The sequence below is a fragment of the Gossypium hirsutum genome, chromosome A08 (genome assembly GCF_007990345.1).
Source record: "Gossypium hirsutum isolate 1008001.06 chromosome A08, Gossypium_hirsutum_v2.1, whole genome shotgun sequence".
Classification (NCBI taxonomy): domain Eukaryota; kingdom Viridiplantae; phylum Streptophyta; class Magnoliopsida; order Malvales; family Malvaceae; genus Gossypium; species Gossypium hirsutum.
Window position 1 is genome coordinate 94,800,485 of NC_053431.1, and position 72,089 is coordinate 94,872,573.

The 72,089-nt window shown below is 31.4% G+C and overlaps 3 protein-coding genes and 2 long non-coding RNA genes across 6 annotated transcripts in view; 1 reads left to right on the forward strand and 4 right to left on the reverse strand.

Moving 5' to 3' along the window:
* Positions 1 to 4,786: 4,786 nt before the first annotated feature.
* Positions 4,787 to 8,203, reverse strand: LOC107926900 (uncharacterized). The gene is made up of 3 exons (XM_016857848.2): positions 7,872 to 8,203; positions 7,332 to 7,750; positions 4,787 to 6,235 (listed from the first exon to the last, which is right to left on the reverse strand). The coding sequence occupies exons 1-3, from the start codon at positions 7,935 to 7,937 to the stop codon at positions 5,026 to 5,028; spliced, it is 1,695 nt and encodes a 564-aa protein (XP_016713337.2). The 5' UTR covers positions 7,938 to 8,203; the 3' UTR covers positions 4,787 to 5,025.
* Positions 8,204 to 18,429: 10,226 nt separating this feature from the next.
* Positions 18,430 to 19,041, reverse strand: LOC107926884 (uncharacterized). Its single transcript, XM_016857821.2, has one exon. The coding sequence runs from the start codon at positions 19,039 to 19,041 to the stop codon at positions 18,430 to 18,432; it is 612 nt and encodes a 203-aa protein (XP_016713310.1).
* An 11,077-nt stretch (positions 19,042 to 30,118) lies between these two features.
* On the reverse strand, positions 30,119 to 35,388 carry LOC121204559 (uncharacterized). Its single transcript, XR_005899606.1, has 3 exons — positions 35,294 to 35,388; positions 33,884 to 34,003; positions 30,119 to 30,387 (listed from the first exon to the last, which is right to left on the reverse strand). It is a non-coding gene; the product is annotated as an uncharacterized lncRNA (long non-coding RNA).
* Positions 35,389 to 48,979: 13,591 nt separating this feature from the next.
* Positions 48,980 to 49,685, forward strand: LOC121204560 (uncharacterized). Its single transcript, XR_005899607.1, has 2 exons — positions 48,980 to 49,095; positions 49,393 to 49,685. It is a non-coding gene; the product is annotated as an uncharacterized lncRNA (long non-coding RNA).
* A 20,193-nt stretch (positions 49,686 to 69,878) lies between these two features.
* Positions 69,879 to 72,089, reverse strand: part of LOC107926869 (uncharacterized) — a 4,860-nt gene continuing 2,649 nt past the window's right edge. Inside the window, exons 1-4 of one of the 2 annotated variants that reach the window (XM_016857810.2) lie at positions 71,476 to 72,089; positions 71,237 to 71,403; positions 70,462 to 70,926; positions 69,879 to 70,383 (exon numbers count right to left, since the gene is read on the reverse strand). The exon at positions 71,476 to 72,089 is cut by the window's right edge and continues 2,649 nt beyond it. In XM_016857810.2, the coding sequence (XP_016713299.2) occupies positions 70,845 to 70,926; positions 71,237 to 71,403; positions 71,476 to 71,760 (534 nt within the window). In that variant the 5' untranslated portion in view covers positions 71,761 to 72,089 and the 3' untranslated portion in view covers positions 69,879 to 70,383; positions 70,462 to 70,844. The other variant, XM_016857809.2, reaches the window with a different exon arrangement.

Below are 72,089 nucleotides of genomic sequence, written 5' to 3' on the forward strand. Positions count from 1 at the left end.
TAGATTATTTTATTATTATTTGACCTACGAATTTAGCCTATAAATAGACTCTTTTACAAGCTTAGAAAATACACCTATTAGAGATTAGAACTCATAACATATTTAGAGAATTTTGGGTTTATGTTTTGAGAATTCTTTATTTTCGGGTTTTTGAAGTTTAGTTTTTATCTTCATCTTTTGTATTCTTTGTTCTTTTGCTATTATAGTAAAATTATCTTTGCCCGTAGTTTTTTATTCTCTTTGAAGGGGTTTTTCCATGTTAAATTTGTGAATATTGCATCATGAATATGATCCATCTCTCTCACTCTCAGCTACCTTTCTTCCTTGTAAGCACTCAGAACACCAAGCGAACCATCATCAACCACGGTGATTTCAGCTTGGTATCAACACTATTCCACTTTAATACCTAAATTATCATTTTTGTTTTGTTTTACCTCAAAAATTACATATATCCCATAAAAATGTGCCTCATGTTATAATCTTTTGACATTTTCTTTAGTGTATTGGACAAAAACGATAGTTAAATAACCTAAGTATGAAAATTAAGTATAATACAAGAGCCAAATTATAAATTAATCCTAAAAAAAAAAACCCTCGAAATGGCTAAGTATTAATGAGATTATGTAAGTATTCATTTTTGAAAAATATTTTTAAATATTTAAAATAAGTAAAAATGTTAAAAAAGCAAATCGGACTCGGATCTCAATGAAAGTGTTTTTAATATTACTATAATTAGCTTTACTGAATTACCCAAAAACGCAAAAGAATAAAAGAAAAAGACCAAAACATTCTTTCTTTATGTTTTTTTAACAAAAAATGATTCTTAAAGATAAAATAAAATATCATGATTGCATCACATGGGTGTCTTAGATTAGCTTCTCTGTCATTGACATCACCCTTTAATCTGGCCACCACATTCTCTCCTCTTTCCAATGTTCCCAACATTCAAACATCACCTCACGTGTTCCTTTCTCTCCATTTTTAATTACTATTTCTTCAATTTTCTTTATATTTATTTTCGCGATTAAATTTAAATTTATTTTTTCTTCAAATTTAAAATTTGTTAATCCTATATTTCGTGAGTCCATTTCAAGTTATTGCAATTTTATAAATCAATGCATTTGATTAAGGAAGATTATTTTGTGAGTTGAGACATCTATATGTCTAAATTAGTGATACCACATGCTTCACATTCATAACATGTTGCATATATTTAATCCAGACATAATAATTCAAACATTAAAACTTATCAAAAATAATTTATGTTAATAAAGCATCAATAAATTAACTATAAGCGAATTTGAGAACATATATAAGTGTGACACATGACACCTCGAAATCTATCAAATAAAACTCTCTTCAAGGCTTTCAAACTCAAAGAAAATAGACTAGAACTCTGTTTCTCCTAATAACCAGAAACACAACTAGGAGGCAAACAATGACTTTGACTCCCTTAAATAATCGGTATAATATCATTTTTAGTCTTTTTTAATTATAACATATTAAATTTAAGTTATTTTAAAATAATTTTTTACTATTAACTTGCTCAAACTTTGAAAACTTTATTTCAATTTCAATAACAAATTTCTAACTTCATTCCTAAACTCTATCTAATCTTGGACATCCACATCCAAATGATCTTAACCTACTCACAACATTTTATTCTTCAAATAAATACTTCTTCTTATATCAAGAAAATATTAGTTAAATGAAGTACCACCCTGGGTTTTTTTACTAAAATATTATAATAAAAAATAAAATAAGAAATAGTTTATTTGAAAAATTATGTACCAAAATGGTACATTCAGGGTGATCACGCATGGTGCATAGGTGGCACCACCCTACTCTGACACAAAAAAATTGTTAAAAAAAACACTATTATATTTAAAAATTCTATTAAAAAAAACTGACGTGACACTGGTGGAGGGCAAGCCAGAGGCGGTACCAATGAAACCTATGCCATAGATGGCACCCACACTCCCAAACCCCCTCCGGCTCTATTTAAGTTTAAAAAAAATTTTATCATGAATTTTTTTAAGTAATATGTTAAAAAAACAGTAATATTATTTTTGTTAAAAAAAGATAGTAATATGTTTAAAAAAACAAAATCTGTTAAAAAAAACAAAAATAAAATTTACCTTTAATATTTACATTTTTTTCAAATTGATCTTTATTTATTTTTTAATTTAAATTAAACTAATTTTTAAAAATAGTTAAATTGTTATTTTAAAAAAAAATATTATTTTAGACATTACAACACACATCACATTTCACATGAATTTTGTATTATTATTTTTAATTTTGAATGTCCATGTGAAATGTGATTTGTGTTTTAATGTCTAAAAATATAATATTTTTATTAAAAATAAAAATTTAACTATTTTTAAAAATTAGTTTAATTTAACTTAAAAAATGAATAAAGATCAATTTGAAAAAAATGTAAATATTAAAGGTAAATTTTGTTTTTTTAACATATTACTGTTTTTAACAGAAATAATATTATTTTTTTAACATATTGTTTAAAAAATCCATGGTAAATATTTTTTTTAAACTTAAATAGAGTTGGAGGGGGTTTGAAGATGTGGGTGTCGCCTATGGCATAGGCTTTACTGGTGCCGTCTCTACCAAAAGCTTCACCAGTGCTGCCTCTGACTGTCACATCAATTTTTTTAATAGATTTTATTTTTATTTTTAAATATAATAGTATTTTTTAACAGTTTTTTTTGTCAGAGTAGGGTGGTGCTGCTTATGCACCAGGCGTGACCACTCTAAATGTACCATTTTGGTACATAAATTTTTAAATATATTGTTTTCGTATTTTATTTTATTTTTTTATAATATTTTAGTTAAAAACCATACCACCCCGCCGTCAAATTTTCAGTTGAATCGCCTCGTATGCTTTTATATGCTTTTATATGCTTTTAAACCTCGATACCTCCATATGGTACAAACAAATAATACTAGTTGTCTAGATTGAAGGCTATATGTACCATCTCCAATGGAGCATTGTCCTATAAATACAATAATAAAGGTAAAATAAAATGTTATACCTTCGTGAGAATTGATGCAAAACTTTCCCTGCAAGAATATTGAGAAAACAAAATTCTGCTTTAAATACTTAACAATAAAAGTTTATTAAAATAAACACTACTAAAATTCCAAATAATTTACTTTTTTTCTGACCTTTGGTAATGCTAATGCTTTCAGTTGTAACCTTAATTTTAGATTTTTTTCCTCATCCTCAAAATCTCTCTTTTTTTTTAATCAGGATTTGATAAATAATATAATACTTTTTAAAAAAATTTATTTAAAATATGATCGAACTTAAACTCCACCATTCAAAGACTTGAGTTTAATCAAATTCAACCCATTTTATACTATTTTAATATATTTTTATCTATTTTTTATATTATGTAATATATATCAAAAAATTGAATATTTATAAATGTGACACAAAATTTTAAACTTATATTTTAGTCGGATAAAATTTAGATAAATATAAAATATATTAATATTATACAGAAACTCCATCCAAACACCTAAAATTCAAAGGAATCAGATTATAAAAAGAGAGAGATTAAGATGTGGAAGGCATCTCTCTTTTTTCCCACTTTATTGCGCCCGAATCAGATTCATATATCTAATTTTTGGAGGGGATTTATTATTATTTGCTTTTACTATATTTTACACTATATATTTGATGTTTTTGTGGTATTTGTTTGTATAATGAGTAGTTGGTGGCTGTGTAGTCACGCGAAGCTAATTATGCAAAGGGGTATGGTTGGAGGAGGTTTCACATATTTCATGGGAGATGGGAAATTTTGGAGTAAAAGTGAGCTGTGTTCTGTCATGATGACAACATGGTGGTTTTGGTATTCCAGAAAATGGTTGCTCCTTTGCCTAGGGTGTCTCAAATCCTGTTTCGGTTTTATGTAAGAATACGCTGAATTGATAATCGAATCTTCTCAATGCATAAAGTGATATAAAGATGAAAAAGAAGGGCTGGCAGACGAAAAGAAGCAAAGGAAAATGTTTGAGTAGAACGGAAGCGTGAGAGCCGATTTTTATGAGGGAAGGAGCATAATATCACTTGCAAGGAAAGGAAATGAGAAGCTTTTTAAAGCTACAATAAAAAAGGATAAGTGGCCCTATACATATTTATCAAGTACCTGATGATTTAACTAATTCCAAATGATGATAATTTGATTATTGGTGAGAAAGAAAAATGTCAAAATGATGTGTCGAATGTCCTCAAAAGTCAATAGCACCTTGTTTTTATATGAGAATGATTCTTTGTTTGATTCCCACTTCCCATTAAAAAAAACTGATCGATTATACTCAATGGTGTAATTTACATTGAAATCTTGGTACTCTCTTTTTTTGGTGGTATCCTTAGATTACACTGAATTCTGGGTCTAAATTTAAACTATCACGATTATTTACGTATAATGATTACTCTTAACAAGGAATTGCATGGAGAGCAGCTACTTTTACTAATGGTCTGCCGCTGTAAAATGGATTCAACTTTTATTATTAACCATCGGAGACAGCTTTGTTTCCATTAGATCCGTTAAGGATTGCAATCGGAGAGGACCATTCCGAGAAGGCCAATGCAAACTACGTATCATCAATTTAAATATCAATACAAAACTAATGTAGTCCATCCAATGCAGAGGTGTAAGCTTTTCATTTGATATGTTATCTCCATGTTTGGTGCCAATCCAAACTCATATCAATTGAAATCCAAAAAAAAAGGGGTTTATAAATTAGAATATGAAATCAAATGTACCAAAATGTAAAAATTCAATAATGAAAAATACTGTTTGGAAACAACAACAAAAATAAAGGGAAAATACTGTACATGTAGGAGCTAACAGAAAAGCGTGACAAAATTTTCCGGCAGGCAAAAAAAACATTGATCTTTTTTACAGACACAGACAGTGAATGAACGGTGACTCTTCTGCCGGAAAAAAACATCACGAGCAGCTATCTACAGTGACCCGGCATTGATTTTCCAAGCAAAACTCAGCAGCTCAGTGCCTCGTACTTCACCTGAATCGGACGATTAAACCCAGCTTGTGATAGCAAACTCCCGACCGCAGCGAGATCCCTGCAAAACACACCTTGAAAGGCATTTGTTGTGGCTTTGTTTTCACCCGAATTAACCCTGTCATTGAAACCCGTTTCAGGTTCCAATTTAGAGTTACAACACTGTGTTTGCTGCACTTGAATTGCTGCTTGTAAAGCCGCCGCAACTTTCTTCCTTTGCTTCTCAGCCGCTTCTTCATCCACAATAGCAGACATCACACTGGAATACCCCTTTTGAAGCAATCTATATAGGAGCAAAGCCGACATCTTGGCTCTGTCTTTAACCGAGTCGAGATCCCGCTCATCGGCCAACTCACACCGGTCGACAAAGCCGGTGGCTTTATCGGGCTTGTGCCTTAAACAAAGCAGCAAATGCGCCCTCTCTAATTCAGACCTCGAGCACCCACGTTTTAAACCAATCAATGCGTAGTAATCGACATTCCCGGTCTCCCCTGAAGCTACCCTTTGCTTCAATCGTTGAATCTTAGCCGTTAACGCACAGAGCTTCCCCGGTATCTCCCTGTACCTCACATTGTGACGCTTCCATGGTGGACCTGGAAGCTTTCTATCACGCATGATTGAATTGTAAAGGAGCTTCAAGTGTTCAAGGTCGTGCAAACAGTCGGGCAAACAGCGTATTGTTTCCAACAGTTCGGCCCTGGTTTCGAGCGCTTGGATGGAAGTAGGGTCAAGGGCTAAGGTCTTGTTGCAATCCGAGATCGACTCGGCTATGCGACCCGAGGCCTTGTAAGCGGAGGCTCGGTGCATGTAACACTCTGCGAGGAAGCCCTGAGAGGCAAGGCGGCGGCCGTCGACGATTTTCGAGAAATGGCGGACGGATTCTGAGTATAGGCCGGCATCCGAGGCAGCGATCGCGGCGGTTTTGCGGCGGATGAGGAGCTTGATGTGGGATAGGAGGTGGGAAATGTTTTCGGACTGGGAGAGAGAGCTGACGTTGCAGGGAGGCGTTGCAGCGGAAGAGATGTCTGGGGTGGTTATAATGACGGGAAGGGTGAAATTGTCATCGGACCAACAAATGCTTTCTCGGCGGAACGCGGCGGAGGCGAGGCGTTTCCCGGTTTGGAGCAAGACCATGGCTTCCTCCATTAGGCCTAGGTGGCAACATGCTTGGCCTAGAACCAAGTACCTGATCGAAATTGAGGTTCATCATGAATAATATTACTCAAATGCACTTCAATACCTAATTTACAAGTGTATTAAAATCAAAGCATTTATTTTGAGGAAAGTGAAATACTTGTCAAATTCCAATAAGGCTGGCAGAGTTGTGTATTTAATTATTTACTCAAAATCCAATGCAAAATTAAAGGTCAAAATATGCAACTAAATCCCTACATCTTAAAAAAGTTTAAATTTAATTTTTTATACTAAATATTTAAAAATGCTTAAATTTTCTAACCCCTTGTGATAATTATATTCTGTTTTGTCTTTTCTTTTACATTTTGTTTCTTTTTTTTAATAATTTTTATGTAAATACATGATAATATTTAAATTTTATTTTAATTATAACATTAACTTTATGATAAATTATTTTTATTTTTATTTTTTAAATTCTATATTTTAATCAATTTATTTTCCATCATAACTTTCTAAATAATGGTAATTAATTAGTTTTACATAAAAATGTTATGGTTACATTATAAATGAATTAAATATAAATATAAATATAAATATAAATTGTTTAATTTTAACTAAAGTCAAATACGATTTTTATGAAAGACCTCAATATATAATTAAATTTTCATTATTTTGTAATTAAAAATAGAGAAATGACCAAACTAAATAAAATGTGACAAAAATAATGGTATAATTGTATTTTATTTAAAATTTACTTAGTAAATATTTGTGAGATTTTGTTGAAAGTGGAATTTCTTAAATTCATAGGGAAATAGGTATATTTTACCGCAACAGGCGTCGGCATTTTATCAACCACGCAACACATCTCATCCTTTCCTACAAAATTTTACTTCTATATTTAAGAATAAGATTAGTTCTACTAAGTTTGAAAATAATGATAAATCAGGTTAATCAGGTTAACAAGATTAGTTCTACAAAATTCCCATTTCATACTATGTTCCAAGTTTGAATGTTTTGAAATTTTGACAACGAAAAACTAAATCTCAAGTTCTATAAAACTACAAGGACCGGCAAAGGTAGTTAACCGAAAGCATAAAATATGTATAACCCAGAAACCGAAGAAGAATAAAAGGTTGAAAATTTATTACCTCCATTGCCCTTCTTTGTCGTAGTTTTTACACAACCCAGCCATGACTTTCTTCTTCAAGTCCGAGATGGAGAAACACTTGAAAGATGGGTCATGACCCGGTGAACCCGACGACGAGTTATCAGAATGGAGAAGCTTGACTTGCTCCCTCGAGAGCTGTTGAGACGAGATATCCGAGGAGACGGAGCCAGATGAGTCGTTGCTCGACATTTTGAGGCTGGGGATGTAATCTTGAAGCCTATCGGCGACGTCCCTGAATCGCCTGAGGTAGAGCAAAGATCTCGCTTTGAGTTCCAGAGCCAACTCGGAACGAGGCGAGAGGGCCAAGGCCGCGTCGAGAAGAACGAGGGCGGAAGCGACGTCGTTTCGTTCCCGCGTTGCGATGAGGCTCCTCGCATCTTTGACGTACTTATCTACAAGCTGTTTGTGCATTAGATCAAAAGAAAGAAACCCATTTCAAGAACAGAACAAAAGAAAAACTTTATTGAAGAATATGGATAAAAAAGATGAAGATGAAGCTTTTTTTTGTTTGTTTGTTTACCTTTCTATTGGTAACCCACCAGTGTTTCTTGTGATCAGTAGCAATGGAAGATGGAGAAACAGCCATGGTTGATTTCCTTTTTTGTAATAAAAACTTGTTGAAGAAGAATCAAAATCAATCAACCATAACCCCCCTCTCTCTCTCTCTCTCTCTCACTCTCTCTCTCAAAGCTTGGACCTTTTCGTTTTTTGCCTCACCTAATAAATAAAGAGAAGGAATTTGTGTGTACATATATTGGAGAAAATGGCATACAGGGGAGAGTTGGAACAATGGGAGCTCGATATAAAATGGGTTCAATATTGATTTGACCTTGAATTATTATATAATTATATATTACCGGTTTAGAACATAAATATATATATATATATCTTTTTTATGACCAAAAATCATTTTTCATTCCCTCTTGTTCTAGGGGCGGCCTCTAAGACGACGACCCATCAAACCCAAGCCTTCAAAAAAAAAATAAAGTACATTTTCGAACTATAATTAATCCTCAAATTTCAAATTTGAAGTTATTAACTTATTAGTATTTTCTTAATTAGATTTATATGTCAATTTAACTATTATTTGGAATGTTAAATATGAGCTCGTTGAGAATATTTAAAACATAACTATCAAAGTATTTAATACATGAATAATTTAGATATCTTAAAATAAAAATATAACAATACTAAATTTTATTGTTGTTTTATAAATTTTTAACTGTCAACGTATTTGTGAAATTCTACTATTATTATAATTTGTAGATTAAATTAATTTCTCTACTGGTAAAGGACGAATTCAATCCTTATTTTATTAAAAAATTTAAATAATGCTAAATTATAATAAAATTAATATTTATTGTTTAAAAAATTATATAAAATATTTTTTTCATTTAAAGCTTATCGTTGAACAAAATATTTTATTTACAAAATTATAAAAAAAGTTTTAAAATATATTTATGCTAATTAGTAAATGGTATTTTTACTTTTAATGATATAGGGACTAAAATGGAATAATTTGATTGATTTTACATTTATCATATTTTTAATACATTTGATTCAAGTGATCTTAATATAGTAAATGGGCGAACCAACACGGGTCCTCGGGTTGAACTACGGAACGAGGAGAAAAGATGAGATATACGCCAGCAAGTTGACCCAAAAGGTAAAAAGTATGAGAGATTGCGGTTAATTTTTTCTGATGACAATAGAATGACCAAAAAGTCCTTGCTTTTCTAAGATGTTGACTTTGTTGAGTTCATTTTCGAAACCCCATGAATTGTCATTTTGCACCAGGGTCCATTAGGGTTCTTAATTTGTTGGGGATCGTGAGTCTCCAGGGTAAGATCGGTGACCACAAAAAATTCAGAGTGAAAGTCCAGTCATGGTGATTTTAATGGTATCTCGATGTTCAATAATTTGTAGATTAAAAAAAAAAAAGGCATTATGAAGAGTTGAATTAATTCGACTTTAAATTTGGTTAAAATTAATTATAATATCTAATTAATTTTCTCTTTAAAATTCTTTTAAAAAAAATAAATAATGATTCATTTATATGAACAGAGCTTGAAGAGATAAAAGGAATAATTATAAGATCACAGAAGATTTGTTTTAGTTGACTATGTTGAATTAAATAGAGTATATTATATAATTATTTTAATTTAAGATGATGTGAATAAAATGAACCATTAAAATACTAACTCAAGTTACTCCAAATTCTTTTTATAACTCGTACATATACGCCATGTCATCTTGCTCCCACATTACTTGGCTTCCCAGATCAGCAAGAAAGTACTTTTGAGACCCCTTCTATCATTGGAGGGTACTTGTCTATTATTTATACGCTTCCAATAATAACCTCAAATTGTTTGAGTTGCGATTTCTTCTACCATAAAGTGCCGACCACGTGTAACAAAATAAAATTAAAACTTCAAATTCTCACCAACTGAGTTTTCTTTTATACATCACCATCACTTGTCTATAAAATTCACTTATCATTTGTTTTCTACCAACATTGTTTTATTATCCTGCAAACTGAAATTTTACAAATAAGATTGAGTGATAATAATAAAAATTAAAATTGGAAAAATGTATCAAATATTAACCATTATTGTTGGGTTTTTGTAGTTGTTATGAGATATATAAACATTTGAGGTCTTTTTCACACTCACAAATAATACCAAATATTGTTGCAATTTGATGATTTAGGACCACATATTTATATATTTAACTTTTTTTAATTATCAAGTTTTAACTCATAATTCAACGTGGATAATCATTTTTTTCACCACTAATCTTGTAAGGATTGGATTCAAGAATATTTTAAAGAATTTGAAAGATTAAAAAATTAATAAATAATCAAATAAACATTCATTTACAAAATAAAATAAATATTTAAATTAATTTCAACAAATTTGACTAACTTTTTATCGGGACAAACTTATTTACCCAATTCATCTTTTTTCAGTTTAATGGTATAGATGGAATAAGTTAAAAGCATTGATTCTTAATTTAATTCACTATATTCCTATTAATTAATCTAATGAAGAAGCAGATGGTTTGTTCCCATATTACTTTCAAAGAATTAGCAACGTAATCAAGTTTATTTTCTATACATAAACAAATCACACGTTTATTAACAAAACTAATTTTTCTATTTAGAAAGGTAGTAATCGTTTTCATGGTAGTGTAGTTGCACACGAAATCTAGTACTATAAATCAACAAAATTATTGCTTTGAAATCAAAATATCCTTTGAATGAATTAATTCAAACCTTTATCCAGGTTAGTTTTAGTTTCATTTTCATGTATCTAAATTTTTATTTAAGCCCGGCTTAGATAAAAAAAAAGTTAAAATTCGAGTCTCGCTCATATTATTTTTATATAAAAATAATTTTTAAAAAATATAATACATCAAATATACTGAAAATATTAAAATAATTATTTCCCAACAAATTAAAAAATTCTTTATACTTAAATAACACTAATATAGATGCAGCTTAATAAGTAAATGCCTCTAAAATAGTAGTAAAATTAACAATAAAACACAAGTTATATAATATCTAAACAATAACAACAAAATATTAGCAATATAATAATAAAATTACAACAAAACAGTGAAAAAATAACAATAATTTTTTTTTTGCAAATACAGGCGGCTTGACCCATTTTCTAAACAGGTCTTATTTTTTTTGCCCAAACTCATTTTTCGAGTTTATATTTTTATCCAAACATTTTCACTTTTTATACCATAATAAGATATAATCACCAAATAAAACTTGTTTTAAAAAATACACTCACACACCACCAAACAAAAGCTGATTACTAATAAATAGATAATTAAAATAAGTTAACTCTATAGATTATCAGAATTAACTGACTTAATCAGCTGATACTTATGTTTTATTCAAGTATGAGAATTTTTAAACTAAAATGATGGATGGGGTATATTATGAATTAATTGGGTGGTTGAAATTTGAGATAAAATGGAATGCTAATTTATGGTCCGACAGGGAAACAAATGCAGTATTCGCTGTTAGTGATATTTTTTCCAGTCCCATAAGCTTGGGACCATTGTTGTAAGACCATGGACAAGTCAGAGTGGACTAAGGGTCTGTTCCTTTCATAAAAACATTGCGGCAGCTCTTCTACAGCTAAGGGATTCCAGGTTGTAGATGGTCGAGGTATAGCTATAAATGGGCCCTCTTCATTGCTAATTGCTCCAATTCCGGGGGTCCACTTTCTAGGTTTCCCTAAGCTATCGTCTAACAGAAGAGGGACGAGTTATTCAAAAACCGAACCTAAAATATGATGTTAATTAAGATTTCACATTCATATGATGTTAATTAATGTATACAAAATTCATGTTTCTAAAAAAAAATCTCTTTCAATACATGAATGAAGCTTTCCTTAACTTGTTATCTATTGGCAATAATCACCAAAAACGAATTCAAAGAGAATTAAAGTGCAATTTTATTATATATTAACTTGTAATTTTAAATCGAGTTTTAGTTCGATTGGTATTAACATTGTTACTAATGTAAGAGGATATAAATTTCAATATGCTGATGTATGTTTATTCTCTTATTTAAGCATTAAGATTATGAGTCATTTTAAACATCATATAAAAAAATCTTTAATTTCATTTATGAAAAAATTAAATTATATATATATTTTTAAAGCCAAGACCCTCGTCTCCCCTTAAATTCACCTTTATAGTCACGGGCATGCTTTGATTTTGAATCACATAAAGAGAAATGGAGAGATTCTGGTTGTTTTTTGGGGTCTAAAAAACTTTTGATATTCTAATATTGTACTTCAACCAAATTTGAAGTTAAATAAAGTTGGATTATTAAATAGAAGTAAAATTATCATAATCTTGTTTTTTATTTTTCATCCATAAGGCTTGAATCTAAAGCTATTAACAATTAGATTAATATGGGGAAGTAAGTGGTGATTTGCACGGAAGAGCACTTGGGTGAATGTAAGGAATAAGGTATTTAGTAGGAGAGTTTAGGGTTGAAGAAGAATAAGTGTTTACGTGAGACTCTATGAGCTATCTGCATGGTCCTTTTATAATGAGAGGCAAGTTTAGCTACGTGTGTAAGGCTACTGATATAGAAGTTTGATTTGATATTTCTGATAACGATGATGATGTGATGTTCTACATCCTAAAATAAAACATTTCAGGACAACTAGCAATTACTAGCCTTGAACTTTTCCACATGGACCTTACATACTCCCAAGGTTCGTTGGGTTAATGTTCGCAAGTTACTTCAAGGTTCATTAGTTGATAGGTTGACTTTGCATAATTTATTGGAATGTTAATTCTGTCAGAAGACATGTGTCAAGTTTCTTTTGAATACGCTATGAGATCGTAAGGTTGTTTATATAAAGTATGACACCAAATTTTCCAACAAATGTGAATAATTGATAGGTTTTTATGTAGGGTAGGAATCTATTGAAGTGGATGCTTGTTGTTTTGTATGAAAAGGGGGCAGGAAAATTATTGATTAAAGGTTTCTTGTTGTTGTTTGCTGTGGTAATGAGAATTGCAGCTTATGGCAGTTCCAAAACAGGGGAACAAGATATCATGTGCCAATTAAGGTTGCATGAACTACCCCTGTAAAGATTATATCAGTTAATTTGCTAATATTTGAAAAGGTTTAATAAAAAATATTAAATTAAAAAAACGAGTTTAACAAAAAAAAGAAAAAAGAAAACGACTGTAGAAAATTGAATCCAAATTGATTCAAATAATATATTTTTTGAATATTTGAAGGCATTTATTTTGAATGAAATAGGTATGCTACACGTGTCTCACCATTATTTGGCCAAGCCAATAGACTCATTTTACTTATCTCTTTTGCTTTTGCCTATTTAGCTTGTTTGTGGGGGCAATGGTTGAAAAATTGAATGAATTAATTATTTTGGCATTCTTTTTATGGCACACCAATTAAACAAACATGTTTTTATTTTATAAAAAAAAGTCCAATTTCTATTTTAGTCCTTGTAATATGATCAAATTTTAAATTTAAATTTTCGGCTTACACTATAAATAAAAGGAATATCCAAGGCATTCCTTTTACTATACTTGTCCAATTAAATAGACAAATCTTTTTTTTTTGAGATTTTATAAGAATGGTCCAATTTCAATTTTAATCATTATAATATGTTCAAGTTTCAATTTTAATATTTACACTTTTCATTCTTCAATTTTGATAATATCATTGTTAGTTTAAATATTTCATTCCGATTAAATCATTGACATATACGTGTCCAAATATGTAGCCTTAATGATCAAATTTTAGTTTTGATCCCCATATTACGTTCAAATTCAAAATTTAATCTTTATACTTTAATTTTTAACATACAATTTGGTACCTCAGCTTTTATAATATCATTATTAGTTTAAATAATTTATTCTGATTAAAATGTTGGTTTAACATAATCTGGTACTTCAGCACGTGGTGGTGGGTTTGTATCATCATGCAAACGAATCCACACTTAGGGAACACGTGTTGACCTTAGAACAAGATACGTGTTGGTATGTATGGGAACCTACCTATTACGTCACATTTAAGAATCGTGCCATATAAATATGAAAATTAGCTTCCATGAGAGATAGATTCACAAAAACACTCAACAAACTTATATAATTAGACTATCTAACCAACTACTTGTTAATTCGAACGATTGAATTAATTTTACACGAACCAAAATTTTTTAATATAAATTACAACATTTGGTGCATGTATATTTATTTTTTGAATTACTATATATAATTTCTTTGAAACAAATAAAATAAAATATTGATTATTTATATCCGAATAATGCATTAACTAAGCTTAAAATAAAGACATTTGTTACCTACCAGAAGCTTTAACCAATTTTGTTTAATTGGTTAAAAAGGCATATATTCTCGCATAATCCCAATCGTCAAGACATGTTTGTAGCCAAGGGGGCAAATCCATGACGTGAATGCCCAACGGCCCAAATATTGTTTTATAAGTATAGTAAATAATTGTTAAATATAGGCCTAATCTTTTATAAGTAGTAAATAATTGATTTAAAAATCAAACAACCTTATAGATATTTTTTAAATCAAGGTTTGTATTCGACACACTGAATAAACCAAGTTAAGACGCATCATTAATTAATGAATGAATAAAAATTATAAAAAAAACAAATAAAATTATTATATTTTTTTAACAAGTGATTTACTAACAATATAAGGATTTAAGCACTAAATAAAGATTATTAAATTATCCACATAAACAAATTTTAATTATTAAAATGTACAAGTTTGTTAACAATACTATTTATTACAACACAAAATATAAGAGTGGCGGTTCATGCTACGAGGGTGAAAAGAGCCAATATAGATTATGAGGAGTCTTGACATATTAAAGTTGCTTGCCCTTCTTTTACCTTGGTGACAGATATTTGTCGGGAAGAGGGGATGAGGATTCTTTAAGAATAATGTTCGAGTAATGTTTAAAAATTGTGAAATTACGCGTAGTTAAATTCTTGTGGTGATTAATTATTCTAATAAAAATTTTAAAATTTAAAATAGAAAAACTAATTTCAAAAATCTAAAAAGTGCATACCACATAGATTGTGATTAAATTAAAGCTTTAAATTATATATTTGTGTTTAATGTAATCCGAAGAAGTTATAAATTAAAAAGAAAATGTTACGAGTTGAAATCATAGTGGGGGACACGGGAACGCACGTGCCTAGATTATGGAAATTCACGTGGGATGATGACCCCTGTGCAAAGTCATGCACCTTTACACATTGCTAAGCTTCTTATCTGATTAAAATGTGGCCCAAAAAGAAGAAGAAGAAAAAAAAAGACAGCTTAAATTTTGGTGGTGCTTACTGGCTGCTTACCACCAAAAATAATAATAATAATAAAATCCTGAAATTTGAAAATGATAGTTTAATATTTTAAGGAGAATGAAACACACATAATCTAAAAAGGAAAACAATGTAGTATTGAATACATAATATTTTAAAAGAATCCGAGGAAAATGGGTAAAAGAAGGTATATTATGTGCCAATTCCAACGGTCCATGTCAGAAGAAGAACATGTGCTAATCACATCGCTTTACTAAATTATATAAAAAAAAAGCTCTAGCTGGCCATTGAATCCCTCTCTGTAATCCACATTGAGAATGATGATATCTAATAATTTCACAAATTCAAACCCATTCATCCACATGCCTTCCTACCACCTTTGCTATTTCACACTTAAGTCAATATTGTTTTGTTCACATACTTTACAACTTAATTTATTCATATTCATCTAATCATCCTTGAATCGAATGTTGATTAAATTGCCTATGATCAAAATTAATTATTTTAAATTTAATATAGCATTAAGAAATTAGGGTGAGCAGTGGTACTTAAAGACTTTCCTGTTTACTGGAACAAGTAATGTTTCTAATTTCTATATTTTGAAATCCCCGCGGCTGATCATCGATCAAGAACCAGCTCATTCCAATAACATCAGCCATTCATGTTATATATACACTAACATTGTTGATATTTGGCGGAAGTGAGTCAGTGAGTGGAGGAGAGTTTGAATTCAATTTTCTTTTTTTATCATTACAAATTAATTTGATTTAAAATTTCATATATCAAAATACATTTTTTAGACATAAAAAATAAATTAAAATTAAAATTTATTAATATTATAATATACGAAATATTAATTTTAAATGCTTTTAAGAAATTAATACAAATTATTTGTAAGATTTAATTTTAATATATAAATCATATTTTAAATACTAAAATCACATATAAATTAAATTAATAAAATTTTGATAAGTAATGAGATAAGTGACTCAAATGTACAAAGTATCATTACTTTTTTGAGCCTTTGTTATTATTACCACAATACTATGTTATTATTATTTTTGAAATTAATAAATATTTGACTTAGATTAACTCATTGTTATTATAAACAAATATTTTGAAGCCTCTGTAAAATTTAATTTGGATAGATAAATTATATTTATAATTTATTGTTAATATAAATTGGGGTTAAATTTATAATTTTGATACCTCGCTCACTGCTCTTTTGAAACTTTAATTATTGTGGTTATTAATTGTATAACAGGATAACAGTAAAAAAAAAAATGGTAGAAAGTAATCATGGCATTAAAGTAAATGACTAAATGATGGGAAATAAAAATATTAGTATTAATCTACAATTCAAACATAGTAGAGGAGTAAAACCAGAATTGAAAGATGTGACGTATGATTGTGGCAGAAGACTGAAGGGATTTTTGTATTATTTATGGCATCTGATATTGAACTGCGAATCTAGGGGAAAAAGAAAGGGTCTTTTTGTAACTTTGGGATTCTGAATTTGCCTTTTTCACGAAACTGGTTCTCAACTCAACTGTGTTGTACGAGAAAAACCAAATGAGTAAAATGACACGAGCAATGAATACATTGTGGTTGGAAATGTTGGAGTCGCAGGTATAGATGCTAAAATTCTTATAAGGCCATTTATTTTAAAGTGGGTCAGATTTTGGAAGGTTTATGAAATTCTTCTTCTTCATTTTAAAAATCTTTTTTATTAATTAATAAAAAAATATTTTTATATTTTTGAATTATGGTTTTTTCGTTTTATAATTATTTATAACACACATATTTATTTAATCTTGTAATAATATTTAAAATATCCCAACATTGGGAAGCTGTTGAACAAAATGAGTTTTGAGGGTAGGACCGGAAATAGAGGAGGAGAAAGAAACCTCGTTAATTACAGGTGAGAAGGTTAGAAGCCCATCAATGAGGCTAAATTGGGCTGCTTTAGTAATTTTACTTTTCTTCACTTCCCATTTCTTTCTCTTCTTCCTTTTTAACAAATGGATTGCATATTTTTTTTTAATTCATAATTAAATTTAAATAAAATCATTTTTTAAAACTGAAAAACAAGCCTTTTGGGCTAATCAAGATAGCTTGGGCTCAGGCCTCAAAATTATTTTAAAATTAGATTTCATCCCAACTCCACTTATTAACACTTTTAAATTTGGATATTACTATTTGAATTAATTAATTACTACATTTTTTAAATAAAAAAATTTAAGAGGAAAATTAAGTAATCAATTTAGATATTTAAATCTGTTATTTAAAAATATAAATATTAATCTTTAAATTTATGTCCAACCATTAATATCTAAAACTATTTCAAATAAGATGCAAACAATAATTAAAATATTTATATATAAAAGAAAGTAAATTAAATATTCATGAATATTCGAATAAATACCACACAATACTAAACGTAATTAAAATAAAAATTTGAAAGTGGTAAATTTACATAGCTTAATGAAAACAAGTTTTCTCTTTCTTTCTTTTTTGCCAAGCTTAATAAATAGACTGAAGTTCAATATTTTAAATATATTTATATTCTAATATTTTTAACCTAAACATATATTTCATGTCCGTTTGAGAGATTCATGATTACTTTTTTCAGTAAAATTACCTCTAAAGTTTGAACCTAAATTTTTATCTTGAAAATAAAATATGTTTTACCAATACACCTAACCACTTATTTATCAAATTTAATTTAAATAATAATAATAATAATAATATTATTACTATAAAGTAAAATCAACTAAATTAAAATAAAATAAAGTCATCTTTTGTGCCCATTGTAATTTATTGGCCAAACGCAAAAGCTTCCCCTGTAATAATTTGAACATAATTTGCACAAAGAAGTAAAAAACCCCTAACCAATTAACATTATAAATTCTTCCCACTATTACCATGCATTTGCATTCTTCACAAATTAAATTAATATTTGATGCATTAAAAGATATGCATTTTTATTAAAAATATAATAATTTTATTTATTTTAAATTACACATTGGTTTATTGATAATGTGATTAGATGAATATAAACTACAGCATTAACCTATAATATTAATTAGGTTTTTAAAACTAAAACAACCGCTAAGGCATTATGTATTCCTAAAGAGGTGACTTGGGTTTGACTTTTCAAGATAAATATTAGTAGGCTTAATCAGCATGAATCCCATAAAAATGACTCCAAAAAACCTAAAACAACCAATGTGGGATTTTAAACTCTCTCTCAACCTTCTTCTCCTTTATAGTATCCAAGCTGGGTTTCCATCCCTTGCCTGAAAATTGCCTATTCAAATACACCGGCGGATTTTCCCAACTCTCTGGAAACAACTCCGTCAAATATCCACTCTCCTCCGGCCTCTCACCGCCGGCACTTTCCTTCTTCTGCAACTGCAACTTTTGTCCCATCCCTTCGAGTACACGATAATCCGCAGTGCAAATCCTCGCAAACAAAGGAACACACTTCGGGGACGACGATAAGATCGACTTTGATCTCGACACCGAATTCGCGCTCGACAGTACACGACAAGCTTCCTCCGACGACAACGCGATCGGCTGCCCACGTTTCATAGGTAGCATTATGTAAAGCTTTTTTACGTCGAGTTTATGGTCCGCCGGCAATGGGATTAGCCTCTTTTGATGAACTCCAGCGTTGAACTCCACGACCACTTGCTGCGGATGCTCCACCATCAGCTCTGCAGCTTCCACGATCCCGCCGAACTCCTGAACCGTGCCGTCCCAGAGAATTACTTTCCCTGTAGAATCAGATGGAAAGCATGTGGCAGTGCTAATATAGTTACCCATGATAGGATAGTTATATGAAAGAAAAGGGATTTTCAGTCATATGAATTGAAAGGAGTTTAATTATGAAAGCATTTTATGTAGGAACTTGGAGAGGGGTCTTCAAGTTGTAGGATTTGTTAGTTAAACTGCTACAAATATTGTGAATGATTTTGTGGTGGACTTTATTAGTATCATGAAAACTAGGGTCGTTGGCTTTTAGGCCATTTTCATCAACATCAGTCATCATCTGATGGATTAATCCAACGGTGGTAAATGCCATAGACATGTGGGGCCTCCGGTGTAGGTTCTACTGCACCTTGCTTGATCAAAAATGAAGTCAAACAAATGGTTGAACCATAACTGTTTTGGCCAATTTAATGCTTTATGTTAGGTCAATTTCTAGTTTATATATAAATTAATAAATATTTACATTTGTATATATATACATATATAAGAGATTGAAATTTGGTTAAATTTTGCTATTAGAATTGTATTTGTGTAAGTTATGGATTTAGTTTATGTATTTTAATATGATCAATTTTTATCTTTATACTTTTCGAATTTTAAAATTAGTATTGACCAAATAGTAGCAGCTAAATCTATTTGGTTAAATTATACTGTTAGTCATTTATTATGCGTACAGTTATAGATTTAATTTATGTTCTCGAAATGTATCATTCTTAGTTGCTATATTTTTTTAATTTTAAAATTTTAGTCCTAATGCAAACGACAATCGTTAAATCTATTAACTAAATTTTCATGAGTAATATATGAAAATAACAAGCTAACATAACATTATACATGCGATAATATATTTAACGCATCAAATTTTGAAAATAACATAATTTAACTTAATGAATTAAATAGTTACCATTGCTCATGAATAAAATTTTTAAATTCTAAAAGTATAAGAACTGAAAATGACCAAATTAAAGTATAGATGTTAAATCCACAACTTATGTAAAGTGCAAGTTCTAATAGAAGAATTTGACCTAGAAATTTAAACCTAGATAATTTATCATTCCACTTGTGATTCAAGCAACTAGTAAATTCTAATTTTAGTTCTAAATTAGGGTTTAGTTCAAGGGCATGTAAAGAGTTTGGCTCTCTCTCAAAATAATAAATCTATCATTTAATACCTTCAAAATTTATAAAAATATAAATTAATATAATGTTAAAATCATACTTTGACATAAAAAATCAATAATTCATTTATGGGTCCCAATTCAGTTTTATGGCATTGTCCTTGAGTCCATATACCTTAATTTAAAATAGTTTGATCTCTCTACTTTTGCAATATCATTTTTTAATACAAATAGTTAACATAATTACTTATTCTAGTTAAAATGCTAGGGTGAACTTTTTCTTAAAAGCACCATTACCAACAAAATAAAATTTATGCCTACATGTTGGGTTTAGAAAAGTGTTTTAAAGAAAAAGGCTACATCAACATTATAAGTGAAATGGATTGACTAATAACATTATAATAGTATAATACATGTTAACTAGTTAGGTGAACAAGGGAAGAAGGTGGATGCAGAATAAAGGAGAGGAGGATGAAGGTTGGGAAGTGATCTTTGTTTTTCAGAGAAAGTGTGGAGATCAGGAAGGAGTGTTTTTATGTGAGTCTATGTGACATGTTTGCATGGCTCTTTTATAGTGGGGGACAAATCTGGATATGTGTCCTAATGTCACTGACATGGGAATCTACTTTGGTGCCCTTGGCAGTGACGATGGCGTAACATCCTAGGATGAGATGTCTTAAGGAGATTGACACTCAATTACTTTAGTCCTCTACGTGGTCCCTACATAGTCTTATTAGAAACGCTTTATTTTATAGTTCACCAAGTCGAGGTTCACAAACTAGTTCTGGGAGTTGGTCCACAATTTTGCTGGTCTCATTAGGAGACACGTGTCAAGCTTCTTTATGGGTATGCTATGAGGTTAGCGAGTTATACTGCAAGGGTCCGAAATGTAATGACCTAATTTTCAGTGGTACTAGGAAATGCAATTTCGGAACCCTATTTTTATAAACCGAGCCCGTAAATATAAAATATGAATATTTACAGAGCTAATATAGAAATATATTGAAATATCCCAATGAATGTTGGGTCTCAAAAGAGGTGGTAATTTCAAAAATTCCTTGGTCCTTTATTTGGCTCAAAATTTGTGTTTAGAGTTGCTGTTAAATTGTGGCAGGATTAGAACTTATTATGATGACCCATTTGTTGTCCTCACTGACTTTGATGATAACCTCTATCCGTTTTCACTTGTCCTTGGTAACCTCGAGAGTCACTAGAATGATAACATTATTGCCCCCCGAGTATGAATGTTGGGATTGAGCTCTCCCAACTCAATCATGTAATGAGGTTTTACCTCTTTAAGAATTGTGGAGGTCTTTTAAGCTTCGCGTACTAGTTTGTTGCACTTGCACCTTAGTTTTCTTTGACTCATCACACTCAGAAAATGCATGAGCCTTTATTGGGAAATGTGCCAATGTTGTAGTAAACATGTAATTGTTTTCTATTTATTTGAACGATGGATAAATAAATTTTACATTTCACATTTCACTATTATGTCTTCTGTATTTCTGTCTTTCATGTTTTGCATGCATAGTGAAATTGTGACAAGCAAATATTAGCTCATTGATTGTCTAAGTTCAAATTGATGATAAATGGCATTGTATGAACATTTACATTGCAAGAAAGACAACTTACTCCAATAGATAATCTAAACGAGTCTGTAATCCCGTAAAAGAATTAAAATGAACATTTAATTCAAATCTTGAGAAGGATTATTATGTCATCTACAAATCCAATTGAGGAGAGGGCTAGTCTTAGATATCGAAGTAGTTGACTCCACAGGTATAGACATAGATGTATTCATTGGCAGAATGACACATTGGATTGGACCCAAGCTAAATTAATTCTGAATTCGTTTATGAATTAATTCACTTGTGACATTCATGGTGTGATTTACCTAAAAATTTGAGTTAGTCACTGACCATGTATATGTAACTCATGTCCTTTGATATAAGTGGAGGCTTATACTCTAAAGATGATCGAGCCGATAGCTAGTATGTTGGATTCATGACTTGTGTATAGTATAACTTTACTAGCAACAGTGGAATTCATAACTCAATTAAAGAGTTAATGACATCCTCTCATTGGCATTGTGTGGATTGATAAATATGGAATGTGGCCACGGGTTGCTAGTTCTAGAACGAGCAATTTATCACAACCATTTGTTGACAGTGATCATATTAATCATTAAGAAGACACAATGGTGACAATAAGATAAAATAGGATAGTATTGAGTGAACGGATTTAACTCAAAGGAGTCAAGGATATCATATGAGGGTAACACACATATAACGAGGTCATTGGACAAAGCAGCTAGATGGATTGCTTTCGTAAATAGTATACAATAAGGAGTTTTCAATCATGATAATTCTTGTGCACTGACTTAATGATTAAGTAATTGCAAATTATTAGAATGATGCTTCTGAACATAATTGCAATTACTAAGGCCTAATTGTATATGTCCGATTGGTCCCTCCGCTAGCTCAACAAAAACTCTATCGAACTGCATTTGAATTAGAAGTAAATTCTATGACTTTGGAAATAATTTAATTGAGTCGAAGAGTTTATCCTAGATGAATTGAAAAAATACAATTTTAATTAAGTGTTTATTACTTTAGATATCACAACCAAGTTCTCATTTTGGAATTTTTTTTAAAACTCTAGTTTTTTCCTAAATTTATTTTTTGCTGCATTTTTCAAACCAAATTTTCCATCAGCCTTATCATATAATGCTAACAAGTAGGATGAGGGTTTACCAATTAAATTATTCTTCAAAAATTGATGAGATTTTCCAGACATGAAAGCTTGAACAACAAATTAATTCTTTAGGAACGTATTTTGTGACCATGCTTGCTATGTTGAACCTTTTCACAAAATCTCTTAAAGGCTCATCCTCATATTGTTGGAAAATATGAACATCATATATATAATAAGGGTAATTACGTATTATTATTTATTATCATAATAGGTTAGCCCAATTTAAAAGTGATCTAATTTGGTTAAAGTTTATTGGGCTTTAATTATTAAATAAAGTATAGGTTGAATATATGTAGATACTCTAGTAACTAATTTCTAATTAATGATAAGCTGATTAGGAATTAGGGCTAATGTGTCAAAGTTATATATATTAGGGTTTTGGTCCCCAAATTACACAACAAGAAAACCTTAAACACAAACTTAAATCTTGAACCTCAAACTTAGAGTTCGTGTTTAAGGTTTGGGGTTTAGAGTTCAAGATTCGAGTTTAAAATTAAGGATTCATGATTTGAGGTTTAAGGTTTGAGGTTCAGGGTAATACTTGATGGTAAGTAAGTATGTATATGAACTTAACAGTTTGTTTTGTTTTTGTTAGCTGCAAGGGAAGTTGCAGGCTGAGTCAATACATACATAGAGAGATGCGCCATGAAGAACTGATAATCATTGCCTATGAACGAAATAATAATAAAAGGCCTTAAATTACATTTAGTCTAAATGAAAAAAAACATAATTTAGCTGCTGCTGTATTTTTAGTTTTATATTTGCTCAGATAGTATAAAAAAAGTAATAATACAACTACATCTCAACTTTTTATATGTTTTTCTTTATACCATGCCTACTTCTATTTATAATCTATCTCAATTCCAGTTCTTAGAATAGAAAAAGAAATGCATTTAATCACATTTAAATACCCGTCCATCTAATTTTTCCAATCAAAATAGTGCTAATTGATCTAAACCTTAATAGACATCTATTTGATTTTTTTTAAGTATTCTTAGTCTTCTGTTAAAATTATCAACATGAACTGATCACCAATCAATAAAAAGTTAATCAATATGAATATCAATGTGACTGCGGCATCCTTGCGACCAAGCGTGAGTGATTAATGACTTTATCCTTAGAAATGCGTTCATATTTGGGGTTTATGATTGCCCTTTCTAATAATATTGTTTCAAAGGTTCAAATTCACATTATCTCATTGGAAGTACAATGTGTGTTACCACTGCACCCAATACTTATTATTTTCATATTAACTATATGATTGAAAAAAATAATGTAAAAATTATAGTCATTAGAAGCTATATATTGATAATTTATAGATCTATAAATCTAATTATGCCAAAAAGAAGATTCAGATAACTATTCCATTGACTTGTCATACACGGTATATATATTTGTCTGAAATAAATATTTAGGGAATCTTTATATTAAAGGATAAATTCTAATTTAATTTGTTTTAAAATAAACAAAGTAATTTAATTGAAAATATAGCGATAAATTTATTTCAGTTGATAAATGGCTAATTTAGTCCCTATCAAAATAAATAAGAGAATTCATTTTAGGATTGTTGGACGAATTCTAAAAAAAAGACATTAAAGGATTTGACACAATCAGTTGACAATAATTCCATTAATTTTTAAAATGAATCGAAAACTTTAAATATGATTTTAATGACAATTAATTAAAAGCATTTTCCATGTAGTTTGGCATGACAAGTCCATTTCACCTCAATTTGATTGCTTACAGAAATATCCTCTTAAATTTACATTCAATCAAATTTTGACAGAGCAGCTTGGCATGACAATCTCCTACACAAAGTCTATATAAACCCTATCTGATGCAATGCAAAACAATCATCAACAAATCTATATATCTTAAATGGAATCAAATATATACATAATGGAGGAGAAATCAATGGTGTTGATGTTCTGTTTGGTGTTGGGAATCCTCGTTAGTCTCTCACATCAAGTTGTTACAGCATTCATCCTGTAACACCCCAAACCCGGCCTAGACGTTATGGCCGAATCTGGCGGCATCACATGAGAGTGTTTTTTTAGAAAATCTTAGCAAGTTAAAAATCGTTCAGTTCATTATCGTTACTTAAGTCGTAAAATCTCCAATCCGATTATTAGGTGAACACATTTCATTATCGCGGAAGCTAAAACACCATTAATTCATTAATCAATAGCTTAATAGTTTAAAATCCCGAAATAAACTTAAAAATAGTTCAAGTTCAAGACATTTTAATCCCAAAAATAAATATTTAGAATAAAGAAGACAAAATAGAATGTTACTCAAAAATCCATAAATGTCCAACAATGGTCACCATCGAGCCCTCCGCCACACTAATCCATCTACTGTTGAGGATTACCTGACTTAAAATAAATAAAGGGGTGAGTTTTAACAAACTCAGTGTGTACATCCCCACAAACAGTATGCATACAAACAGATAACAGAATACAGATATTCGGCCTTAGCCATACAGATATCGCATGCAGATCAGATCAGATATCAGAGAACAGAAATCATGCCCACCAACCCTGCACACCATTTCCGTCCAACCTAACACACCATGTGGGGATAAAATCGACCCACTCAGCCCTACACACCAAGTACGGGATAAAATCAACTCATCCAGCCCTACACACCAACTGGTACTGTAAAATAGTACATAACAGATATATGCAGCGTAGCTGCCTGATAATAGGCTAATCGCCTTTCAGACTTCCTTCTATTCACAACAACCCAACCCAATGCAATGCATCATAAATATCGTGGCATGCTTAAATGCGAAAATCAGATCATATTATAGCAGAACAAATATATGAAATCAGGCAGATATACATGCTTATTGTAATATGCTTTACATACAACACAGTAATCATTCATAGTATGGGGTCTAAATAACGCTTACCGTCCCTACAGACAGGTCACAGTCGACTTAGATGACCTGTGTAACCTTACAGAACATTTTAGGAAAATTGGGCTTACAAGCCCGTGTGCCTTGCCGGTGTGGATCACACGGCCTGGCCCAAGACCCACACGCCCGTGTGGTTCACCCGTGTGACCCACACGCTCGTGCGACCTACACGGCCCAAATGGTCGAGCCCGTGCCTTGCACACGACCTTGCCAGCCTCACACGCCTGTGTCTGTCGCGTCTGTGTGGTGCACGCACGGCCTAGCTCGTCTGTCACATGCCTGTGTCTCGCGACGCAAGCTACCACACGGGCAGACTACTCGCCCGTGTGGTGTCGACAGACTGGTTTTTTAGCTTTTGTCAAAACTCGTTTTCTGTGCAATCGGAGTATACACTTGGTTTTTTCTGTTAAAAATCCAACCACGAGCACTCCAAAGCCTAAGATTGACAAAACCAAGCCCAAATCAGTCACTTAAATCAATTTACCTAAGATTGGATAATACCCGAAACAAGATCTACGTACCTTCGATGAAGAACAGTATTTCCTTGCTGTTTAAAACCCCAATTAATGATCCACAGATCTTTGAATCCCCCCTAAACAGCAACTAAAACCTCTCTTAACAATCTCTTGCAGAAAATAATTAACTTACATAAAGCAATACTTACCGAATCGACGAAATCTACTAACAAAGCACTAAGCCAAACGAAAGGAAAAGAAAAACGAATGGAGAGGAGAAGGAGAATAGGAGATTTTGGCAGCAAAGGGAATTTTTGAGAAAAAGAGAAGACGGCAAGTAAAAACTATTTTGCCAAAAAGGAGGAACAAAAAAATAACTTTAGGTTTTTCCCTTAAAGCCCACATCTTAGAATTTTAATGAAGCCCAACGCTTACTGAAACTTGCAGCAAAAATAATCCTAACGCCACTACAGGGAATCGAACCCCTGACGCTGAGCGTAATCCCTTGTCACTTAACCACTAGACCAACAAGCCCATTCTGTTAAAGTTTTACCAACAATTCCTTATAAGCCCACTGACCTTAGGTCAGACTTAATTCAATTAAAAATCCAAATTTAGCCCAAGTTGCAGCCTGAACTTAGGACCTCCCAAACACACCCCAGAGCTCATAATTACTTAACCCAATATACATTTAAGCCAAAATAATATGAACCACAAATTTAGACACTTCCGAGCCTGAAAATCATAAAAAACCGAAAATAAAAAATTTGGGGCGTTACACATCCCGATTGGGTTAAATTATACATTTTGCTTTACTACCTGTGTCGCCAACGGATCCTCCCCTAAATATTACATTTAACATTACCTGGTGTCTTTGTTAACAAAAAAACATTGCCTGGTGTCGGAAGCACTGGTAGAGACTATCAAGAACACCCACCTATAAGCAGCTCAACCTTCTACACAATTGGATGTGCCACCACCATATGTTTAACGTTAAGCAGCCAAAGGAAGGTTGATTGTTTTTCTTTTTCCTTTTTATATTGATATTTGATGGTAAGTAAGTATGCATATGAACTCAGTGATTTTCTTTGTTTTTGTTAGCTGCAAAGGAAGTTGCAAATTGTGTGAAAACTTGCATAGAGAGATGTCCCATAAAGAACTAAGGATCATCGCCTATGAATGAAATAATAAAATGCATTGAATTACATTTAGTCTGAATGAAAAAAAATATAATTTGGCTGCTGCTGTATTTTCAATGTTATATTTGCTCAAATAATATAAAGAAAAAGTAATAATACAACTATATCTCAACTTTTTATATGTTTTTTCTTTATACAATGCCCATATAAATTTATAATTTATCTCAATCCTAATCCTTAAAATAGAAAAAGAAATGCATGCATTTAATCACGTTAAAATACCCGTCCTTCTAATTTTTCCAATAACAATAGTGCTAATTGAGCTAAACCTTAATCGACATTTATTTGATTTTTTTTAAGTATTCTCAGTCTTCTGTTAAAATTATCAACATGAATTGATCACCAATCAATAAAAAGTTAATCAATATGAATATCATTGTCACTGCAGCATCCTTGTGACCAAGGGTAAGTGATTAACAACTCTATCCTCGGAAAGGCGTTCATATTTGTAGTTCACGACTACCCTTTCTAACAATGTTGCTTCAAAGGTTCAAATTCACATTCTCTCATTGGATGTACAATGTGTGTTACCATTGCACCCAATACTTATTATTTTCATATTAACGATATGATTGAAAAAAGTATGTAAAAATTATAGCCATTAGAAGTTATATATTGATAATTTATAGATTTATAAATTTAATTATGTTAAAACGAAGATCCAGATAATTATTCCATTGACTTTTCATACACGGTATATATTTGTCTGGAATAAATATTTAGGGGACCTTTATATTAGATGATCAAATTTATTTTAATTTTTTTAAAATAAATAGAGTAATTTAATTAAAAATATAGTGACATATTTATTTAGGTTGGTAAATGACTAATTTAATGGAATTTATTTTAGGATTGTTGGACGAATTCTAAAAAAAAAACATTAAAGGATTTGGCACAATCAGTTACCTATAAAAATATTTAAAAAGAAAAAAGAAAATTTGGAAAATTTCATTTTGAATCCGCGCTTGAAAATCAAAGAAAAAGTTTAAGCTCAATAAGATTCTATTCTAGAGCTTTTGACAATAATTCCATTAATTTTTAAAATGAATAGAAAACTTTAAATATGATTTTAATGATAATTAACCAAAAACATTTTCCATATAGTTTGGCATGACAAGCCCATTTCATCTCAATTTGATTGCTTATAGAAATGTCCTCTTAATTTTGCATTCAATCAAATTTTGGCAAGGCAGTTTGGCATGACAATCTCCTACACAAAGTCTATATAAACCCTCTCTCATGCAATGCAAAACAATCATAAAAAATCTATATATCATAAAGGAAATCAAATATATATAATGGGGGAGAAATCAGGGGTGTTGATGTTCTGTTTGGTGTTGGAAATCCTCGTTAGTCCATCACATCAACTTGTTACAGCACTCATCCTGATTGGGTTAAAATATACGTTTTTCTTTACTACTTGCATCACCAACGGATCCTCCCCTTAAGACTACATTCAACATTGCCTGGTGCCTTTGTAAAAAAAAAAAGATTGCCTGGTGTCAGAAGCACTGATGGAGACTATCGAGGACACCCATTACACTAGCAACTCAACCTTTTACACACATGGATGTGCCACCACCATGTGTTCAAGGCTAAGCAGCCAAGGGAAGCCTGATAGTTTTTCTTTTTTCTTTTTATAATAATATTTGATGGTAAGTAAGTATGTATATGAACTCAATGATTTGTTTTGTTTTTGTTAGCTACAAGGGAAGTTGCAGGTTGTGTCAATATGTGCATAAAACGATGCGCCATGAAGAATTCATGATCATGGCCTATGAATGAAATAATAATAAAAGGCATTGAATAACATTTAGTTTGAATGAATAAAACATAATTTGGCTACTCTTGTATTTGATGTTTTATATTTGCTCAAATAGTATAAAAAAAGTAATAGTATGTAACACCCCTTACCCGTGTTCGACGCCGGGACAAGGTACGAGGCATTATTGGACTTAAACATATACATACATGCAAAAATCGGGCCATAAAATTTCTTTTAATTCAAAAATTTTCAAACACATGCATGTCGTCCCTTATTTGGGTCTACAAAGCCCAAAACATACATTGGGATTGATTCGGGACTAAACTGAGAACTTTGAAAAGTTCTAGGAAGACTTAGAAAATTTTCCCATGAAACAGGGTCACACGCCCGTGTCCTCAGGCCGTGCAACTCTCTGTTTATAACGTCAGCATGCAAATTGAACCACACAACCGGGCTACACGCCCGTGTCTTCAGGCCGTGTCCCTCACACAGTTGAGATGCACGACTGTGTCTCAGCCTGTGTGGCCAACACTTAGGCTATTTTCCAAGCCTTCATGTTACCCATAATCCCTTACAGCCTTATGCACATCAAAATCACAAATCATGGCATCATTTTAGTGATTAAACACCTCTTAGTAAGACACGTTCATAACATTGACATGTCCTCTTACATGTAATGCACCTCCTCATAAAATACCAAGTCTAGATTCGTTAACTCACATTCATAAGACCCGTCATTTTGGTGACCACTTTTACCATTATGCTAGGTTACCAACTTACCCCTTGGGCACTCATATTTAACCATCGTCATGTTGTTTTTATAATGTACAATTACTACATAACTATGATCACCTTAAATGGTCATAGAGCATACATCCAACACACTTGTCATATTACCAACCATGCATGACAACCAAACATAATCACATCATAAACATTGAACATAACATGAATAGCTAGAGTTACAAACCATAATTAATATGAGTCATATCTCATGGCCAAATACATATAACTTAATATAAGCCAATACATTTGGCTAAAATCATGATAACACATGTCATAAAACTAGATCCCTATACATGCCACTCACTTGAAAATTTCTAACATGTGCTTTATTATCCCAAAGGTAGTGACTTGATAGTGTGATGCTGCCTCCGACGATCTCCAACCCTGAGCTAATCTGACAAAGCTAAAAGAAATGGAAAGGAGGGAGTAAGCTTCACGCTTAGTAAGTCTATATAAAAATAATAAGAAATTTATCAATATGCTTCTACCAATTCTTACAACATGATCTCAAGGTAATACTCTCATAATTGTCTATTTACCTATGTTCAGGTCAAGCTGTATTCTCGAGTCATAGTCACTAAATAATTTATATCAGGAGCTACGGTATCCTAAATTAAGATCTGTATATTTTCCCTAAAACTAGACTCATATACCTTCTTACCATAAAATTTTTAGAATTTTTGGTCTTGCTAATAAGTACATTTTATTCTTTAAATTTACCCCTTTCTCGCTATCTGATAGTTCTAACCCGTTTTCACTAAAAATTAATTGTCTCACAATACAAGACTAGGATGATGTTCCCGTCTATTTCTCTTGAAAATAGACTCATATAGATTATAACCCATAATTATTTTTTTACAAATTTCAATAATTTTCTAAAATCAGAATATGGGATTTCGAAATCATTCTGACTCTGTCCTGCAACAATTTAAATATTTCATAATATGAAACTCTTTTTCTTACACCGTTTCTCCTATGTAAAACTAGACTCATTAAGCTTTAATTTCATATTTTATTTAGCCTCTAACTAAATTTTCACAATTTTTGGTGGATTTTCAAATTCAAACTGCTGTTGCTGTCTAAAATTGTTTTAGTGTAAATTAATGATACTAAGTTTATCACACCTTATTAATTCATTTCACCGTATTGGTAAAGATACATATTTATACAAGTATAGACCTATAATCACAAGGTCACCACAAATCATTCTCATAGGCATGAATTACCTATTTACACCTTCACCCATGTGCCATCATAAACCGAAATAATTTCTCATGAGCTTGGCATACATACCTGTGTTACTCAACATACTCATATTCATTCCTTATTAATCATACAAAATGAATTGAATTCACATCTCATCAATTTCATGTAAGTACCTGTACCACTCACCACATGGTCATAAGTTCTCATTTCGATATAAACCGTAAATCTCCTGTTGAACCATTTGGAATAGTACAGGATATTCAATAGCCCCAAACATGAGATAATATGCTGACGCCATATCTCAAACATGGTCTTACACTGGCTAGCACATCAAAGTCGATACCATGTCCCAAACAGGTCTTACACTGACTTTCATATATCGAGGCCGATGCCATGTTCCAGATAGGTCTTACACTGGCTCTCATCTATCAGTGTCGATGCCATGTCCTAGACAGGTCTTACACTGACACACAACAGGCTGACGCCATGTCCCAGACAGGTCTTGCACTAGCTTGTATATCTCGAGGCCTATGCATTTCCCAAACATGTCTTACACTAGCTCTCGTCTCAATGCTGATGCATGTCCCAAACATGTCTTACATTGGCTTGTATATCTCGAGACCGATGCATGTCCCGGACATGTCTTACACTGGCTCTGGTAATGTGGCCGATACATGTCCCAAACATGTCTTACACTAGGACACATATCACCTAATGTCATGGCATGAATATTCAAATCTATTCCTCATGTTCAACCGGAAGTCTTTATAATATAAATTCTCATTCACCATGCAAATCAACAATTCATACTGTAATAATCGTATAATACATGATAACATTGAATTTTGCATTATTTACGTACAACTTACTTGTTTCAATGGAATGTCATATTCCATCAACATATAATTAAATACAATCATAGCAAAATAGATTTCAAGTATATTAACTGTAACGCCCCTAACCCGAATCCGTCACCGGAATAGAGTTACAGAGCATTACCGGAGTTACCGATTTATTTATCAGATATTTCATTTCATCTAACGTTCATATTTGGAACCAATTAAAATCAAACATATTGTCCCTTAACGTACTTATTTTTCTCGATATGTTGTACTTGAATTTATTACTTGTCTCAATTTAATTAATTTCCTTGTATCAACGTATCAAAGATGATTCCTATTTACATGTCATGATAAATATAATTCTCTTGCCATTTCTTCATAAACATAAATCAGGATAATTCATTATATCGATATTTCATGCATTTAAAAATACAATTCAAGTTACACTAACTTACCTCGTTACTTGTTCATGTTTATAATTTCATTAATCCGATATCTTTTCTTTACCACGTTCAAGTCTCGTATTCGAGTCATCCGGATCTTTATAAAGAAATTTGATCGTCGTTTTCATTTATTTCATGTTCTAATACATTCAATTGATGCTCTAAACAAAATTACCATTTTACCCCTAAACTTTTTAATTAATGACGATTTCATCCTTAGGCTAAAAAAATAAAATTCTTGCAATTTAATCCTTATTTCTAGCCGTTATTCTCAAACAAATTGATAACAACCCATGAATTCTATAAAATATCAGAATTTTCCATAATTTCAACAATTTTCAATTTAATCCTTAAAACATGTTTTTCCCCGATCTTGAGCTAAATTAATAATTTCATTCAATTTTGTAATTTTAAATAATAAAATAATCCATATCATGCAAATTGGTCATTTCTAACATTTTTACAAAATTACCCATAAAGTTTTAATTTTATTCAATTTAGTCCCTAAGCCTAAAACATGCAAATTAGCCATGCTAGATGAGTATTCATACATATTTTCCTCTTCCTCCTCTCCATTCCACATCCTTAATTTATATAATATGCTTATAAGTAACATTATCAATAATTTCACTATTTACTTATATGTATATTCAAAACTGTCCATTTGCGTCATAGTCACTAAATTATTTATATCTTGAGCTAAAGAACTCGAAATTAAGATCTGATAATTTTCCATGAAACTAGACTTATGTATCTTATTACGATAAAATTTTCAGAATTTTTGGTTTAGCCAATAAGTACAGTTTATTCTTTAAATTCACCCTTATTCTGCTGCCTGACAATTCTGACCCTTTTTAACTAAAAATTAATTATCTCATTTTACAGAATTCAAACGATGTTCCTGTTTATTTATCTTAAAAATAGACTCATTCATAATTCTAATCATATAAATTTAAGCCAATAATTATTTTTCTCCAATTTTTTATGATTTTCCAAAGTTAGAACAGAGGAACCCGAAATCATTCTGACCTTATCTCACAAAATTTACTATATCTCACAATTTACAATTTCATTTCTTACACCGTTTCTTTTATAAGAAACTAGACTAAATAATATTTAATTTAATATTTATTTAACCTCTAATTCGATTCCCACAATTTTGGGTGATTTTTCAAATTTAGACTATTTCTACTGTCCAAAACTGTTTTAGTGCAAGGTATTATTTGCCATGTTTATAACACCCTTATTTTCTTTCTCTACACTATTTTTGATTACTTTCTCTTATTTTCTCTTCACTAACATGACAAGAACATAGGACCATATATAAGAAAACTCTAAATCAACATCAATTTCATGCTTTTTCAACAATATTAAACTTAAAAATATATTGAAATCTTGATGTTCTTACCTTTTCTTATTGACTTCAATCTTTAACTTGATTTTTCTCTCTCCTCCAGCTTCTATTTCTTGAATCCAACTTGATATTCTTGCTCCCCATCATCTCCTTGCTATCTTTCTCTCTTGATGGCTATGGAAATTCTTTCAATTTTTAGGTGAAAATAATGAATTTTTGGTGGAAGGACTAAATTGTAAAGAAAAAAACTTCTTTTCTTCTTCCTCTCTCACGTTGGTTTGCATGGGAAAGAAAAGATGATGATTCTTCATCTTTATTTCCTTATATATACTAAATAAAATAATAATAAAATAATAAAATATTATTTAAAAATTAATTTAAAGTATTAATAAACTTATATTTATTTATTTAATTTATCTAAAATATCTCCAACATCATCATTGTCTCTAGATTTCTCTCTCTTCCAATTGACCATATTGCCCTTAGTGATCTTTTAAATATCCATTCTTGAGTCATCACTTAATTTGGTAAAATTACAATTTAGTCCCTCATAATTCTTCACCTATTCAATTTGGTCCTAATTCATCAATTTTCCTTGGTTTCTAAATCATTCTACCCTTAAAATATTTGCTCTATTAGTCCTTAAACTTTTCATATTTACACTTTAATCCCTCAAAATTTGAGTATTTACTCTTGGGCCACATAACTTTTCTCATTTTTACAATTTAGTCCTTTCTTGAATCAATATGTCGTAATATACTTCCCAGTGGCATAACTCAATTTTTCCTCTTCTTGTCACTTTATTTCCTTATTTTACTATATTAAGGATAATATCTTACTGTAAAAATTTTCAGGGTACTACATTAACAATAACATGGATAACATGTTTATTTAGTCATACGGACTTATCTCGAATGCAATTTCAGCTAATTACTCCATTTTAGTCCATAACCTCGTACTTTTTGATTTAAACCCAAATCTCGATTTTCTTGATCTAACATGATGAAATTCATTCATTAATAATTACATTAATTAAAACATTCTATAATTCACAATTTGGCAAAATGACCATTTTGCCCTTAGACTTTACAAAAATTATGATTTTGCCCTTAGGCTCGTAAATCGATTTTTATCGAATTTTCTCATTTACCAAGCCTAGCCGAATACTTTTTATAACTATAGAAACTCACAATTTCAATTATTTCACACATTTACAACTTATTTTATAACTTTACAAAATAACCCTTTTTAGGTGTTTTCATGCAAACTTCTTTCACAAAAGTTGTTTATTACACAACCAAGACTCATGTTATTCCATAAAAATTTAACAAACCACATGAATACTCTCATTAAAAAACCTATACTTTCAACTATTTTGCAAAATAGTCCCCTCATTAGCTAGATTATGCTACAAGGGTCTCAAAAGTACAAAAATTATCAAGAAAGGCCATCAAAATCACTTACTTGCCAGGGTGAAGAGTGGCTGATATTTTTGAGCTTTCAAAACCCCGTCTTTGCTGGTATTTTTAGTGGATGAGGAAGAAAGAAGAAAAGATGACAACTTTTTTCCTTTTTGTTTTATTTTAATACCAAATAAGTCACCTAATACCCACCAATTTTGACTTTTCAATTTCTTTATCTCTATGGAAGGCCAAGTCTTTACCTAAAGGTATATTTTCTATTTAAAGACCCCTATTTATGGTTCTCTAGCTATTTAACACATTTATCTTGCAAAACAAAACTTTTGCCCTTTATGCGATTTAGTCCTTTTTCTTAATTAAGCTCATAATCGCTAAAATTAATTCACCAAAATTTTCATATACTTATATAATCATGCTATTAAACATAAAATAATATTAAAAATAATTTATCCAGCCTCAGAATAGTGATTCCGAAACCACTGTTCCGACTAGGCCCAAAATTGAGCTGTTACATATTACAACTACATCTCAACTTTTTTTATGTTTTTCTTTCTACCATGCCTACTTCTATTTATAATTTATCTTAATTCTAATACTTAAAATAGAAAAAATAAATTCATTTAATCACGTTCAAATACCCGTCCTTCTAATTTTTTCAATAATAATAGTGCAAATTGAGCTAAACCTGAATCAACATCTATTTATAATTTATCTCAATTCTAATACTTAAAATAGAAAAAAGAAATGCATTTAATCACATTCAAATACCCATCCTTCAAATGTTTTCAATAATAATAGTGCTAATTAAGCTAAATCTTAATCGGCATCTATTTGATTTTTTTTTACTTATTCTGAGTCTTCTGTTAAAATTATCGACATTAACTGATCACCTATCAATAATAAGTTAATCAATAAGAATATAATTGTCACGGTGGTATCCTTGCGATCAAGCACATGTGATTAATGACTTTATCCTTGGAAAGGCGTTTATATTTGGAGTTCATGACTGCCCTTTCTAATAATGTTGTTTCAATGGTTCAAATTCACATTCTCTCATTAGAAGTACAATGTGTATTACCACTGCACCCAATGTTTATTATTTTCATATTAACGTTGTGATTGAAAATGTATGTAAAAATTATAGTCATTAGAAGTTATATATTGATAATTTATAGATCTATAAATCTAATCATTTCAAAAAGAAGATCCAGATAATTATTCCATTGACCTGTCACACATGGTAATATTTGTCTAGAATAAATATTTAGGGGATCTTTATATTGGTAGATCAAATTTAATTTAATTTTTTTAAATAAATAAAGTAATTTAATTGAAAATATAGCGACATATTTATTTCGGTTGATAAATGACTAATTTAGTCCCTATCAGATCAAATAAAGGAATTTACTTTAAAATTGTTGGATGAATTCTAAAAAAAAATTAAAAGATTTGGCACTATCAGTTACCTATAAAAATATTAAAAAAATTGAAAAATTCCATTTTGAATCCGCATTTGAAAATCAAAGAAAAAGTTTGAGTTCATTAAGGTTGTATTCTAGTACTTTTTGACAATAATTCCATTAATTTTTAAAAAAAATTGAAAAATTTAAATATGATTTTAACGACAATTAATCAATAACATTTTTCATGTAGTTTGGCATGATAAGTCCATTTCATCTAAATTGGATTGTTTATAGAAATATCCTCTTAATATTGCATTCAATAAAATTTTGGCAAGGCAGTTTAGCATGACATTCTCCTACACAAAGTCTATATAAACCTTATCTCATGCAATGCAAAAAAATATCAACAAATCTATATATCTTAAAAGGAATCAAATATATACATAATGGGGGAGAAATCAGTTGCGTTGATGTTCTGTTTGGTGTTGGGAAACCTCATTAGACCTTCACATCAAGTTATTACAACACTCATCCCGATTGAGTTAAATTATACGTTTTGTTTTACTACTTGCATGGCCAAAGAATCCTCCCCTTAAGACTACATTCAACATTGTCTGGTGTGTTTGTAAAAAAAAAAAAACAATTCCTGGTGTCGGAAGCATTGCAGGAGACTATCGAGGATACTTGCAAACCAGCAGCTCAACCTTCTACACACTTGGATGTGCCACCACCATTTGTTCAAGGCTAAGCAGGCAAGGGAAGCTTGGTAGTATATATTTTTTCCTTTTATATTAATATTTGATGATAAGTATGTATATAAACTCAACAATTTGTTTTGTTTTTGTTAGCTGCAAGGGAAGTTGCAAGTTGTGTGAATACTTGCATAGAGAGATGCGCCATGAAGAACTGATAATCATTGCCTATGAATAAATAATAATAACAGGCCTTAAATTACATTTAGTCTGAGTAAAAAAATATAATTTGCCTGCTGTTTTATTTTCAATTTTATATTTGCTCAAACAAAATAAAAAAAGTAATAATTCAACTATATTTCAACTTTTTATATGTTTTTCTTTATACCATGCCTACTTCTATATATAATTTATCTCAATCTAAATCCTTAAAATAGAAAACGAAATGCATTTAATCACATTCAAGTATCTGTCCTTTTAATTTTTCCAATAATAATAGTTCTAATTTAGCTAAATCTTAATCGACATCTATTTGATTTTTTTAAGTATTCTTAGTCTTCTGTTAAAATTATCAACATAAATTAATCACCAATCAATAAAATGTTAATCAATATTAGTATAACTATCACTGCGGCATCATTACGACCAAGCGCAAGTGATTAACGACTTTATCCTTAGAAAGACATTCATATTTGGGGTTCATGACTACCCTTTCTAATAATGTTGTTTCAAAGGTTCAAATTCACATTCTCTCATTGGAAGTACAATTTGTGTTACAATTGGACCCAATACTTATTATTTTCATATTAACGATATGATTAAAAAAAGTATGTAAAAATTATAGTCATTAGAAGCAATATATTGATAATTTATAGATCTATAAATCTAGTTATGCCAAAAAGAATATTCAAATAATTATTCCATTGACTTGTCATACATGGTATATATTTTTATCTTGAATAAATTTTAGGGAATCTTTATATTAGATGATAAAATTTAATTTAATTTGTTTTAAAATAAACAAACTAATTTAATTGAAAATATAGCGATAAATTTATTTCGGTTAATAAATGATTTAGTCCCTATCAAAATAAATAAGAGAATTTATTTTAGGATTGTTAGACGAATTCTAAAAAAAAGGCATTAAAGGATTTGACACAATTAATTATCTATAAAAAAAATTTAAAAAAAAAGAAAATTTGGAAAATTCCATTTTGAATCTACATTTGAAAATCAAAGAAAAATTTTGAGTTAAATAAGATTGTATTCCAATGCTTTTGACAATAATTCCATTAATTTTTAAAATGAATCAAAAACTTTAAATATGATTTTAATGACAATTAATCAAAAGCATTTTCCATGTAGTTTGGCATGACAAGTCCATTTCACCTCAATTTGATTACTTATAGAAATGTCCTATTAAATTAGCATTCAATCAAATTTTGGCAGGGCAGCTTGGCATGACAATCTCCTACACAAAGTCAATATAAACCCTCTCTTATGCAATGCAAAACAATCATCAAAAAATCTATATATCTTAAAGGGAATCAAATATATACATAATAGGGGAGAAATCAAGGGGGTTGATGTTTTGTTTGGTGTTGGAAATCCTCATTAGTCCCCCACATCAAGTTGTTACAGCACTCATCCTGATTGGGTTAAAGTATACGTTTTGCTTTACTACCTGTGTCGCCAACGGATCCTCCCCTAAAGATTACATTTAACATTGCCTGGTGTCTTTGTTAAAAAAAATCGCTTGGTGTCGGAAGCACTAGTGGAGACTATCGAGGACACCTACTACACAAGCAGCTCAACCTTCTACACAATTGGATGTGCCACCACCATGTTTTTAACGCTAAGTAGCCAAGGGAAGCATGGTTGTTTTTCTTTTTTCTTTTTATATTAATATTTGATGGTAAGTAAGTATGTATATGAACTCAATGATTTGTTTTGTTGTTGTTAGCTGCAAGGGAAATTGCAAGTTCTGCGAATACTTGCATAGAGAGATGTGCCATGAAGTATTGAGAATCATCACCTATGAATGAAATAATAATAAAATGCATTGAATTACATTTAGTCTGAATTAAAAAAAATAATTTGGCTGGTGCTGTATTTTCAGTTTTATATTTGCTCAAATAGTATAACGAAAATGTAATAATACAACTACATCTCAACTTTTTATATGTTTTTCTTTATACCATGCCTACTTCTATTTATAATTTATCTCAATCCTAATCCTTAAAATAGAAAAAGAAATGCATTTAATCACGTTAAAATACTTGTCCTTCTAATTTTTCCAATAACAATGTGCTAATTGAGTTAAACTTTAATTGACATTTATTTAATTTTTTAAGTATTCTCAGTCTTCTATTAAAATTATCAACATGAACTGATCACCAATCAATAAAAAGTGAATCATTATGAATATCATTGTTACTGTGGCATCCTTGCGACCAAGAGCAAGTGATTAACAACTCTATCCTTGAGCATTCATATTTGGAGTTCATGACCGCCCTTTCTAATAATGTTGTTTCAAAGTTTCAAGTCACATTCTCTCATTGGATGTACAATGTGTGTTGCCACTGCACCCAATACTTATTATTTTCATATTAACGATATGATTGAAAAAAGTATGTAAAAATTATAGCCACTAGAAGTTATATATTGATAATTTATAGATCTATAAATTTAATTATGTCAAAACGAAGATCCATATAAGTATTCCATTGACCTGTTATATACGATATATATATTTGTCTGGAATAAATATTTAGGGGATCTTTATATTAGAGGATTAAATTTAATTTAAATTTTTTAAAATAAATAGAGTAATTTAATTAAAAATATAGTGTCATTTATTTCGGTTGTTAAATGACTAATTTAGCCCCTATCAAAATAAATAAGAGAATTTATTTTAGGATTATTGGGCAAATTCTAAAAAAAAAATTAAAGGATTTGGCATAAATAATTACCTATAAAAATATTAAAAAATAATTTTTTTAGAAAATTCCATTTTGAATCCGTATTTGAAAATCAAAGAAAAAGTTTGAGTTCAATAAGATTGTATTCTAGTGCTTGTGACAATAATTCCATTAATTTTTAAAATGAATCGAAAACATTAAATATGATTTTAATGATAATTAATCAAAAACATTTTCCATATAATTTGGCATGACAAGTCCATTTCATCTCAATTTAATTGCTTATAGAAATGTCCTCTTAGTTTTGCATTCAATCAAATTTTGGCCGGGAAGTTTGGCATGACAATCTTTACACAAAGTCTATATAAACCCTCTCTCATGCAATACAAAACAATTATAAAAAAAAATCTATATATCTTAAAGGGAATCAAATATATACATAATGGGGGAGAAATCACGGATGTTGATGTTTTGTTTGGTGTTGGGAATCCTCGTTAGTCCATCACATCAACTTGTTACAACACTCATCCCGATTGGGTTAAAGTATACGTTTTTCTTTACTACCTACGTCACCAACAGATCCTTCCCTAAATACTACATTCAACATTACCTGGCGTCTTTGTGGACAAAAAAAAAAAACATTGCCTGATGTAGGAAGCACTGGTGGAGATTACCAAGTACACCCACCACACCAGCAGCTCAACCTTCTACACACTTGGATGTGCCACCACCATGTGTTCAAGGCTAAGCAGTCAAGGAAATCCTGATAGTTTTTCTTTTTTTCTTTTTATAATAATATTTGATGGTAAGTATGCATGCATATGAACTCAATGATTTATTTTGTTTTTGTTAGCTGTAAGGGAAGTTGCAGGTTGTGTCAATACTTGCATAAAGAGATGCGCCATGAAGAATTGATGATCATCATCTATGAATGAAATAATAACAAAATCCATTGATTACATTTAGTCTAAATGAAAAAAAAAACATAATTTGGTTGCTGTTGTATTTGCTGTTTTATATTTGCTCAAATAGTATAAAAAAAGTAATAATACAACTACATCTCAACTTTTTATATATTTTTCTTTCTACCATGCCTACTTCTATTTATAATTTATCTCAATCCCAATTCTTAAAATAGAAAAATAAATGCATTTAATCACGTTCAAATACCTGTCCTTCTAATTTTTCCAATAACAATAGTGGTAATTGAGTTAAACTTTAATCAACATCTATTTGATTTTTTTTAAGTACTCTTAGTCTCCTGTTAAAATTATCGACATAAACTGATCACCAATCAATAATAAGTTAATCAATATGAATATCATTATCTCTGTGGCATCCTTGCAATCAAGCGCAAGTGATTAACAACTTTGTCCTTAAAAAGACATTCACATTTGGAGTTCATGACTGCCTTTTCTATTAATATTGTTTCAAAGGTTCATTTCTAATAATTCTTTAGTTTTTAAAATGAATCAAAAACTTTAAATATGATTTTAACAATAATTAATCAATAGCATTTTCCATGTAGTTTGGCATGACAAGTCCATTTCATCTAAATTGGATTGTTTGTAGAAATATCCTCTTAATGTTGCATTCAGAAAAATTTTGGCAGGGCATTTTGGCATGACATTCTCCTACACAAAGTCTATATAAGCCTTATCTCATGCAATGAAAAAAATAATCAACAAATCTATATATCTAAAAAGGAATCAAATATATACATAATGTGCGAGAAATCAGGTGTGTTGATGTTCTGTTTGGTGTTAGGAAACCTTGTTAGTCCCTCACATCAAGTTGTTACAGCACTCATCCCAATTAGGTTAAATTATATGTTTTACGTTACTACTTGCATGGCCAACAAATCCTCCCTTGAAGACTACATTCAACATTGCATGGTGTCTTTGTCAAAAAAAAAAAAACAATTCCTGGTGTCGGAAGCATTGGTAGAGACTATCGAGGACACTTGCCAAACCAGCAGCTCAACCTTCTACACACTTGGATGTGCCACCACCATGTGTTCAAGGCTAAACAGCAAGGGAAGCCTAGTAATATTTCTATTCTTTTTTTTATATTAATATTTGATGGTAAGTATGTATATGAACTCAACAATTTGTTTTGTTTTTGTTAGCTGCAAGGGAAGTTGCAAGCTTTGTCTATACTTGCATAAAGAGATACGCCATAAAAAACTGATGATCATCACCTATAAATGAAACAATAATAAAAGGCCTTGAATTACATTTAGTCTAAATGAAAAAAAAACTATAATTTGGTTGCTACTGTATTTTCAGTTTTATATTTGCTCAAAAAGTATGAAAAAAAAAGTAATAGTAGTACTACATTTCAATTTTTTATATGTTTTTCTTTATATCATGCCTACTTCTATCTATAATCTATCTCAATCCCAATCCTTAAATTAGAAAAAGAAATTCATTTAATCACGTTCGAATACCTATCCTTCTAATTTTTCCAATAACAATAATGCTAATAGAGTTTATCCTTAATCGACATCTATATGATTTTTTTAAGTATTATCAGTCTTTTGTTAAAATTATCAACATGAACTGATCACCAATCAATAAAAAGTTAATCAATATGAATATCACTGACACTGTGGCATCCTTGCGACCAAGCGCAAGTGATTAACGACTCTATCCTTGGAAAGGCATTCATATTTGGGGTTCAAAACTGCCCTTTTCTAATAATGTTGTTTCAAATGTTCAAATTCACATTCTCTCATTAGAAGTACCATGTGTGCTACCACTGCACTCAATACTTATTATCTTCATATTAACAATATGATTGAAAAAAGTATGTAAAAATTATAGTCATTAGAAGTTATATATTGATAATTTATAGATCTATAAATATAATTATGTCAAAAAGAAGATGTAGATAATTATTCCATTGACCTATCATACACGGTATATATATTTGTTTGGAATAAATATTTAAGGGATCTTTCTATTAGAGGATCAATTTTAATTTAAATTTTTTTAAAAAATAAACAAAGTAATTTAATTTAAAATATAGCGACATAATTATTTTGGTTGATAAATGACTAATTTAGTCCCTATCAAAATAAAAAAAGGGGAATTTAGTTTAAGATTGTTAGACGAATTCTAAAAAAAAAAGAGACATTAAAGTATTAGGCACAATCGGATACCTATAAAAATATTAATAAAAAAAGAAAATTTGGAAAATTCTATTTTGAATCCGCATTTTAAAATCAAAGAAAACATTTGAGTTAAATAAGATTGTATTCTAGTGCTTTTGACAATAATTTCATTAACTTTTAAAATTAATCGACAACTTTAAATATGATATTAATGACAATTAATCAAAAGTATTTTCCATGTAGTTTGGCATGACAAGTCCATTTCATCTCAATTTGATTCTTATGGAAATGTCCTCTTAAATTTGCATTTAATAAAATTTTTGAAGGGCAGTTTGGCATGACAATCTCGTACACAAAGTCTAGATAAACCTTATTTGATGCAATGGAAAATAATCATCAACAAATCTATATATCTTAATGGGAATCAAATATATACATAATGGGGGAGAAATCAGGGGTGTTGATGTTCTATTTGGTGTTGGGAACCCTCATTAGTTCATCACATCAAATTGTTACAACATTCATCCCAATTAGGTTAAAGTATACGTTTTTCTTTACTACCTCCGTAGCCAACGGATCCTCCCCTTAAGACTACATTCAACATTGCCTGCTATCTATGTCAAAAAAAAATATTGCCTTGTGACGGAAGCACGTGTGGAGACTATTAAGGACACCCACCACACCAGTAGCTCAACTTTCTACACACTTGGATGTGCCACCACCATGTGTTCAAGGCTATGCAGCCAACGAAAGCCTGATAGTTTTTTATTTTTTCTTTTTATATTAATATTTGATGGTAAGTAAGTATGTATATGAACTCAAAGATTTGTTTTGTTTTTGTTAGCTGCAAGGGAAGTTACAGGTTGTGTCAATACTTGCATAAAGAGATGCGTTATGAATAACTAATGATCATCGCCTATGAATGAAGTAATAATAAAAGGCCTTGAATTACATTTTTTTTCTAAATGAAAAAAAAACATAATTTGGTTGCTACTGTATTTGTAGTTTTATATTTGCTCAAATAATATAAAAAAGTAATAATACAATTACATCTCAACTTTTTATATGTTTTTCTTTATAAAATGCCTACTTTTATTTGTAATCTATCTCAATCCCAATCCTTAAAATAGAAAAAGAAATGTATTGAATCAAGTTCAAATATCCCTCAATCTAATTTTTCCAATAACAATAGTGCTAATTGAGCTAAACCTTAATCTACATCTTTTTCTATTTTTTTAAGTATTCTCAATCTTCTGTTAAAATTATCAACATGAACTGATCATTAGTCAATAGAAAGTTAATCAATATTAGTATCACGGTCACTGCGGCATCCTTGCGGCCAAGCGCAAGTAATTAGCGACTCTATCCTTAGAAAGACGTTCATATTTGAGATTCATGACGGCCTTTTCTAATAATGTTGTTTCAAAGGTTCAAATTCACATTCTTTCATTAGAAGTACAATGTGTGTTACCATTGCACCTAATACTTATTATTTTCATATTAACAATATGATTGAAAAAAGTAGTTAAAACTTATAGTCATTAGAAGTTATATATTGATAATTTATAGATCTATAAATCTAATTATGTCAAAAAGAAGATTCAAATAATTATTCCATTGACCTGTCACACACGGTATATATTTGTCTAAAATAAATATTTAGGTGATCTTTATATTAGATGATCGAATTTAATTTAATTTTTTTAAAAATAAACAGAGTAATTTAATTTAAAATATAACGACATATTTATTTCGGTTGACAAATGACTAATTTAGTCCCTTTCAAAATAAATAAGGGACAAATTCTAAAAAAATGGCATTAAAGGATTTGGCACAATCAGTTATCTATAAAAATATTTTAAAAAAAAAAAGAAAATTTGGAAAATTTCATTTTGAATCCGTATTTAAAAAAAAATTTGAGTTCAATAAGATTGTATTCCAATGCTTCTGACAATAATTCCATTAACTTTTAAAATGAATCGAAAACTTTAAATATGATTTTAATTGCAATTAATCAAAAGCATTTTCCATGTAGTTTGACATGACAAGTCTATTTCATCTCAATTTGATTGCTTATAGAAATTTCCTTTTAATGTTGCATTTAATAAATTTTTTACAGGGCAGTTTGGCATGACAATCTCCTATACAAAGTCTATAAAAACCCTATCTCATGCAATGAAAAAAAATCATCAACAAATTTATATATATTAAAAGGAATCAAATATATACATAATGGGGGGGGGGAGAAATCAGGGGTTTTGATGTTCTATTTGGTGTTGGGAATCCTAGTTAGTCCCTCACATCAAGTTGTTACAGCACTCATCTCAATTGGGTTAAATTATGCGTTTTTCTTTACTACCTACATGGCCAACGGATCCTCCCTTGAAGACTACATTCAACATTGCTTGTTGTCTTTGTAAAAAAAAATCATTTCCTGGTGTCGGAAGCACTGGGGGAGGCTACCGAGAACACTTGTCACACTAGCAGCTCAACCTTCTACACACTGGATGTGCCACCACCATGTGTTCAAGGCTAAGAAGCCAAGGGAAGCCTGATAGTTTTTCTTTTTTATCTTAATATTCGATGGTAAGTAAGTATGTGTATGAACTTAACTATTTGTTTTGTTTTTGTTAGCTTCAAGGGAAGTTCCAAGTTTTGTGAATACTTGCATATAGAGATGCGCCATGAAGAACTGATGATCATCACCTATGAATGAAATAATAATAATAAAAGGCCTTGAATTACATTTAGTCTAAATGAAAAAAAAACATAATTTGGCTGTTGTTGTATTCTCAGTTTTATATTTGTTAAGACAAAAAAAAGTAATAATACAACTACATCTCAACCTTTTATATGTTTTTCTTTATACCATGTCTGCTTCTATTAATAATTTATCTCAATCCCAATCCTTAAAATAGAAAAAGAAATGCATTTAATCACGTTCAAATATCCCTCTATCTAATTTTTCCAATAACAATAGTGCTAATTGAGCTAAACCTTAATCGACATCTTTTTTTGATTTTTTTAAGTATTCTGAGTCTTTTGTTAAAATTATCAACATGAACAGATCACCAATCAATAAAAAGTTAACCAATATTAGTATCATTGTCATTGCAGCATCCTTGCGACCAAACGCAAGTGATTAACGACTCTATCCTTAGAAAGGCGTTCATATTTGGGGTTCATGACAACCCTTTCTAATAATGTTGTTTCAAAGTTTCAAATTCACATTCTCTCATTAGAAGCACAATGTGTGTTACCACTGCACCCAATACTTATTATTGCCATATTAACGATATGATTGAAAAAATTATGTAAAAATTATAGTCATTAAAAGTTATATATTGATAATTTATAGATCTATAAATCTAATTATGTCAAAAAGAAGATTCAAATAATTATTCCATTGACTTGTCATACACAGTATATATATTTTGCTAGAATAAATATTTAGGGGATGTTTATATTATAGGATCAAATTTAATTTAATTTTTTAAAAATAAACAATGTAATTTAATTGAAAATATAGCGACTTATTTATTTCGGTTGATAAATGACTAATTTAGTTCCTCTCAAAATAAATAAGGGAATTTATTTTAGGATTGTTAGACGAATTTAAAAAAAAAGACATTAAAGGATTTGGCATAATCAGTTACCTATAAAAATATTAATAAAATTTTTTTGGAAAATTTCATTTTGAATCCGCATTTGAAAATCAAAGAAAAAGCTAGAGTTCAATAAGATTGTATTCCATTGTTTTTGACAATATTTCAATTAATTTTTAAAATTAATAGAAAATTTTAAATATGATTGTCGAAACCATCATTTCATTTTGAAAACAGGGTCGACTTTTAATTTGAAAACGAAAATAGGAGTCGCCACCAATTATTTTTTTGTGAGGTGTGATCGGGTTACCTTGTGATTGATCGTTTTAATAAAATGTTTTGATTTAAAATAACGATTTTGGTCTATGAAATTTGAGAAAACGGGTTCGGGAGTTAGTTACGTACGAGAAAGGATTAGCACTCTTGCAACGCCCGAAAATTGGTACCTAATTGATTAATTAATGTCTTAACATCGAAAGTTGAAAAATTCGAAAAGAATTTAAAATACGATCCTCTTTTTATTAATGTTAATTTTCTAAAAAAGGATGAATAAATTAAAACGAATATTAAAGGCCCTCTTGTCTCGAGATAATCAAATGTCACATCCTGTAAGTTAGGACACAACATTTGAATTCTCGAGAATAAGTTTGCCTTTTAATTTTTATTTTAAAAATTGTATTTTGATTTTTGAAAGGATATTCGATTGTTTAAATCCAACGAAAAAAATTGAAACCCCGTAAGTTAGGGCACGATCATTCTTGAGTTTTTAAACGCGGAATATCGACATTATTTGAAAATCATGTATTTTAAAACTTAAAAAGATATTTGGTTATTTAGGTTTGACGAGAGAAATCGAAACTCCGTAAGTTAGGGTACAATTTTTTTGAATTTCCCCAAAATTTAAAAATTACCGGTTTTTTATTTTCCTTTTTTATGAATTAATGTAATTTATAAAACGATATGTGAATGAAATATCGTATTGACAAAGGACAAGATGGAATACATTAATAATACAACACATGAGAATCGTATAACATACATTATTTTAACATTAACAAAAACCATAAAAAATAAATAAATAATGACAACTATAATAGCGATGACACACACGCATAAAGAACAATGCCAAAAAAATAATGAAGACAAAGAAACAACTACACAAATAAATATAAGGAAAAATAATTTGTAAAAATATCGCAAATAAGGAATCAAGTTATAGTAAATATAAAATTAAGGACATAATTTATAATAAAATACATAAATAAATAATAATAATAGTGAAATATAAGAGCACATAAAAACACAAATAGGTGAACTTTAATTATTAAAAGGGTTAAATAAATAAATAAATAAATGAATAAGATGATAAATAAAACAATTTGATTGGAAATTATAAAAAAAATACAAGTAAATAAAACAAATAAACAAAAGAAACAAATAATATTAATGAAACAAAAGAGGAAATATAATAATGACAATAATATTAGATTAACTAATTTAAGAATGAAATAAAAAAAATAGCAAAAGGGACTAAATTAAATTTTTAAATAGTAATGTGGGGCAAATCAGAAATAAATAAATAGGAAATGACCATATTATAATCCATTTAAACATAAGAAGGACTAGTACAATGATTAAACACGCGGATCCCCACTGGAAAAAACCAAATCGAGCCTCAGGTCATCGAAAACGACATCGTTTTTAGGCGCCCATCTTCTCAAATAATATGAGGACCAAATTAAAATAAAGCAAGACTAAGTGATAAAATTAAATAAAATTAAAAAACAAAAGGATCAAATCAAAACAAGTCGAAAAAGCGGAGGGATTAATCACGCAAATAGACCAATTTCTGAAAATACGCAAATCCTTTAACTGGGTCGGGTCAAGGCGCGAGTTGAGCTTCAAACGGCGCCGTTTTGAGGCCACTGAGATAGGCCCTAAACGACATCATTTGATAGTCCTGTAAAAAGCAAAAAAAATTTAAAAAAATCATTCTGCTACCCCTTTGAAAAAAATCAAAATACCCTCAAAAGTTCTCAAATCTCCTCCCGTCCGAACCCAAACTCTGGCGAAAAAAGGCCACAGTGGTGATGGTAGACGAGCCAAAAGGTGAGATTTCCACTCCCTTTTTCCCCTTTTATTATTTTCTTTCTTCTAATCAATCAATAAGGAAAAAAACAGTAAAAAATGAAAGATAAAGGCACCACTTTTTAGAAACTTCTTTTTTTTTGATTCCTCTCTGATTTTTCGTATTGATTTCGTGTCAATTGTATTCGTAGTATATGTAAAAAAATTACATCGATCCCCTTTGGCTTTTATAGCCGAAAGAAAAATAAAGAAAAAAATACAAAATTTTGCTTGTTTTTGCTTGCTGCTGTGTTTGTCCTTTGTTTGTCTTCTCTGTAGGTACTGATGGCGGCGTGGAGGCACATGGTGGAGTGTATGGAGGCTAGGGCGAGGGCAACTGGCGGCCATACGAAGCTGTTGCAGCACAAAGGGGGACCTATGGTTTCCTAGGCTAGCTTAGTGTTTAGGTTTTAGGCCATGGGGTATTGGGTTAGGTTTTAATTTTTGGGCTCGTTTGGGTCTAAATTTAGTTTGGGTTTGGATTGGGCTAGGGTCTTGGGTTTTAATTTGTAAATGAACTGGTTAAATTTTGGACTTTTTATTTTATTTATTTGGTTTTGTTTTGTTTTTAATTTTCACATGGGTTTTAATTTGTAAATGGACTGTTTACAGCTGCCAGAATAGGGTTACGAGGCATTACTGGATAATTTACGATTAATATTCAAATAATCATCGAACATATTATAATATAATCATAAGTTCATATAAAACTTTTTTTTAAGGAAAAATTCAATATAACCCCTTTATAAATATTTAACCTTCTCTACAATTTCAAATCGCAACCAATTCAAAACCAATATCACAATCCATACAATTTCATGTTTAGATACACCTACACATAACTTAACATCAACTTAGTAATTTACTAAGTAAACATTTGCATATATTGTTTAATTAAATAAACTTCATTCATTCTATTTCAGCTTGTTACCAACTATACGAAATATGTTATGATAATTCCATTTCATTAAACCAAGTATCAAAAGATTATGTTAGTATTAATTATACCAAATATATCATATAAATTTTCATATCATTTCATTGTTTAAACACCAAAATATCAAATATCATTCTTTACAACAAAAATCATATAGCATTTTAAAGTAATTAAAATAACACCTATGTATATGCCACTTTTACTAAAAGAAGAATACATCACCGAGTTTGCGCTAGAGTCAGAATCGCCTGGATGCTGAACCGAGACTCTGAATACCTATTAACCTGTGCACGGAAACAACCGTACGCTGAGTATTTCATACTCAGTGGTATTACCATAATTCAAATTATAAACATAATAATCATATAAATTAATTCATATAACTTTAATATTTACTAAACCAATTTAAACATAAATTTTTCATTCTCAATATATTCATACAATTTAATTTAGCTATTCATCAATTAAAATCATATACATTCATGTTGAGCCATTATCTAATTCATGAACCATTGGTTCATACTTTCCATTCTCATACTCACATTCAAATCACATTTTCAATTCATGTTCCATTTTCACATTTCTTTTAATGGCTTAGCCAATTCCTTTTATTCGACTTAACATTTCTTTTAATTACCCCTATTAACAAACTCGGACTTTGGTGGATACACGGATCTAACCAAACACACCAGTTTGGCACCCAATGCCTCATCGGATAGTTGAAGCAAAGTTGACACCCAGTGTCTCATCGGCCTTGCTGAAGTAAAGTGGTACCCAGTACCTCATCGAATCTATCCGAAGTAAAATAGCGACACCCAGTGTCTCATCGACTCAAGGTCGAAGTATCCCTGAACACTTCCAATCCTATTGCATGCCAATTATATCCGACTCAGCCCGACTAGTTAATAAGGTATTCCATATTACTTTTCAATTTCAATTTCATTCTCAATTTAATTACAACTCAATTCAATATACTTTTCCATTTCAATCCACATACAATTCAATTTCAATACATATTCATCATTCAACTCAATTTTCATTCAATTCAACAATAACACTTACCTTATAATTTACTTACCATGTACAAAAATTAATTTAACATTTAATGAATAAATAAATAATTGAATTATAGTAATACAAACCCGGATTTCGGGATTACTCCTTGATAACTTTCTCTTTTCCTTTTTGTGCCAATGCCTTGGGTTCTTTGTTAGCTACGAAAATAATAATAATTTAAACTATTAATTACAACATTAATTAATAATAACTGAATTTCTATCCAATTTATACCCTAATTCCAATTTAATCCTAATTTACTCATTTACTTTTCTAACTCAATTAATACTTTATTTCTATTCAATTTCCTTCCATATTCTACTTAACTATCTAATGTTCATAATAAAACCCTAATTTAAAACTTCTTTCAATTTATTCCCTACAACACAAAACTTATAGCCTAATTTACAATTTAATCCTTTAATCAATTCTAACTTAAAATTCATTCAATTAAATCCCTAATTCATTATTTTGTTCAACATGAACTATGTTAAAAAACCTAAGATCTTTCAAAACTTCAACTTAATTTCAACAAAACTTTGTTCTAAAGCTTCTAAAACATCAAAATTAAGAGAAAAATGACTTAATTGACTTACCTTTTGAAGCTTCAAACCTTAAAACCATAGTTTTTCCTTTTTCTTTTCTTTTTCTTTCTTTTCTTCCCCTGTTTGAATGTTTTCTGTTTTCTTTTTTGTTTCTTTTGCTTTGTTTCTTTTTATTTTACTTTTGTTTATTATTTTATTATATTAACTTAATAAATATTATTATTTCTTAAATAATAAGTAAATAAATAAACATATTACAATTGTATGTATATAATTTATTACACTTGTATTTTACTATCACCTTACATTTGTCAATTTGTCAATTTATTCATTAATATAATAATATAATATCAATTAATTAAATAATAATAAATATAATAAATATCTATTTAATACACAAATACATATATTACAGATGTACACTTATAAATATTTTTACATTTGTATATTATCATGACCATCCATTTGTCTTTCTTTTATTTATTTATCATACAAAAAAATCTTAGAACATAATTAATATAAATTATAATTTATTTTAATAACAAGTATAAATACTACAATTGTACACATATATTTTTGTACATTTGTACAATATCAATACCATACAATTGCCATACTTTCAATTTATTTACTAATAAAAATCTCCTAATATAATTATTTAATTAGTAATTATCTTTTACTTAATTTTCAAGTAAATAAATAAATATAATACAAATCTATATATTCACATTATTACAAATCTCACTATCTGATTTGTTCATTACACAAAAATCTCACAATTTAATTATTTTATCTAATAAATATCTTTTACTAAATAAAATATCACAAATATATATATATTTATTAATACACTTGTATTAAATCATTACCATACATTCGTCTTTATTTTATTTATTCCCTTTAATATAATATCTTAATTTTAATTAATATAATTTATAATGTTTTAATTAAATAATATTTTTATAATATAAATCCAGAAAAATCTAAGATTTTTCCATGTATTACCACTTCATCTTAAGCCAGCGGCTTATTTACCTATTTAGTCCCTCTTATTTTCTTTTACTTTATAATTAAACTTTTACACCTTATTCTATTTAGTCGTTTTTTCCTAATTATTCTTAATTAAGCTAAATTCACCTAATTTAAACCTAATTAAACACATCACTAGACTCATAAATATTTCTAATAATTATTTTTGAACTCGATTTACTAAGACGGAGGCCCGATATTGCACTTTTCCTATGCCCGTGAATTTTCGGTCATTACAGTAATCTCGTAAAAGAATCAAAGTGAGCATTTAATTTAAATATTGAGAATGATTGTTATGTCGTCTACAAATCCAATTGAGGATAGGGCTAGTCTTGGACATCAAAGCAGTTGATTCCACGGGTATAGACATAGATGTATTTATTGGTAGAATGATGCATTAGATTGGACCCAAAATGAATTAATTTTGAATCCATTTGTGAATTAATTCACTTGTAACATTCATGGTGTGATTTACCTAAATCTTGAGTTAGTCACTGACTATGCGTATATAACTCATGTGCTTTGATATATGTGTAGGCTTATGCTTTAAAGATGATCGAGTCGATAGCCGGTATGTTGGATACATGACTTGTGTATGACATAGCTTTACTTGCAACAGTGGAATTCATAGCTCAATTAAAGAGTTAACGATATCCTCTCATTGGCAATGTGTGGATCGATAAATATGGAACGTTGTCATGGGTTACTTGTTTTAGAATGAACAATTTATCACAATCATTTGTTGACAGTGGTCATATTAATCATTAAGAAGACACAATTGTGACATTGAGATAAAATATGATTGAATTGAGTGAATTAATTTAACTCAAAGAAATTAAGGATATCATATGAGGATAACACACACATGAAGAGGTCATTGGATAAAGCAGTTTGGTGGATTGCTTTTATAAAGAGTATACAATTAATGAGTTTTCAATCATGGTACTTCTTGTGGCTTGACTCAATGATTAAGTAATTGTAAATTATCATAACGATGCTTCTGGACATAATTGCAATTACTAGGGCCTAATTGTATATGTCCAACTAGTCCCTTCGCTAGCACATCAAAAGCTTGATTGAACTGCATTTGAATTAGAAGTAAATTCTATAACTTTGGAAATAATTTAATTGAGTCGATTTATTCGATGTGGAATTAAATTAAGCTGTTGTAAGAATTATTCAACTAGAGAAATTGATTAAAGAATTTTAAAAAAAAATTAATTTAGAAAATCTAAGTGATTTTTGGAAAAATTAATTTTTATAAAGTAAAATTAAATTAAAAAATTTATTAAAGTTAATATGATATTTTTGGAAATTAATTTTCAAGTCAGACAATTGGCCCAATGAGTAATTGAACTTGAAAATTGGACCTTAGATCGTAAATTGGGCCAAGGAGCCCAAAATTTGAGACCAAGACCCAAAAAAATGGTCAAATTGGGCCTGATATGTGAAACCGGACCAACGGTCCAATTAGTGGCTAAATCGAATCGGTTGGATCATCATTGACCCAGACCAAATCGGTAGAAATTGAACCAACTCGGGGTGCCAGCGGTTGTAATGGCGGTATTCTGGTGGCCGAAAAATGGTCAGCGGTGGTGGCTCTTCGATGCTTGAGTAGTGGAAGAATTACAATCCTACTAGGACTTTACCAGAGAATTTGATTTTAGATTAATTATTCCAAAAATATTATTATTTTAATAGATTTAATATTAAATTAAATTTAATAATTATATTATTAGTATTTTATTAATTTAATATTAAAGTGATTAAGTTTAGTTATAGTTGAATTCTCTAAACTCTCCTTATATAAAGAGAGCCTTGGGTTATTATTTTTTACACACCTGAATTCAATAGAAAGTTGTAGAGAGAAAATCCTCTGAAGAAATTATTTCAGAACATTTCTAAAGATATTTTTCTTATTTACAACTTGACTCAAAAGTTTAGAGAAATTGTGAAATTACCCACTGGTATTTTTTGTGGAAAATTTTCTGATTCAAAGTGAGCCCACACTTGGCAGACGTGAGCTTATGAATAGCGGAGAAGACTACCCGATCGAAGCGTTTATCCTAAACGAATCGAAAAGGTAAAATTTTTATTATGTGTTTATTACTTTAGATATCACAACCAAGTTTTTGTTTTGAATTTTTTTTTTAAAATCTGGTTTTCCCCTAAATTTATTTTTCGCTGCATTTTTCAAACCCAATTTTTCATCAACCTTCTCATATAATGCTAACAAGTAGGATGCAGGTTTATCAATTAAATTGTACTTCAAAAATTGGTGAGATTTTCCATACATGAAAGCTTGAACAACAAATTCTTTAGGAATGTCTTTTGTGACCATGGTTGCTATGTTGAACCTTTTCACAAAATCTCTTAAAGGCTTATCCTCATGTTGCTTAATAAACATGAGGTACGTATTAGATTTTTTCATTGTCTTATTTTCCAAGAACCTACTCATAAATAGGTCTGCCAACTGCTCGAAATTCATAATGGAATGTTGTGGCAATTGCAAATACCACACTTGAGCCGAGTCATTCAATATCATTGAAAATGTCATGCATTTAACTTCATTTAAAGCCCCAAATACATTCATGTGATTTATATAATGGGCTAAATGGTATTGAGGGTCTCCTCGACCATCATACATCATTTTGAGGAATTTAAATATCGGGGAAACATGATATTGCAATATTTTTTTAAGCTAAGGGCTCATTTTATACTTCTTCGCTAATCTGATGATTCTAATTTCTGAAAATCCTATAAATGTTTCTCTCACTTCTCTACTTTTTGTTCCAAGGTATTTTGAATAGAACAACTATAACTATAATCATAGTCCTCACCATAGCTATCATCTCTATCATCCATATCAATATCCTCATCTACTAAAATTTCCTTACCTTGGCCCACATACTGATGATGGTGTTCGGAATGGAAAAAATCTTCCTTTCCATGCTTGGGATTCTACTCTTGGTTCACCTTATTTGGTTTGAGCTCCTCAATGAGCTTTTCATTTCTTTCATCTGTGTGGATAAACTTTTGTTGCTTTTCGTATCTTTTTTGTTGGAAGGAGATTTGTTCTTGTAACACCCCATATCCATATCCTATGTCGGGATAGAGTACAAGGTGTTACCTAAGTTAAACTTGTGCTTACTACCAATTCCGAGCTTCCAACACTTGGAAAAATTTAAAACTTTCTCAAGCTTATCAACGCGTCCTTAATATGGGCCTACGAGACCCAAAATACCCATCGAAAATTATTCGAAAACACCTCGGGTTCTTTAGTCAACTTTAGAAAAATGACGCTTGGCACAAGGGCACACGCCCGTGTGGAAGGGGCAACAAACCCATATGATCAATTTGACATGGTCATATGGTTGGCTCGTGTGGCTTACACGGCCTAGGCAATACAAGGACACACCCGTGTCCGACATCTGTGTTGAATTAATTCCAAATGCACAGCTACAGGGGTTTTCGCATGACCTGGCACAAGCCCGTGTCCTTCACACGGCCATGACATGATCGTGTCCTAGCCCGTGTGCAAAAACTTGAACATTCTATTTCTGACATCAGCATTCCTTAAGGGTCTCACGGTCGAGGCACACGCCCGTGTGCTGGACCGTGCCCCTCACACAGCTGAGACACACGGCCGTGTCTCTGCTCGTGTGTTTACTATCATGCATACTGACTTGAAATTTTTATGTGCAGGGGACAAACGGCTGAACAACACACCCATGGTGTTGACCGTGTGTCACACACAGCCTAGACACACGTTCGTGTGTCTATCCGTGTAGACAAAATTAGGCTATTTACCAAGCCTCTTTGCCACCCTTACTTACACAATCTACATAAATGCAACCAAAACTAGTACAAGACTATTTCATGCAATAAAATCAGCCACAATAGACAACATTTCATTTGTGCATTCTACTCATCCATGAACATAACACCGTTTGCATATATCAAAATGAATATTAGCCATCATTCAATGCTCAGTACAAAATGAGGAATGTATCCCAAGCCAACACATTTGGCCAAATTAATAACAACACAAAACACAAGTCTACTTCCCTATACATGCCATATTCAAAAATATAAATCAAACTATACCGAATGCTTCAATTGATAGTGTGATCGATATTGTTGACTTCCGTTGATCCTTGAGCTAGATAGGCGGCACTATAAGAAAAATGAAAGGAGAGGGAGTAAGCATATAGCTTAGTAAGTTGCATATAAATAATTACACAACAATACTTTACCATTCATCAACAAGTATCATAATACACAAATGGGAATAAGCAAAACTTACTCATCAATATTCAATTCACATCATATAGCATATAATGTGGCTTACATTTTATACATACCAAATAGGTACCTGTGTTACTCACAACATGGTTATACTTTCCTCATTAACTAGAAATTAGAACTTTCACCGTTGAACCATTCGGAATGCTATCGGATATTCCATAGCCTCAAATGTGGGGTAAGATGCTGATGCCATGTCCCAGACACGGTCTTACACTGGCTCATATCTCAAGTCGAAGCCATGTCCCAGACATGGTCTTACACTGACTATCATCTCGTAGCTGACACATGTCCCAGACATGTCTTACACTGGCTTACATCTCGAGGCCAATGCATGTCCCAGATATGTCTTACACTAGCATTCATCTCAATGTCGATGCCATGTCCCAAACATGGTCTTACACTAGCTCACACAAATGACCCAATCGTCATGGCCTGAATATCCAATTTATTTCCCTAGGGTTCCAATGGGAATTTTACTATCTCTATTCTCATCACATTCTCTCATTTCCACAAGTCAAGCAATTTATGCTATAATAATTTTGATACAATTCAAACACATATATTATCGATGTTGTTGTATTATTTACATACAACTCACCTCGGATTATAGAATGTGGCGACTAGTCGATTTAGTCGATTTGCTTGGCTTTCCCTCGGTCTAGGTTCGGATTCGGTATTTTTTGATCTATAGTAGCAAAATACACTTATTTGATCACTCAATAAAATTAGGCAATCAAAAATTCACATTTTTGGTAAAATGTCCATTTTGCCCCTAAACCTTGACAAAATGACCATTTTATCCCTAGACTCAAAAATCAATTTTTATCGAATTGATTCATATCTTAAGCTTAGCCGAACCCTTTTTAATCTTATAGCAACTCCAAATTCCCACTATATTACACATTAATTATCTACTTTGCAACTTATGCAAACTAGTCCTTTTTATGTATCTTCATGAAAATCATTTCGCAAAACTTGTTTACCACACCACTAAGCTTCATATTCTTCCATAAAACTTTAGAAAACACCCTAGATGCTCTCATGACAAAACCCTAGACTTTCAACCATTTTGCAAAATAGTACCCTCATTTGAAAGCTCATGCTTCAAGGGTCTCAAAAGTACAAAAATATTCAAGAAAAGCCATTAAAATCACTTACTTGTGAAGACTTAAAGTTGCTGAAAGTTTTGAAGCTCAAAACCCCAAAAATGGCTAAAAAATAGGAAGAGAAGAAAATGGGAAATAGGATGATATCATCTTTCTTTTATTTTATTTCTATTTTAGTCAAATTAACCACTAAACCCACCAAACTTAGACTTTTTGACCAAATTACCTCCTATGGTCGGCCAATCTGTCTATATAGGGTTTAATTTCCCTTTAAAGACCCCCAATTTAGGTTCTCCAGCTATTTGACACTTTTAGCTATCGATTTAGGACTTTTGCATTTAATACGATTTGGTCTTTTTTCGCAATAAGGCTTCCAAATGCTAAAATTGACTCACCAAATTTTTAACGTACTCTTAAAAACATGCTAATACATAATAATAATAAAATAATTTTCCTGACATCGAATTTGTGGTCCCGAGGCCACTAATCTGACTAGGCCCTAAATCGGGTTGTTACATTTCTCCCCCTTAGAGATTTTTGTCTCAGAAAATCTTACCGGTGAATAAGTTCGGGTATTGATCTCTCATAGTATCCACAGGTTCCCATGTGCCTTCCTTGACTCTATGTCTATTCCACAAAACTTTCACGAGTGCTATACTCTTGTTCCTTAGCTGTTTGACTTCCCGAGCTAAAATCTTGACCAGCTTTTCGCCATAAGTCATGTCCGGATAAATTTTAACCTCGGTTGGCGCAATCACATTCGAAGGGTCTAATCTATACTAACATAGCATGGATACATGAAACACCTCATGAGTCCTTTCCAATTCTGGTGGAAAAGCCAAACGATAGGCAACCGGTCCTATCCGCATAGGATTTTTGTCTATCCGAGGCAGCCTTTAAACAGTCGCGAATCACTTTAACTTTCTCTTCAGTTTCCTTGACTACATCGACCCTGTGAATCTGACCCTCTCTGAGCTCGGCCCAATATAAGGGCGTTTGACACTTTCGCCCATACAATGCCTCATAAGGTGCCATCTTCAAACTTGACTGATAGCTATTGTTATAGGTGAATTCCACCAATGGTAAGTACCTTTCCCAACTTCTCTGAAACTCAAGAACACGACACCGCAACATGTCTTCTAAGATCTGAATTACTCTTTTCGACTGACCCTCGGTTTGCGGGTGAAATGTTGTGCTAAAACTTAACTTTGTTCCCAATTCCTCTTGTATCTTTTTCCAAAACCTCGAGGTAAATCTCGGATCCCGATCTGAAATAATCGATAATGGCGCTCTATGAAGCCTCACGATCTCGGATACGTATAAGTCGACCAATCTTTCAAGGGAGTAGTCGGTACGCACTGGTACAAAATGCACCGACTTTGTTAGCTTATCCACAATAACCCAAACAACATTCTTTTTCTTCGGGGTTAATGGCAAACCCGTCACGAAATCCATAGTAATCTGATCCCACTTCCACTCAGGGACTGTGATAGGCTGAAGTAGACCCGAAGGTACATAGTGTTCGACTTTCACTTGCTGACACATAAGGCACTTGGAAACGAATTCTAAAAATGTCTCTTCTCATTCCCGACCACCAGTACATTTTCTTTAGGTCGTTGAACATTTTCACACTACTCGGGTGCACGGACAAACAACTACTATGCACCTCTTGTAGAATCTTCCGAATAAGCTTGCTGCCCTTGGGTACACAAACTCTATCTTTAAACATTATACATCCATCAGTACCAATACGAAAATATGGCTCGACGCTTGACTCACACTACGTTCTCTTGGCTTGCAAATCACTATCGTTATTTTGTGCTTCCCGAATCTCTTGTAGAAACATCGGTCTAGCTCTCAACTCTACTAGAACCGAACCATCATCTAATAAAGCCAATCAGGCATCCATTTCTCTTAAAGTAAATAATGATTTCCTACTCAGGGCATCGGCGACCACGTTCACCTTGCTCGGGAGATAGTCAATCACCAACTCGCAATCCTTTATCAGCTTTGGCCACCTTCGTTGCCGTAGATTCAATTCTTTTTGAGTCATTAAGTACTTGACGCTCTTGTGATCAGTGAGCATCCGACACTTCTTGCCATACAGATGGTGCCTCCAAATTTTCAACGCGAATACGATGCTAGCCAACTCTAAATCATGTGTCGGGTAATTTTTCTCATAAGGCTTTAGTTGTCTCGAAGCGTAAGCTATGACCTTACCCTCTTGCATAAGCACGCACCCGAAACCATTCAAGGAGGCATCGCTATATATCACAAACTCCTTGCCTGACTTCGGTTGCAGTAACACTGAGGCTTCGGTCAACAAGGCCTTTAATTTTTCGAAACTCTGTTGGCACTTTTTTGTCCATTCAAACTTGACACCCTTTTGCAATAGCCTTGTTATCGGCGTAGCTATCATAGAGAATTCGTTTACAAACGTCTATAATATCCAGCCAAACCCAAAAAGTTTCAAACTTCAGTTACATTCCTCAACGATTTCCACTCAACAATAGCCGAGATCTTGCTTGGGTCAACTCTGATCCCGTCACCCGACACAGTGTGTCCTAGAAATCTGACCTCTTCAAGCCAAAACTCTCTCTTAAAGCTGCTTATCTCTCAAAGTTTGTAGAACCATTCTTAGATGCTCCACGTGCTCACCTTCATCACGCGAGTAAATCAGTATGTCGTAAATGAAGACCACTACGAACTTATCCAAATACGACCGAGTTCATCAAATCCATAAACACCGTCGGGGCATTAGTCAAACCAAAGGGCATGACGAGGAACTCAAAATTCCCATATCTTGTCCGAAATGTAGTATTCGGTACATCTTGCTCTTTAACTCTCAACTGATAACCAGACCTCAAGTCTATCTTGGAGAACTCCGTGGCTCCCTTCAACTGATCGAATAAATCATCAATCCTTCGCAAAGGATACTTGTTCTTCACAGTTACCTTATTAAGCTGTCTATAGTCGATACATAACCTCATCGACCCGTCTTTCTTTTTCACAAACAACACTGGTGCGCCCTACGGTGAATAACTAGGTCTCGCAAAACCTTTATCCGTTAACTCTTGCAGTTGTACTTTCAGCTCTGTTGGGGCCGTTCTATAAGGAGCGATCGAGATAGGTGCTGTACCAGGGACCAACTCGATACCAAATTTAACTTCTCTAGCTGGAGGTAATCCAGGTAACTCTTCCGAGAACATCTATAAACTCACAAACCACTGGTACCGATTCAATCTTTGACTCAGACACTTGAGTATTCACAAAAAAGCGAGATAAGCCTCATATATTTTCCTTAGATATTTTTCAGCAACCAAAGATGATATTACTCTAGGCGATTCATTTGGTTCATCTGGTCCAACCCGAAGGACATTTCCATCTGCACATTTTAACTCAATAATTTTCCTCCCACAGTCCACTACAACACTATGAGAAGTTAACCAATCTATCCCAAGGATTATATCAAGTTCATTAAACAGCAATAACATCAACTTAGCCGGAAAACAATGACCTCTAATTGCCAAAGGACAATTTCTACACATTTGGTCTACAAGCACATGTTTTCCTAAGAGGTTGGACACTTTTATCACAAATTCAGTTGACTCTACTATCATGCTCATACGAGGTATCAATTCTATACAAATATAGAGGTGGGTAGACCCCGAGTCAATTAAAGCAACAACAGATATATCATGAATAGAAAAGGTACCCGTGATCATATCGGGAGGCTTTGCCTCTTAACGGGCACGAATAGCGTAAGTCCTTGCGGGCGCTCTGCCCTTAGAACCCACTGTAGCATCTCTTGGCGTACCTTTACTAGTAACCTCACTTCTCGGGTTCTTCTGTAGTCTACCCCTTAATGGAGCATTACTTGCCTTTACTTCTTGCTTTTTCTCTCCTTTTTCTAATTCGAGATAGTCTCGGATGAAATGGTCTAGTGACCCACATTTAAAACACCCTTTTTCTTTACCTCGGCACTTACCGAAATGGCATCTACCACATTGCGAACATCTTGGCCTAATTGGTCGAGCACTACCCACGCTTGCAGCAGAAGTGGTCTGGGCTCTAGAAGTTATGTTCTGCTGATTCTTTTCCTATTAGAAAACCCTACCAAAGCATTAGATTAGGTAGTGAATTCCTTCGATCTCTTGGATGGGTGCTGATATAATTTCCCCAACTGTCTCTTCTTTGAGTCTCGTGACTCAATAGTAGCTCTCTTCCTTTCTTTGACCAACTCTTCTGCCTTGCAAGCTCTCTCAATGAGCACCACAAATTCTCTTAGCTCTAAAATACCAAAAAATACTTGGATATCCTCATTTAGACCATCCTCAAACCTTTTGCACATAACAACTTCTGAGGACACGTACTCCCGCGCGTATTTGCTGAGTTTCACAAACTCTTGTTCATAGTCCATCACAGTCTTATTACCTTGTTTCAACTCTAGAAATTCCTTCCTTTTCTAGTTTATGAACCTCTAGCTAATATACTTCTTTTGGAACTCTTCTTGGAAAAATTCCCACATTATTCTCTCTCTCGGTACCATAGATACGAGTTTGTTCTACCACTGGTAAGTCGAATCTCATAAGAGCAATATGGCACACTTCACGCACTCCTCAGGTGTGCACGACAGTTCATCAAATACCCTGATGGTATTCTCTAACCAAAACTCTGCTTTCTCCGGGTCGTTATCTATGTTAGCCCGAAATTCCTCAACCCTTATTTTCGGATCTTGTCTACTGGTGGCTTCTTTCACATAAACATGTCCATGGCTTGCAAAGCTACCGGGGCATACTAAGGAATCGAAAGAGGTGGGGGAGGTGGAGTGTTCGTATTCTCACGAATAAACTTCATATACCAAGCATCCATCATTTAGAGGTATGCTTCTCTAGCCCCTCCGCCTTGGCCCATAGTCACGGGCTCACTTTCCACTAGCGCGGTCCCTTCAGTGGGAGACAGTGTGTTACTCTCCACGTCATCCGCCGTAGCTCTATCAAGATCCATTTACTATATAAAAATACAATTTATAATTGTCAGAAATCGCCACACTATCAATATACAATTATGACATGTATAGCTAGACTCATACTTTCGCAAGGTTAGTCCTAGAACTGACTAAACCATAGCTCTGACACCACTAAATATAACACCTCATACCCGTATCCTATGTCGGGATAGAGTACAAGGTGTTACATAACTTAAACTCGTGCCTACTACCAATTCCGAGTCTCTAAGACTTGGAAAAATTTAAAACTTTCTCAAGCTTATCAACATATCCTTAATATGGGCCTATGAGACCCAAAATACCTATCGAAAATTATTCGAAAACACCTCGGGTTCTTTAGTCAACTTTAGAAAAATGACACTTGGTACAGGGGCACACGCTCTTGTGGAAGGGGCAACACACCCGTGTGATCAATTTGACATGGTCGTGTGGTTGGCCAATGTGGCTCACAAGGCCTAGGCAATACAGGGACACGCCCGTGTCTGGCACCCATGTGGAATTAATTCTAAATACACACCTCCAGGGGTTTTCGCACGGCCTGGTACACGCCTGTGTCCTTCACACGACCATGACACACCTGTGTCCTAGCCCGTGTGCAAAAACTTGAACATTCTGTTTCTGACATTAGCATTCCTTAAGGGTCACACGGCCGAGGCATACGCCCGTGTGCTGAACCGTGCCCCTCACACGGCGGAGACACACAGCCGTGTCTCTGCCCGTTTGTTTACTATCATGCATACTGACTTGAAATTTTTATGTGCAGGGGACACACGGTTGAACAACACGCCCATGGTGCTGACCGTGTGTCACACACGGCCTAGGCACACGCCCGTGTGTCTACCCGTGTGGACAAAATCAGGCTATTTACCAAGCCTCTTTGCCATCCTTACTTACACAACCAACACAAAAGCAACCAAAATCAATACAAGACTATTTCATACAATAAAATCAGCCAAAATAGACAACATGTCATTTGTGCATTCTACTCATCCATGAACATAACACCATTTGCATATATAAAAATGAATATTAGCCATCATTCAAGGCTTAGTACAAAATGAGGAATTTATCCCAAGCCAACACATTTGGCCAAATTAATAACAACACAAAACACAAGTCTACTTCCCTATACATGCCATACTCAAAAATATAAATCAAACTATACCGAATGCTTCGATTGATAATGTGATCGAAATCTCTGACTTCTGTTGATCCTCTATAAGAAAAAGGAAAGGAGAGGGAGTAAGCATATAGCTTAATAAGTTGCATATAAATAATTGTACAACAATACTCTACCATTCATCAACAAGTATCATAATACACAAGTAGGTATAAGCAAAACTTATTCATCAATATTCAATACACATCATATAGCATATAATGTGGCTCACATTTTATACATACCAAATAGGTACCTGTATCACTCACAACACGGTTATACTTTCCTCATTAACTAGAAATCAAAACTTTCACCGTTGAACCATTCGGAATGCTATCGGATATTCTATAGTCTCAAATGTGAGGTAAGGTGTCGATGCCATGTCCCAGACACGGTCTTACACTGGCTCATATCTTAAGTCGAAGCCATGTCCCAGACATGGTCTTACATTGACTATCATCTCGTAGCCGACGCATGTCCCAGACATGTTTTACACTGGCTTATATCTCGAGGCCGATGCATGTCCCAGACATGTCTTACACTAGCACTCGTCTCAATGCCGATGTCATGTCCTAGACATGGTCTTACACTAACTCACACAAATGACCCAATTGTCATGGCCTGAATATCTGATTTATTTCCCTAGGGTTCCAACAGGAATTCTACTATCTCTATTCTCATCACATTCTCTCATTTCCACAACTTAAGCAATTTATGCTATAATAATTTTGACACAATTCAAACACATATATTATCAATGTAGTTGTATTATTTACATGCAACTTACCTCGGATTACAAAATGTGGCAACTAGTCGATTTAGTCGATTTGCTTGGCTTTCCCTCGGTCTAGGTTCAGATTCGGTATTTCTTGATCTATAATAGAAAAATACACTTATTTAATCACTCAATAAAATTAGACAATCGAAAATTCACTTCTTTGGTATAATAACCATTTTGCCCCTATACCTTGACAAAATGACCATTTTACCCCTAGACTTGAAAATTGATTTTTATCGGATTTATTCGCATCTTAAGCCTAAGCCGAACCCTTTTTACTCTTATACCAACTCCAAATTCCCTCTATATTACACATTAATCATCTACTTTACAACTTATGCAAACTAATCCTTTTTAGGTATCTTCATGAAAATCCTTTCACAAAAGTTGTTTACCACACCACTAAGCTTCATATTCTTCCATAAAATTTCAAGAAACACCCTAGGTTCTCTCATGAAAAAACCCTAGACTTTCAACCATTTTGCAAAATAGTACCCTCATTTGAAAGCTCATGCTTCAAGGGTCTCAAAAGTACAAAAATATTCAAGAAAAACCATTAAAACCACTTACTTGTAAAGACTTAAAGTTGCTGAAATTTTTGAAACTCAAAACCCCCAAAAATTGCTGAAAAATCAATGGAGAAGAAAATAGGATATAGGATGATATCATCTTTCTTTTATTTTATTTCTATTTTAGTCAAATTAGCCACCAAACCCAGCAAACTTGGATTTTTTGACCAAATTACCTCCTAAGGTCAGCCAAGCTATCTCTATAGGGTCTAATTGCCCTTTAAAGACCCCAAATTTAGGTTCTCTAGATATTTGACACTTTTAGCTATCAATTTAGGACTTTTGCATTTTATGCGATTTAGTCCTTTTTCGCAATAAGGCTTCCAAATGCTAAAATTGACTCACCAAATTTTTCACGTACTCTTAAAAACATGCTAATACATCAAAATAATAATAAATTATTTTCTTGACATCGAATTTGTGGTCCCCAGACCACTAATCCGACTAGGCCTTAAATCGGGCTGTTACAATTCCTCCATAACTCTTATTCTCTCTTGCATGTCTAAGTATTGCTGATTATCAAACCGATAATGTTGAGACCCTTGGTCTATTGGTGATGTTCCAGCGTTGTGTTGGTTTTGGGGGTTGTAATACCATAAGGAAGATATTGGTAAAATTGGTGGCATGCATTTTATTGGTAAAGGTTTTGTTGATGCAAATACAATAAAATGTCAAATGAAAACAACTGCATAACTTTGTAGAGGCTTAAATGCAAGATTGACCCTTAAACTATATCAAATTTCCTACTTAGATATTTAAATTTTTTTTGGTAAAATATTATATCTAAATTATTAATTTGGTCTCACTTTAAATGTACCATGTGTTACGTTTTTATTGGTTGGTATCATTATTTTGGGGTAAAATGGGACGAAATTAATAATTTAGATATTACTTTTGACAATAAAAAAAAAGTTTAGGTACTTAAATGAAAAAATAATATAATTTAAGGACCACTTTTAGAATTAAACCTTCGTAAACGTTATGGTCGAACGTACCAAGTTGCGTTATAAAATAAAGATCCAAAGGTAAAGAAATTGAATGGTGCTTTTCGTGTTGGGGGCACACTGTATTTTAGGTATTAGTTTACTAGGTCTCTGTTTAGTCCACCACCGGAGCTCAAATAACTTCTCTTCTATATGATTTCATGGCAGGGCTAAATCAAACTTGATGTTATTCTATTGACAAGCAATTGGGTAACTTAATTAATTATTTTTTTTATATAATATCTTGAATTATTTATAACCTCTCCACAATCTTTAAATTAAAAATAAACATATTTCAGTTCGCTCGAACTTATATTTTCTTATATTAGTAACAATGCCAATGTTAACCGAGTTAAGACTTAATTAATTTTATTACTATTAATTTGATAATTTCTCTCTCTAAATTGAAATGTCTTTTAACATATTCAAATATGAAATTTAATTATTATAATTTATTTTCAACTCATAAAATTAATAAAATTTTTATATCAAATTAAAATATAAAGACTAAATTTAAATATTAAATAAAAAAATCACAATTTTACCGATGGAAATTAGTTACAAATATGGTGAGTTTTGAATAAATGATTTTTAAACTAAACAAAGTTTTGGCACGCTTTCTTTTAGTGCGTAGAAAGCTACACAAAAGAATTAGGTAGTCAAGCCAATTTCGTTTTGAAGATGATCCCATTGGATCAGGCTGATTTAGATAATCTATTTATATAGATAAATATTTAATTCATTCTTTCCTAAACTTTTTTATGATTATTATTTTAATAATTTAATCGTTAAATTTTATATTTTATTTATGTAAATTATGTATATTAAATTTAATGTAAATTAAAAAAATTATTTATTTTATGTAAAAAAAACTTTTAATCACTCAATAAATATTAATATATATAATATTTTAAATCAACATGATAGAAATATCATATTAGTTTGAAAGTGTACATGCATAAAAAGTAAGTTATATTTTAAACTTTGGCCATTGTTATAGGTTTTGGTGCAAACGCACCATTATCATCCCTTTGAATAACATTTTAATTTTGGCCAGTAAAATTTTGAACGCATCGAAGATGGAATTTTAGATAGAAGTATTCTGTTCCAATTAAGAAAAAAAAAATTTAGAGTGGGAAATATTTTTCCAAGTTTAACCTTATATTGCTATTACAAAAATACGAGAAATTATTTTATGTAATTTTCCCACCACATTGTTTATGTCCCCTTTTTAATTATATAATGACGTTTTAATAATTTTTTCATGTTATTGATACACAATTTTAATTTTTTTTGTCTTATACCTTAAATATTAAATTTTAAACCTCGAACCCAAAACCTTAAATTATGAATCCCAAATCTTAAACTCTAAACCTTAAACCCAAACCTCAAACTTTGGACCCTAGGCCCAAGGTCTAAGGTTCAAGGTTTGGGTTCAAGTTCATATTTGAGTTTGGGGTTCAAAGTTTAAGGTTTAGGGTTCGAGTTAAATAATTTGAAAGGGACCATGGATGATGCGGTGGGAAGAATCCATAAAATAATTTATCATAATAATACATATATTATATAAATATAAAAAATAAACAAAAACATATTATAAGTTTTATTATATAAAATTTTATTTTTATACAAGCAATCTAATAATATATAAATTCATTATCATAAATAATTTTTTAATTATTATTTTCAAGATAAATCTCAAAATTTTACATAAATTTGATTTAATGTGCAATTATGTGCATGAACTTTAACTTGGTGTAATTGTACACATGAAACTCTAATTGTGTTTCAAATGTATATTTGAAACTTTAATTTTGAGTTAATCATACACTTTTAAAGAAATAAATATTTCAATTTACTTTTATATTGGATAAATAGAATTATTTATGTATGCAATATATAAACATAAAATGATGTTATATCAATAATTGTGTTAATAATTTACAAGAATTGGATCAAATCAAAATTTCAAGTATAAAATTGCACAAAATCAAAGTTCATGTATACAATTACACATTAAACCATAGTTGATTATAATTTTGGAATTTATCCCATTATTTTAATGTAGTTTAATATTTAATATAAATATATGTTAAATATATATGTCAAAAATGTTAAAAATGATTGATTACTTTTATTATATAAAATATATAATTTAACATAAATAAGTATTATGTAAATAATAAAAAATAAATACAAATATAATTAATGAAACTTTAATTATTTATCAATAAAATTATTTTTAAGATAAGTACAAACTTAGTATATATTTTTATCTTTTAATATGAAAAATAATTATTTATTTTACATCTATAATTGAATTTAGGGTAAGTTACACCAACAGTCACCCAACTTTGGGGTAACTGACAAAACAGTCACCTAAGTTTCATTTCAGTCACTTAACTTTCAAAAAGTAACAAAACGGTCATTTTTACCGTTTTCCCTCACAGACGTCACAGTAAAGTGACGTGGTAGGTGATGGAGTCCTTGCTGTCAACCTTAAGTCTAGCTGGCCGGTTAGTAACACTTTAACAATAGTACCAGCACCATTTTAGGGTTTGAGAAAAAGAAAAAGAAGAAGAAGAAAAGAAGGAGAAGAGGGAAAATGGATATGCCTGAAGTGATTCCGGTGTGCTATTGTGGAAACCCAACCAAATTAAACACGTCTTGGTCCAATGACAACCCAGGTAGGAGGTTTTTTGGGTGTAAGAAATTCGGCAGTGGATTTCAAAAACCATGTCAGTTTTTCAGCTGGTTTAATCCACCATTGACGCCCTGTTTAAGAGTTGTGTTGTTGGGTCTGCTGAAAAAAATGAAGACATTAGAGGATGTAAGGAAAAGGGAGAGAAGAACCTGGTTTTTGGTGCTTGTAATTGTTATTGTTTTGTTGTTTTCAAAACCTTAAAAATTATTTTATGTTAATTGAAAACCAGCTTATGTTTTGTAATTTTGTTGCTGGTAAATTGTTGCTTATATTGGTATAGATGGCTGCTGTTATACATGGCTAACCATATCATGTTGTTTACAAACACTTGAATGAAATGGAAAATTTTTGTTGATTACAAATTGTGTTGGAATATTTTTGTTGCTTAACATGTGTTAAAAATGGTTGTTAGTATACATAGCTAACTAGCTCATGTTGTTGTTTACAAATTACTTAACACTTGGTATACATGGCTGCTGGTTAGAAAAGATAACAATTGATATACAAATTTCTTAACAGTTGGTATACATGGCTGCTAGTTAGAAAAGATAACAGTTGGTATACAAATTGCTTAACAGTTGGATAACAAATAGCATGGATAATTGCTCATATATTAAGGCCAAAATGCCAAACTGTTTTCAAAAGGAATGAGGGGCAAAATATTGCCAAATTTTCCTACAATTCATTACAATTGAGCATATGTGAATTGTAGGGAAATTTACAAAAAAATTCAGTGACTATGCCTAAGTTTATCAACAGTAGCAATCATAGGCAAATTTCCCAAAAAATATCTGCCTAAGTTAATAATCAGTAGCAGGCAAATTTACACAGTTTTAAAAGGTTAACAAAATACAGTCTGTTCACATCATCATCAATGGTCTGTCATGGATGACTCTTGAGTAGAAGGCATCCATCTAACAGTGGTTGTGGTTGATTTTCTCTTTAATGGGAGCTTTGTCTTAGGGCAGCTTCTTGATGAGTTGGGACAGTTGGTAACTGAGTTGGGGCACCTTGTTGAGTTGGGGTACCCTCTTGCTGACTTGGGGTAGCCTGTTGCTGGGTCTAACACCAACTTGATGCCTTTTAACCTACAAGAATAAAAGAAATGTGAAAAACAAACAAATTCATAGATATAAGTATACTATAAATTAAGGAAAATTACTTACTAGAATGTTTTGGCCAACTTCCCCTTTGCAACTCCTCTTATTGTGGCCTATTATTTTGCATTTACTGCACCTCATCTCCACCCTTCTCTTGCTCAACCTTTCTGTTGTTTGTGGTTCATTAGGTTCTTTCCTTCTCACTTTAATAGGTCTACCAGGTGGCCTTCTTAGTGGAGGAGGTAGTATTGGTAGCATGTTTGACAAATAGGCCCATTGTTTAGGACCCCTTACTGGACTTACAAAATTGGAGTAAATTTGAAGCTGCGTTTGCTTGGTGTACCAAGTTTGCACATAGGTCTCTGGGAACTCATTTTTTACATGAATGACAGCTAATGCATGCATGCAAGGATGCCAGTGAGATCCCAATTCCTGCAGGAGTAAGAATTCTAAACTAAGTCCACCACATGCTGGCTGCTTGGACCACATTCAACTTGATACTTGTCCCCACCAGCATATGATGGAACACACCTAAAAAACAATGAGCATCTTGGTTAAAACATACAATGACACCCCCTAAAAAAGCAGTCACTACATGTATATTATAAAAAAAACTCATTGCATGCATACTAAAAAATAAGCAACACACTAACAATCATTGCATGCATATTAAAAAATAGTCAACAGCTTTCCAACAATCATTGCATGCATATTAAAAAATAGTCAACAACTTTCCAACAATCATTGCATACGTATTAAAAAAAGTCAATAGCTTTCCAACAATCAGTGCATGTGATCAGCAACATTAAGTCAGAATGTAGATATTAGAAAGAATCTTTACCTTAATGAATCTTTTATATTTACATCCAGTTTTTTCTTGATCTTTGGACACAAAATTCCTTTCCATTTGTCAGCTTCTTCTTTCTTCTTAACAATAAGTAACATAATCTTGGTCCTTATTGTTTCTATCATGGTCAAAATAGGTTTACATCTTGCTTCCAGTATCATCTATCCATAAACCACATAAATGATTAGTGAATTGCTAATGATCAATAAGAAATATAAAACATAGGGATTTACCTTGTTAAATGATTCAGATAGATTATTCACCAACATGTCAGAATGGCTCCTAATTGAGAAGTGAGACCTTAACCAGTGAGTAGGGTTCTTCTTCTTTAACCAGTCATAAGCATGTTGATTGATTTTTCTCAGTTCATCCATGGCATTATCGAACTCCCTTGTAGTGCTTGCTCTGGCAGCTTTCCAAAGCAAATCTTTCAACTCCTTTGTTCGGAAACCAACATTCTTGAAATTGGAATGTAGGTGTCTAACACAGTGTCTTGTTTCTGCATTAGGAAACAACATACATATTGCTTCCAAAAGTCCCTGCAATTAGGAAAAAAATAGTTTAATTCTTTGACAAACCCTAAATAGAAACAACATAAAAAATATATAAAAATTGAGTTTTACCTTTTGTTTGTCAGACATAAAAGATATCTAGTACGAGCTCACAATTTCCAAGTCTATTACAAGCAACTCCAAGAACCAAAGCCATGATGCTTGGTTTTCACTTTCGATAGCAGCATATGCAAGTGGATAGATGCCATTATTTGCATCTATCCCAACAGCTGCAAGCAAGTAGCCACCATAGTAGCCCTTTAAAAAACATCCATCTAAACCTACTATCCTTGTAC

Excerpts from the sequence above, each read along its gene's own strand:
- LOC107926900 (XM_016857848.2), bottom strand. The coding sequence starts at position 7,937 with ATGGCTGTTTCTCCATCTTCCATTGCTACTGATCACAAGAAACACTGG. Across the intron at positions 7,751-7,871 it reads GGTGGGTTACCAATAGAAAG|CTTGTAGATAAGTACGTCAA; the intron begins GTAAACAAACAA and ends ATGCACAAACAG. Across the intron at positions 6,236-7,331 it reads GACAAAGAAGGGCAATGGAG|GTACTTGGTTCTAGGCCAAG; the intron begins GTAATAAATTTT and ends AATTTCGATCAG.
- LOC107926884 (XM_016857821.2), bottom strand. The coding sequence starts at position 19,041 with ATGGGTAACTATATTAGCACTGCCACATGCTTTCCATCTGATTCTACA.